The 72,089-nt window shown below is 37.1% G+C and overlaps 1 long non-coding RNA gene across 1 annotated transcript; it reads right to left on the reverse strand.

Moving 5' to 3' along the window:
- Positions 1-7,232: 7,232 nt before the first annotated feature.
- Positions 7,233-26,986, reverse strand: LOC112821072 (uncharacterized). The gene is made up of 3 exons (XR_003207335.2): positions 26,939-26,986; positions 11,906-12,040; positions 7,233-7,542 (listed from the first exon to the last, which is right to left on the reverse strand). It is a non-coding gene; the product is annotated as an uncharacterized lncRNA (long non-coding RNA).
- Between the last annotated feature and the right edge of the window lie 45,103 nt (positions 26,987-72,089).

A 72,089-nucleotide genomic window follows, 5' to 3' on the forward strand; every position in this document is an offset into this window, starting at 1 on the left:
TTGAAATCTAAATGCGTGCCCCCTAAACTACATCAATAGAACCTTTAATGATCTTCAGAACCAGCCTTTTCTCTTCCAGTCAGTAGGAAGATTGTTTCAAATCTGTTTGTGCCTGAAGCACTTTTGATTGTGACAGTCCTCTCATTCATGGGTGAAACATGGCGTCCCACTGGAAGTGCCATCCAGGTTCACAGCAATACAGTATGATATGAAAGTATAAACAGAAGTCGGAACTGCATTTCTCCTCTGAGATAACAAGTGCAACTAGATTTTTCAGACCACCTATTATGCCATAAAAAATAAGAGGGAAAGAAAAATAAGACCTACTTTATGTCAGCTGCCTAATTCGTGGGAATGAAACTTACCAGGTCAATATGGAGCCCTTTAAATGACTTCTATAGACAGCATCTCCATCGTTGCTCCTGGCCAGTTGTTAATTTTTTTCATATGACAAATGCAGAAATATTAACATCAAATAATTTCCTTTCACTTTTTGTGGGTTGGTTAATCATAACTGATTAAATAATGGATTGTTTCACAACCTGACTTAGTTTCTCTCTTTTGCTTTGAGTCCCTGACCAAAAATAAGTGCTCAGCCATACCTAATGTTTGGGCTTCCTAACATACAGATAAAGTTTTAAGATTCTTGTAGCCCCATTTTTCATAGTAATGAGCTGACTGGATTAAATAACACTGGTTTTCCGTATAGAGAGATATACTCCGCCCTCATTATAGAACTATTTTCAAAAGCCAAGGATATTGAAAGTTATAACAGTAATGTCAGCCCTCATGATTAAATCATGAGGCACATGAGTTTTTCGTTTAAATTTGATGTTCTCATGATCTCAATATTTTTCATGCAAATCTTGTTATTTCTGCATCCTTTCACACTCCAGCTTAAATTGCTTGTCAATCGCCGTGCTTTTCTTGAGTGCAGCACTTCTGAGCTTCTCCAATACGATTTTATACATCTATTTATTCTATTTATATCTACTTCTTTAGTATATTTTCCCTTAAAGAAGACATTGGTACAGCATTCCAAATCACATTTAATGAAGTCTTTTGAATTGGAAGCAATGACTTTGGAGGCCAAAGGAGATGAGGCAAGAGGATTGGCTTCGCCAGGAGATGTGGGGGTGAGGGGGGATTATAGGTTAAGAGAGGAAGAAGCCCTCTTATATTTTAACATTTATAACCTTTTTAAACAGTATAACTAAAGTAGTTATACTAGGAGTTGGTTAGAGCAAGGGCAAAGCTGCAGCCTAACAAAGAGAAACAACATAAATAGAAGATCATTACAAAGTTAGGCAATAAAAAAGGACATTTGAAAAAACCCTCACAAAATAACATTTGAAGTCTCAAATCTTTCAAAAGATCCCAATTTTTAAGAACTATAGTCCTTCAATTTTAATTTTTAGACACATGTTTTTTTTTTTTTTTTTTTTTTAGGAAATACTATTTTTGACTTCTATAATATTTTCTGGTACAATCATCTGCTTTGATCTTGGAAATCTAAGGGAAAAGGACCAGAGCCAAGTATGCTTCAGTTAAATCAGGGTTCCTTCTCTTTCTGAATTTTATGAGACTTACACTATGAATATCTACAATTGCAGAGGCAAGTTTTAGTCCCCTGTCACCAACCTCCCCATCTTGTAAAATCAGCTACTATGCTTGCACGGGGCTGGAATGTCACCAGTATAACAAGACATGCAATGATGTGCACTCATGTAGTTGAGGACACTTCTAATTGATTATACATTTATTTGCCACACCACTATTCTCCTCGGAATATTGCTTAAGGAAAAATTGTTTGAATAATCTCATACTATTTTAGGGATTCCTGCTGTTTGCTAGTGAATACACTACAAAGCTTTATTTTTCAAATGTGTTCTCAAATGTGTAACCTAGTTATTGCTTTTTCCATGCATTTTTATATTCCAGAGGATCCTCTAGTGACAGAACATTTTCAATCATTACTTCTCTTTGGTGGAATCAATTACCTCCTGATAGATTCCCTTTCCAAGTTTAAAATTGCATTTAAAAAGTCATCTCTTTTCAGAATTCTAATTGGGTGTACTTTGAATTCTAGATTCTTTTAGTGAATATTTGTTTATAAATCTTTCTATGACTTAAAGGGCTTGCTAGCACATTTACGAGTTGAGTGTCATAATCAACATATAATACATAATTCGGGGGGAGGACTTACATTTATTAAACGAAGATTTTATTTACTCTTAAAGGAAAGACCAAAAAATATAGTCCTGACAAAGTAAGAATTGAGAAGTAGTGATAGATTTTATTTATTTATTTATTTATTTATTTATAAAGATTTTATTTATTTATTTGACAGAGAGAGACACAGTGAGAGAGGGAACACAAGCAGGGGGAGTGGGAGAGGGAGATGCAGGCTTCCTGTCAATGTGGGACTCGATCCCAGGACCCTAGGACCATGACCTGAACAGAAGGCAGGAGCTTAACAACTGAGCCACCCAGGAGCCCTAGAAGTAGTGATATATTTTAAAAATATTTTGTTCTGCCTACATGATTTGTCTAAACTCACATTTGAGGACATTAAATATAGAATTGTTTATAATTGTCTCCCTATTATACACAGAATCATATATAGTGGCTCATTTATATTCTTTATGTATAAAGCAGCCCATCAGCTTTTTAGTGGTTATTATTTTGCAAATTTATTAATTTGCAATATAACCAAGAGGTGAGAGAGAGGTAAAACATTGCCTCCTAATTATTATTCTATGATGTGTGAACATTTTATTGGCAACTATCATGTACAGAACACTGTATATTATAACTTGTTTTTACAATAACGCTGTGAGATGGGAAGTTTTAGTTCTATTGTTCAGATGAGGAATATAGGAATAGAACTAAAATGACCTGCTTGAACTTCCATGATTAATTAGTAGCAGAATTGGGATTTGAACCTAGCTCACTCCAAAGCTATTCATACTCTTTCTAATATGGCACCCTATCTCTCAAAGTAAACTATAAAATGTTCTTGATTTAAAACATGTGCCATTTTATCTATAGAAGGAACTTTTAGGGCTTCACTTAGAGCCACTTCTTTTATTTAAAAACAAATCTTACTGCTTGCTTAAAAGATTTTTTTAGTCCCAAACATGAGATACTGAATAGAAAGTGGATAAAGGAAAGACATTAATGCTAAATACAGATCTGGCAACCTCTCATATCTTAAGATCACGTGGAAAGCACACAGTGACATGCAACGGAAATAATGCAAATCTTTATTCCCAACCTCAGCACTCTGGAGGATTTAGCACTATTCCAATAGTGGCAAAATTCAACTGCAGAAGCCAAACAGGAGAAAATTTAATCCCAGCTTCTTCTGACTTTAGGTGAGTGCAAGACCATTCTCTTAAGTCAAGGTCACAAAATTTCATCCTTACTCTTTTTAATTTGGCTGGCTAGTGTCTTTAAAAATCTGAATTTGAATGCCTTTAGATTTTTGAATGTTTGCTTTAATCACAAGGCCTTATCACACATTACCATTTTACCCCAAACCTACTGGAATCGCTTATATCAATGTCTTGGCCCACGAAAATATTTGAATTTGCAGCTCTTATCCTGACATGTCATGTAAAGATAGGCTCCTTTTTCTATTTACTCTAGTTCTACCCATGGCTCTTCTAAAGTACTCAATAGGGCTAAGATTAGGGTGAGATGATTTTACTTTGTGCATAAAATTTAAGATGGCAAAGCTCAGTAATCCAAATAAATAAAGGGTGTATTAATGCAATAATTTTTAAAAAATCAAAATTAATTCAAAGTATTTTTTTAATATTAATGATGAATAAAATAAAGATATCACCTCATCCTTAGTCTGGTATCCAAACTGCCTTCTAGAGATTATTATGTTTTTGTAATAATAGCGTCAAATCCAAGGCCCTCATTCTTACTTGGTTAGTTTCTGCTTTTTCTGTCTTATAAACTAATCTAAAAAAAAAAAGGAGAGTAGCAACTGATCCTGACTGGAAGAGAGGAACTCAGTCAACTTATGTGGCTTTATTCAGAATATGAGCTTACATTCAGTATACCTTGAAGAAATCCTCTGTATAGCTAATAATTTTAAAACAACAATAGCTAACAATTATTAAGCATTTATGTGGAGGCCCTGTGCTAGGCACTTTATTTGAGTTATTTTACTAATTCCTGACAACTATCTTATGTGATGGAGATTGCTATTATCCCCAATTTACATAAGAGCCTAAGTTATTTGCCAAGTTAATACATGGTAAAGGATTAAATTAGGATATCATAATTGCAGAATATACATTTTTAAAGAGATAACTAAAACTGACTCTAAATCAAATAGAAGGCTAAGTGATTTTACCTTGCGAAGCAAGAAAGTGTTAAAGTCTAAGAGAGCTTGTTATTTAAAACTGGTTATCATGTGATAATATTTGGAGATTTCTAGCCAGTTTCTTTTCTTTCATTATCATTATTATTTTAATAATTGTAATACAACTCTCCACTCTCACTAGGAGTATTCATTGTTTACACAGAAGGACATAGTCTAGGACAAAACAAAGTAATTTTTCTGCTTTAAATTTATCGATTGTTTTTTAAAATTCTCCCTCAGAGATTATGAACTTGAAAGCCCCCCAATTTTTAATTGTTATATTTGATAAAGAAATAGGCAATTTATTTCTAAAAGCTTGGCTTAAAATAACAAGAGTCACAGGACGGAAGACTCTGATCCAGTTATAGCATCAACTAGAGAGAGGAGAACTCCAGGATGATGTAAAAAACTCCCAAAGATGTAAGAATTTGACTAGCAGGAGTAAGAGAGAGATTCGGAGATGTGATTGGAGTTAGCTGTGGTGACTTTCTGTGTGCAGGGAAGCAGCAAGCCTTGAAAGGAAACCCCTTGTTCAACATGGTGCTTAACAGGTAAAGTAGCACTGACTATTTTACTACCTTTTTAGTGGGCCTGAAAGTAGTGTCAGATGGTTTGGTATCATACATCTTATCAGTGTGCAGGGAAAACAGCCAAGACTATTGAAGTGGATGCATTTGGAATAAACAGGTTGTAGACTGAGTGTACCAGAAAGGCAGAGGCCTTGGCAGGACCTCAGACATCCTCAGTAGGTGAACGAAGATGACAAACACTCAGCAGAGGCCACAGGGAATGAAGAGGACCTCAAACTTGTTGCAGCACTCTTTTGTCCGCCCCCAGCCCCCGCTGTCCCTCTGTGCCATGATGTTTTGTCAACCTTCCCTGAGCCAGAGCCATCCAGAGAAGGTTTGGCAAGGAGGGAAGTGGTAACACTGTAGTGACAGCATGATGATCTCAAAGAGATTGGGATTTAAATTGGAAGTGATTGTGTCTACTCTTGAATTTGCAAAATTGAAATTTCCTTAATCTTCAGAAATGGGGAACAGGGAAAGAAAATTACTCTCGAGGAATAATGGGAGGATATTATTGCATACCTCAGTGTTGTAATGGTAAATTTATAGCAGCTATATAAAAATAATTTAACAATCTTAGGGTACTATAAGCTTCAGTTTTCTAGAAAATTAATCTATGTGGAACTCTATTCTCTCACTATGGAAGAAAGTTAGAGCATTATTTTGTGTACAAAATATCAATTAAATTTAGTTACCCATCTAACAATAGAATCTGAACTGTAAATTTTAATATTCTAAGGACTTTAATGTAATTATCATGTGCATTTAATGACTGTTGTATCTTGGGACTTAGAGGTGCCAGCTTATACCAAAATCCAATAAGAAAAGAGTAGGATATTTTTATGATCACATATCAGCACCGATCTACCATTTTCTCCAGTGTAGTTCAGTTTATCAAATTAGGTTTGGTGGTTTTTGCTCATAAATCCATATTCATCTTCTATATTAAAAAAATTCTGTGGTATATGTTTTACTGGGGTTTAATATATTTCATGGTCTAAATCCAGACGCTATTTAAATTGTAAGTAGCGCACTGGAAATCTGCGAGAGAAAATGACGAAATTGAAGTTAAAGACAGAGTCTGGCACAAAAAAGAAAAGCCACTCGTTTTGGTTATTCTCCCAAACCTTAAACAATTATGAATGTTACAACACGACCCTGAGCCGCTTTGCTATAAACTTCTTTTGGCTACACGCTCAAGGTGAAGAGGGGTTTCATTTGTGTAAGAGTATGCGCTTCTTGGATTCATGATATCTACTAGAGAAATATCAAACATTCTGATAAATCCTGGGGAGAAATGTGAAAATTTTAAGGAGCCCAAAAAATAGAAGCTCAAAGAAAATGCTGTGCCTCGGTAAAGAGATTTCAGACATTAAGACTGAATTTTTGTTTACTGGGATATTTTTTCCCCAAAATGTTGAAGGACAGCTAAGCCTGCAGTGATATGATATGAAAACTCCGAATATTAGAAATCAGTAAAAACTTTCCTTTTTTTTGAAATCAAGGTAAGTTACCTTAGCAAAACTTTACCTCCCTTAAAGTAAGGATTCTCCTACCCACATATTTCTTTTAATAATTATTAGATAATATAAAATGTTAAACTGTATAATTTCTTACTTTGAATTAACCATCATATTATTTCAACTCAGAGCAGCAAAAGAAAAACATCCCTCTTCCACCATGTATTTGGAAACATCACCTGTGATCTGATAGAATAATTATTGTTATTTTGGTTTCTAGATTAAAAGCAAATGGCAGGTAGAATGCAAGTAGGGATTGCTGGGACAAAGGCCAGAGGAAATTGGAGTTAGAAATGTAAAATGTGTGCAAGAGTTTGTCTAAGGAAAAGCAAAGCCACTATGTTTGGAAAAGGTTGAAATTTCATTATTTTGCAAGAGGTACATTAAGAACTGCAAAAGCTTCAGAAATTCCAGGTAATCAAGAGTCTTAGAAGCTCACTGAGCCAGCATGCTTCTTCCCATGAGTGCTGCCTCTATAAAGCAGATTTTTCATTTTCACATTAATAGCATGGTTGAGAAGCTCTTGATAGAGTAGCTTCTGGGGGAATGGAATTTGTCTGAAGAAGAAATAAGCCTGGAAAAGCCAGAGTAGCCATAACTAAAGGCTGAAATTTACTTCCCTACCAGGCCTTCTTGTTGGGGGGGGAAGGGGGGAAGCTCTGTTTTTGAAATCATGGTGTGTTTCTGACAATTTAGGATTCCTGAAATTATTGGGGATCAGAAAGAAAAGTATTTTTAAAAGTAACTTGTAGGCAGGTTTTATTTCTTTAATTATATAAAATGTTTAAAGAGACAGAAAAAAGATGCTTGGCGTCCCTCTGGATTTCGCTGAGCGATTGTATTCATGATAAATCTGTAGCACCTTTCCCCTCTGTCTTCTATTACTCTGCTAGTTACCGACTGTAGCCCGAGGTAGAGTGATTGCTGTTCCCTCTTTCTCTTCATTTCCACCTCCAAACTGTGCTGCTTGATCACTGCTCTCCTACCTTCACACATTTTCTCCCTGATGCCCTCATTTCTTCAAAGCACAATTTCAAGTGTAGATTTCCCTGGTGGAGAAATATCGCATGGTCTGAAAACGAAACAGAATGGAGTTCTATATTGATGTAGATGGCCCAGACAATACAGTGAGATTTTTTAAAAGGGAAAAACCAAAACCCGAAAAGAAAAGAAAACAAACAAAAAAACCCAAGTAAATGGGAAAAAAAGCCAAGAAGACCTAAAATGAAGGGACAACTTGATTTTCCTCACACTTAACAACTCATGATAGCCCTGAGCAATTTACTCCATAAATATGCAAAGGAAGGTTTGTATTTAGAGGAGTGTTTGGTTTTACAAGACTGAAAGCATTTCCCTGGCACACTGGAAAATTATTAAATTTGATCACATTCCTTTTCTTATCCTATCTGATACACTATGTTGAGGTAAGGGCAAGAAGTCACCTCTGGTGTATATAACTCCCAATACTAAAGCTTTAATATATTATGTTTAATTTTATAAAGTTTGCATAAATAAAATTAATACCATATATACTATTTGTAGTTTTCTTATTTAAAAATTAAATTAAATTAGTACACACCTAGTTAATAAACAAAAACATTATTAAAATCTTATTTCTAAAAAAATCGACTTCTCTGCCTTGTCCTTTCTCACTCTCTGCCTTGCTCTCTATTAGTGTTATCCTCAACTCTTTTTAGCCTTTTCTTCTGTGTATTCATGTTCATATTTCTAAGTAATATTATAATATTGCTAATTGTTGATTTGTATAGTGTAGGCATCATCTGTTAACTTCCTATTATGGCAGATGAGGTGTTTGCTCTCTTAAAGCTCCTGCTCTGTTTCCCATCATTATCCCAAAAGCATCATGTCCCAACTTGAAGTTACAGTTATATTTAATTTTTGTATTATCATAAATAAACACTATTCACTGTAGAACCAAGGAGCATACTATATTTCCTTTCTTACATGTTTTTTTTTTTTCCCCCTAGAGTTAAAAATTTCCTTATTGTTCTCATTTGTCTAGTTGTCTATCTACCAGTTCTTTCCACACCCTCCAACAGCATTCAGTATAGTTTTTACATGGTCAAATGTATCAGATTATTTTTCTGTTACATTTGTTCTCTCCAGCAGATTTCCCCCCAGAATACATTATTATCTATTGCTTGAATATAGGCTCCTAATTTTCTAGGCCCTCTATGCAGCTATGATCCTGGAAATTCCCCTCACTAGACTTCTGTTGCTAGAGCTCTGTTTCTCAATTTCATGTCTTCTTTATTGGTTGCCTTTGCATATTTAAAAAAAATGGCTTTGATGCCAATTGAATGAAACTTTATTTATTTACTTATGAATGAATTTATTGACAATGTTGATGACATTATTCTACTGCATAGTGCTTTGGAAATAAGAATATCTAAAGACTCTAGGTACACAGAATAGTAACTGACCCTTGAGTTTCTTTTTATTGTCATTAACCTAGTCAAGTGGCTTCATAAAGCACTCAATAAAATATTCTAAATAAAATGACAATTTGTGAATATAAACTTATTAAATTTCTATAATCTTTAAATTATATTAGTGGGAAATTTTATCTATTGGGTTTATCTGATTTGAGAAAGAACATTAAAGCATTGAAATTTTCCAAATGAATTGGAAGATTTTTTATTGGGAAGGCACTGACATGAAGCTACATATATGTATGTGTATTTATACACACACACATATATATACATATGATATTATATATCATATGTATACATATGTAAAAACCACTTGAAAATGAAGAGAGATAACATTCAGTGCTATGTTTGCACTAATTTTACTTTTTTAAAAGTTTTTGCACTTTTTTTTATTATTGAAGTATAGTTGATATATGATACTATATTTGTTTCAGGTGTAAAACATAGTGATTTGACAATGCACTAAATTTTTTTAACCGACACTATTGCATTTAGTTCTCTGAGAGGTTATATGGTGTGCCTGATGAGATGCAGATTTTAAAGTTAAAAGTCATGGTTTTGAGTCCTGGTCCTGAGAGTCAGATAATACAGGTAAAGTGACTAGCACATACTACTGCTTCCATTAATGCTACTATTACATGACTACCAGGTTCCTACTATTATGACAACTACTCCTGCTACTACTACTACTACAGTTTATAGGCAAAGAAACTAAGAGCTTAGATAGGTTAATAAATGTAACCAAGATCATATTCCTGGTAAGAGGGAAAACAGGGATTTAAAAATGGATTTTTCTGACTGACTCTAAAACCTTCTCAGCACATTGCACACTCTTCCTCAGAAGCAAACAAAGCTACCCCCATCATTTTAGACCCTTTGATTTGAAGAGTAATAAACACTCTGCTGACCTCTGTAAAGGACAAGGTTGTTCAGAAGGACAATCTTCGCTGTCCTTAGAAAGCTAATCACTGTAAGATTTGGACCAGAAGGGTAGAACATTTTTTATCGGGATCTATAACAAAACATTTGTTTCTGATTTTCCAGTGACTAAGTGTAGGACCAATAAAAAATGATGAGTGTTTTTGTTTTTTGTTTATTTAAGTAAGCTCTACACCCAGTGTAGAGTTCAATGCAGGGCTTAAACTCACGACCCTGAGATGAAGACAGACCTCAGCTGAATCAAGAATGGGATGCTCGGACCAACTGAGCCACCCAGGCACCCCTGAGTATTTTTTAAATTGTATCCTGGACATTTTGTGTATTATCTTATGAGACAAACATAAATCTTATGTTTGAGCAGACTTCTTTGTGATACCATGCTGGTAGGCACAGGTTGGGGGTACCAGGTCACCTCATCACTGCTAAATGGGGGTACAAGTCCTGGTACTCTTTTGTTGACCATGTAGAGGGGATTGCCTCCTTACTCCTGCTTGGTGGAGTTAAATTAAGTTCAGGGTCCTTAGTAGGCCTGTCCTGACCTTATCAGGGCTGGAAGAGGGAGTGTCTCCTTGATATTGTTCTCTGTGTGACCTGCATGGGCATCATAGGGTAGTTGGAGAGACTTGTTATTGGTGGAAAGTGGGGAAAGTCCAGGCTTCCCACTGGGCCTCCTGGGATACCACTTTGGTAGGGGGAACGGATTACCTCATCACATTCTGTTGGAAGTGGGAGTCCTGGATCCCATGTGGTCTCCACTGGCACCATAAAGTGAGGAAGCTTTTTATCTCGAGGCAGACCCATAATTCCCAGCTCCAACATCACGCTGTCAAGAATGAGCACTTCATTGCTGCTGGGGAGGAGTGAAGTTTGAGTTTCCACTTAGCCTTTGTTGATCAGAGTGGAAATGGGGCCATGTTTCCCCCCCCCAGTTTCATTGAGATATAATTGACAACATTATGTAAATCTAAGGTGTACAAAGTGATGATTTGATATATGTATATCTTGTGAAATAATTATAGTAATAAGATTACTTGATATATCCATTACTTTCCATAGTTACCATTTTGCGCACGCGTGTGTGTATGTGGTGAAAACATTTAAGATTTACTCTCTTAGCAAAGTTCAAGCATACATTATTGTTAACCATAGTTACAATGCTCTACTTTAGATACCTAGAACTTACCTAGCTTATAACTGAAATTTTGTACCCTTTGACCAACATCTCTCCATTTTCCCCCTCTTCTACAGTTTTTCCCATGGTGCTTGGCTGCAGTAGATCAGTTATCCCCTAAAAGTTTTTGGCTTGCGCCCTTGCCTGGTCCCTTGTCTAGTGAGAGCAGGTTTGAGTTGGATATTTTTGGTTTGCACCCAGTGGTATTTCTGGACTGCTGCTTCTCCAGCATCTGGTCTGGGATATATATATATCGGTCAAAAGGAAACCCAGGGAATTCACTGCCATGTCACTTCTCAGGTCCCCAGCTCACCTACCTTTCTCCTCCCTTTACAGTCTTCTTATGTTTCTTTCATATATAACGTCCAGAATTTTAGTATTTCTTAATAGGCACACCAGGGAGAAATATACCTACCCCATATCAGATGAGGTATTTAAAACTGGAAGTCCTTTACTGACTTTCAAATCCTATGTTTTTCATTGAACCTAATAATGAAATTGGGACACTTTATTCATAGAATTGTATAAAAACATGAACAAAGATTTTTTTTTAGACAATAAATGCTAGTTCTGAACTTCAAATATTACATATTTCTGTGTGATGCTTAGGGTATGCTAAATATAATTGTTGGGGAGTATGCGAAATAAGATGTTTGGGGGGGATGGGACTATTGAGCCATGGTGTGGTCCCTTGAAAAACAGCATTAACATGAGTTGGATATGTGTTAAAAATATAAATATCCATCCCCACCTAAGACCTATGGATTAAAGAACTCTGAGAATGGGACCAATCAAGCTGTTTTTTAAACAAGCCCTTAGGTGATTTTTATTTGAGCTAAAGTTTGAGAACCACTGAGCTAAGGGAATACGTGAGGACTCCTGAAGTTTAGGATGGTCTGCTGGTGGGAGGATTCTCCAGAGCCCCAACATTAATATGCTGTGCTATACATGTATGGCCTTGTCCTGAGGCTTCTCCTTCAGCCTTTTCTTCTTCTTCCTTAATTCTGTGGGTAAGCAAGGGAAAAGAAAGCAGGTATACTCAATGCTGAAGTTACAAGTTGGCTGTACAGTCTTGGAGTAGATAGGAACTCAAATCTTCTACTTATTTCCATATGAGAAATATTAATATAGTCAGAGGCTGCCTTACATTCAGGTCTCAGAAAAAGAGAAATGTTTAAGTGTTCCTTGTGTAAAATTGCTTAAAATTTTACCACTAAAATTATTTTAAAGAAATTGGCATGTCCCCAAAGGAAAAAGCAAAACAAAAAGCTGTCTTTTCCTTAGTAATAGAGGAGGAATAAATTCAAAACTAATAGACTCTAAGCCTCTGTGTGAAGAAGATCCAAGATACATGAAGAGACCATAAGGAGAGGGGATGCTGGTGGGGACTTAACGTAGGACTGTGCCAACACAAACTTGGCTGCCCTGCAAGTTTAGGACTTGTGGTAAGCAGGATCATTGTACTGTAATGCCATGGGTGCCCATCTATAAATTATAAATGGCTGATCCTGATCAAATTGGTTATTGCCATCCATTATTACTAACAGCACTTATGGAATTTAGCAATAAGCCTATAAATTTGTAGGCAGAGGAGCATGTAGCTCTTAAATGAGACTGTTTTCTCAGTGTTAAGGCAAAATACAGACTATGCATGGTAAGCGACGTTCTTTAACTCAGTTGAGCATTAGCTTTATTATTATTATTTCTTAAGAATATCACAATTCCACGTGTCTTTTGACATTGTAGTTCATCATCATCTACCTTAAGGATTCTATAATGTTTAAAATCTCTTGGCCCTCTGGGGCAGGTAGAATCACATCTCACTTGCTCCCCTAAAAGGCACAAAATCAAATTACACCAAAAGTCTCCTTAAGAGTACAGCTCTTTGCCAATTACTTGAATTATTTTCAGCCACTTTGGCACATTTCCCCTCCAGACGAAATGGAAATCTTTTAGTCTGCACCAGTGAAGGATTTCATATTTCTTAGTGCTACCACGTATACTGTATAATGAGAATAAAAGCTTCTCTGCCTCACAGATCTTTCCTATGGTGCCATAATGCAGGGAAAATAACATCCATTTCTAACACATGAAGCCCACATATTTTCTAAAGAAGAAGAGAAAGACATTAACATTACACAAGAAAACTATTTGCTCTTTGCTTTAAATTTCCAAATTTGAGCACACCAGAGATTTCAGACTTCAAAACTAAATACATCTGTGCTGAGATATGGACCCTCTAAGGTGCTTCATTATTGGCACTGAAAGCTGGTTTCATGAAACACCTGCTCTGAGTAAGCAATGTGATCAGAGAGTGTCAGCAGGGCAGACAGATTTTAAATGGAAGATTGTTACTTACCCAAAAGCCATTTGGGTATGTCAGCAAACCAGTAACAATAACTTAAATATCCCCAAGTACATTATTAACACTTCCAGCCCTCTAAAGATCAGACGACTTCTTTTAAAAGTTTTTGTGTCTCAAGAGAACAAATATTTTCTCCCCATTTATCATTTTATAAAAATATTATTTTTCACTGATAGTCTTACTTATCTTTTATTATTCCCAGTTGCCTCTTTATTTTTCCTTCTGATTTGTTATTTCTTCTCCACCAGTGCCAACAACAGCACACCCCGAAATCACTCCCCATTGCTCAGTATTCTTCCCTGTTCTCAATAGCACAGCCCCTAGGATTGAATCCCTTGCCTAGAGCATTAAGAACTGGGGGAAAAAAATCACTACTCATTGCTTTGCTTGCGGTTCTCATTTGGATTAGTGCTTGCAGAAATTGAACTGAACTTTCTTCACTGTTACTGCATCTGTAAGGTAATTCCCTAAACTTGTTCAGCCAATCGGAATTGCTGTTCTTGAGTTTTGCAAACGTGAAGAATCTGAAGCAATTTGTAAGCCAGATGTGGTACATCCCTCTTTCCCCACTCAAAGTCATATTGCTCTCTACAGGATTTTGTATGACCCTTATGAAACATTACACTCTAGAATTCTATTTTAAAAGCTCCAAACATTAGTGTTTAAAGAAATTCATTCTTATTTATGGTATCATTTTTGTTGCACAATTCGTATATTAAATGAAAGGGGCTTGAAACTCTTTAGCACTCTCTCTAATATTTTTGGATAACTCAAAGAAATAGCATTAAATAAGAGAGAGCGCACACACACAAAACATAACCCTATAGAATAAGAGGAAGTGTAATATGTCACATGCTTGTGGCACATTTTTTCCCACTACAAAATTTGTGTTCAATGTAGAGACATTCCAAAATGCCCCTCATTACTGCTGCTTCCTGAGTTAGAAAAATGTAATGTTCATGTATATGTACATGTATATCTCTATGTCTATATATTATATATGAAGAGAGAGAGACAGACAGATAAAGACAAAGTAGGAGCTTCATACCTTTAGAAAGCTCAGATAATTTAAGAGCTTTGTGTATTCTTTAGCTTAGAGGCATAGTAGATAAACAAATTATATATTTCCTGGATCATAGTCCTATGCCTGCTTGTAAAATTTGAAGTACTTCTCTTCATAAGGGAAGGTATTGTTTCTGACACAATTGAATCCTCACTGAGTGCCTAAGGAACTAAATTATCCTTTCATATTTGATGTCATGCAGGTCATTGTCTCCTCAGAGAATTACTGAAACCAGGCCAATTTTTAAAAATTTTAAAACTTTATCTCTCTCTTGTAGATCGGTCATTGGAAAGATAAAATAGTCACTTAAAAAGTAACCATAATTCTGCAGATCTTATTACATGTATTTACCCTGCTGTCTGATTCTTTTTTTTCTTTTTTTAAAGCCATGTTATTCACAAATCCTTGATTAATGTTCTGACTTGGCCTAGAGAAGCACTAAAGTGAGACTCGAGGCAAATGTCTAAGAAATTTAAGTTGGCTTAAGACAGTGTAAATGATTACATTTGCAAAACAAGACAGGATATGTTGTTATGCAAAGGCTATACATTTATAAATCGTGTGAAACTTGAGAGTTCACACAAATCAAAGTGTGATGGAGAATGTACAGAGTTTACTGTAGTGCTATTAGGCTATCTATCCACAGGAAGCAACTGAACCATTTCAGTGCAGTGTGGCAATTATAATGATTAATAAAAATTATAAATGGTTGTACAATACTGTACTTATATAGATATGCTACATAATAATAACTGATAGAACAATAATTGTTCTATCAGTGAGTCATCTGAAGAGAGTCAAAACTGGGATTTCGACAGGAGCCGTGCACTTGAATGGTTGTGTGGAAAATGGCGGGGAGGGTAGGGAGAGAACAATGGAAGTTCATTACCTTAGATTAATCACTTTAATCATTAATACCTTCTTTGTATATGGCATTATTCTAGGTGTCAAGAGGTTTGACACAATATAAGACAACACAGCCTTGATTTTCAACAAAATTATAATGCGATGAACATCAAACAGTAACAAAGTTGTATTCAATTTATCAACCATTTATTGATGAACAAAACACATACATATGTGTACAGATGTTAAACATGGATAATGAAAATATGTGGGTGCCCATAAGCAGATATGCTACTGAAGCAGGTGCCATTAGGATGTGGAACCAAGTTAAAAAAGTGGGTGAAGGTTTCCAGTAAGAGATAAAAATTGCTTCCAAATATGATGGACAGAATAGGGGCTACTTTGAGGATATGGAACATTTTGAGAAAAATCTTAATTCAACAGAGAAAATTGGACAAGCATAAAACTCACACAACAGCTGGAAATTCATATAAGAACTGAGTTGTTTTAGGAAGAGTAGAAGGATTGGATAGATGTTTTGAAGATCTGGCCAGGAATTCTGATGTCAAAATTCAGGAAATTAAAAGTTTTTCAGAGATTTGAGGAAAAAGGAATGCAAACATGCTTATAGAAGCTAAAGCTGTCCATCGGAATGCCCTGAATATGAGGGCACAAAATAGAAAAGTAATTAAGAATTAAAAAAAAAAGTGGTATAGATTTCTTCTACAAAATGACTTCATTTATAATTGGAAGATTCTCAGTTCTGGATAACTAAAGAGATTTTAACACTAATTAGATTGTTGCATTGACAAGATCTTATTTTTTCACATAAACATACTTTTTCCTCCATTTACTACAAAAATATTTTCTTTCACTTTATCACACAGTAGCTCATCTTAATGATGCTCAGACCTCAGTGCATCACCTACACCTACCCAGCTAATCTGAGTAATTAAAGAAAAATGATGCATGATGCATTTATAGTTAAGTGAAATGAGTATAAATCTCACATAACAGCTGGATTCCTATACTTGGCAACATGGTGCAGTTTGAGAAAAGCAATCATCTTCCTTTCCTGTTGGCAAAACACTTCAGTGATCTCTCCAATTTGAGGCCTCTTCAGGATTTAGTGTCTTCTCACTTTGTAATGAACAGAACGCTACTTCCAGATGGACAGCCTTGTCATATGCTATTTTTATGCTACACTTTAGAATTTTAAAGTGAGAGCAGTTATTCACCAAACATGAAATGTATCACTTATTGTATACATTTTCAAATCAGCATGCTCAACCAGCTGCTGATGAACTTAATACACTCAGATGAAAGAAAGCATGGGTAAATCAGATAGTCAGCACACATTTAAGTTCTTTGGTGTGTGGTGCTGATGGGGATAGAGGACAACTCAAAAGGGCAAGATTCCTGCCCTTGAGAGGTTTCCAATCTAGCATGGAGATGAAAAGAAAACATATACACTTGACAAGCATTTGAAGGCAGAAAGTATCCTGGAAAGAGTATCATGCATATCCAAGTGCAGAAGAAAGAGAGAAAGAGAGAGAGAGAGAAAGAAAGAGAAAGTTGGAGAGAGTTAGAGAGTCAGAAGGCCTCCAGAAGCAGATGAGTTTTAACTGAGTCTTGAAGGAGATTATATATCTAAATTTCAATAGGAAAACCTTTATTTATAGTATGCAAAGAGGTTAACAGAAAAAATGGAAATATTATCTAGGGCAGCTACATAATTGATTTGGTTGTAGTATAAAAATGATATATAAAGAAATGAGATATGACATTAGAGAAATGGATTGAAGATTAGGTGTTTCGAATTGACACAGAAAGACAACAAGGAGACACTGGAGATGATAGGAGACATGAAAATGCTGTGGAAAGGCTAGTTTTGTAACTACAGAAATATGGTCATATACCATATTGATCATGTGGTCAGTATATCACATGATCATCAGAGTAATTCAAGCATTAAAGGGATAAGAGCCCGATCTGTAGAAATATTTGGGAACTGGTAACTTCTCCATCAAATCTTAATTCTCTGTATGAATTAACTTTTTACAAATAAATTCAGTATTTTAGTACCTTTTCAGGGGAGTGCTTTAGGAAGTCAAGTCAATAAGAGGTATCACTACCTATTTAAGCACGACTATGGGGTGTAGAAATGCTTGCTGACTTGTGTGGAGTTAGAAGAAATGCCAACTTTTAGGAAGCATCTCAATTAAAATAAAAAGAAGTCTTTCTCTCTTTTATTCTTTTCCATGTACAATGAACTCTGAATAATAATCAAATGATGTTAACTTATAAATCAGATTATTGTCTACACCTTGGGCATTAAGTAACTTTTTTTTTTTCTGGAGACTAGTTTGAACTGAGTTTGAGAGACACCTCATCTTTCAGCTAGATAGTGCTTGATGGTACTCAGACATTCTCTGCTTCATATAACTGAGGAGAATGATAAACCATCAATACTGGGCTGGATATAGATTTGACTCTATGAGTCTGGGGGTGGACGGTGAGTGGTAGTGAGGGCTGTATCATTTCAGAAAGTTTTGCAAGTACTAATTTGGAATCCTGACTTGCCCCCTAAAACCACAATCATGACAGTCATTGACTATGGAGTTCTTGAGGGGAGGTGGTGAGAGGGCATTTCTTCATATAAACTTAATTGTATGCAAATACAAGAAGGCCAACTAAATGAGAAAAAACAAAGGCTATTTATTCTGAGCTTGCTCATAACAAGGAAGTTAACCATTATCACTTGTGTTTTGGCATAGACTCAAAGGCAGGAAGGGGACTGGGAAAGCTTTATAGTAGAAAAAGGAAAGGCTTCAGGTGTGCCTCGATTTAGAGGCTGTTGGCATGAGGAAGCTGTAGACAGGCTACCTAGAAGTAGATTGTCCTATATGATTGGTTAGGGGTACATATTTAGTTTTCTCTGGCTGGTGCTACGTTGGAAGTGGGAACAAAAACTAGGGAAGCCATCAGTTATTAATCAAGTCCTGGCCATATTGGGCTGTTACAGAAGTTATTGTTTAGCTTTCTGGATGATCACTTGATAGTAATCTGGCTTCCTGCAAGTCCGACCTACAGCAGGCTGGCTTCGTGGACTGTTTGTTGTAGATAAGGGAGTTGGTTTCCTGGGCATGTTACTGCAGGTTGTGGGTCAGAGTTCTATTTTTATATGTGGTCCATTTGTATATTCAATATTTCAGTTGTTACTGACATTTTCTGCCTAGAGATCTATCCTGTCACTGTATAATGCTTGTTGATTCCTATCCCTTAGTATATATGCAAAATTGTATAGCGAAATGTGCACAGATAGCTAGATGGCTTTCCCTTAATGTTTGCATTTAAAATCGTGCTAGTTTATGTTGTTTAGTGAGAGTGTCTGTTTTTTTTAGTTGTTAATTTAAAAATCCTTTGACTTTTATATACATATCAAGAAATCAAGTTGTCATTCACTAGAGAAATCTTAATCAGTTTTGATAACAAACCCAGTCTTTTCAAAATTTACTACTGTGCTTCTTCATCACATCTCATAATTGAAGACTGGATTGTAGTAGCTGATACCTGTCCTAATCACTCGGCATCTTGGCTGCCTTGATCTCGGTTCTGTGCATTACTGACTTGCCCGCCGTCTGTAAAACCTTCCCTCCTTCATTTCTACCTACTTCACATCACGAGGATTGCTCATAATCATCTCATTCTCTGAGCCAAGGAGAAGAAAGCAATTGTTAATAATTTTGACTGTACTTATGTGGACAGTGAAATAGAATATTTGAAATCAGGATTGCTTTAAAAAATACAGGCTGTGTGGTATATCACTTATGATGCTTTTGGTTGCAAGTAACAGAGGATAGTGTTCAAAGTTGCTTATGCAATAAGAGGATTTATTATCCCAGGTAAGAAATCTAAAGGCACAATTTTAGATTTGGTAAACTCAGTGGGTCGATATATCCCCAGGGTGCCATCTCTCCATCTATGTCTTGTCATCCTCAGTGTGTTGACTCTTGTCCTCAGCCTATTCCCCTCATGAATATAAGTTGCTGCAACAACCCTGTATTAGTTTCCCAGGACTGAGTGGGTTAAACAACAGAAATGTGTTTTCTCATAGTTCTGGAGGCTAGAAGTCTGAAATTAAGATCTTTACAAGGTTGGTTCCTTCTGAGGGATGTGAGAGAGAGTCTGGTCCATGCTTCTGTCTAAGCTTCTGGAGATTTCCTGGCAATCTTCGGTGTTTCTTACTTGTAGATTCATTACGTCAATGTCTGCCTTCATCACTACCTGGCATTCTCCCTGTGACTCTGTTTTCACATGGCTGTCTTCTTATAAGAACAACAGTCATTAGATTGGGGGCCCACCCCCTCCAGTATGACCCATCTTACATAATTATATCTGCAATGACTCTACTTCCAAATAAGGTTCTATTCTGAGATATGATAGTTAGAACTTCAACATATATTTTGGGGGAAACACAGTTCACGACAAAGCCCTTGTATCATATTCTTGTACAACAATATTCCAAGGCTGAAAGTACTAGTGTTTCTTCCTTGTTTCTGAAGTATATACTTCCTCCTGTGTTCCCATGACACACACAATAGACTTCCCCAAGCATCACAAGAAGAGTGATGAAGGAAAGTGTCACCTGCTTTTGTTTAAACCAATCATAGTGAGGGAAAGGGAATTACTTCAATTGGCTTAAACTAGCGATTGGCAAACTTTTTCTTGTAAAGAATTAGATAGGAAATGTTTTAGGCTTTGTGGGGCATATAGTTTCAAATCCTTGCTTTGCAACTAGCCATATGCATAATCTTTATAAGTTACTAAGCCTTCTGCCTCAAATTCTCATCAGTAAAATGGTGATGATAATAATAGTACATACCTTAAAGGGTTGTTGTGTGGATTAAAATAATAAACTAGGAATGACCATTTACTTCAGCCATTGCTAGTGGTTGTATTTTGAGTATGTGGTCTGTTTCTACATTGTGGAGGAACAAGAACTTGAGGTAAGAACTTTATGCAAATTTGCTTTTCCCAACAGTATCCAATCTTAGACTACCACAGTTTAACATTCCCTTCAGGACTAATGAATTAATTCATATCATTACATATATGAATGAGTAATAGACACAAGGATGAGCTACAGTACAAGAAGTGATAAGACTGCTAAGTTCAATTAATGATACTCATGGTCACAGCTAGAGAAAAACAGATCATAGCACAATAGATTCAGCCAATAGATTTGGATAATATTGGCTTCTATAGTCAATACAGATTACCCTAGGATGGAAAGAGCAGTAGTGATCCATATTGATGACATGTGGCAGAGGTGACTCATAGGGTTTGTGCCTGCACTGCTTTGGTTGGTTTTTATTGTTTGTATATAGATGCAGCTTAACTGGTTTATAAGCATCATGCATCTACATCAGGTGTAAGTCTTAGCCCATCCATGCTGCTTGTACCATGCTTACTGGATTTGTAGCACTATTGTTTACTCAGGGAGAGAGAAGTCCTTAGAATGACAAACTTGCCTTTTATTTATTTTCTTCTTCTTAGGACTCACATTAGTGGTTCCTTTTCACAGGATACTAATTGAGCTACTACTTATTTCTATTTTTCAGGATACCATTAATATCTGCTAGGTATGACATGATTGAATAAGCCCTCCTACCCTTCTCTTCATATTCCCTATTTATTTTCATTCTAATCAAAGTCAGGCTCAACTCCTCTTGCTGTTGAATTTCAGAATTTTAGAAAGGGAAGAGATCTTTGCCACCACATGGAGATCAATAGACTCTACAGAAAAAGAGTTGACCAAAGTCATATGCCATCAATACCAGATATTTAAAGTTCTATATGCTACAGAATTTAGATTATGGAAAAACTCAAAACATATGCAAATATAAGAGAATAGTATAATGAACTGCCTATGTATCTATAACCTAGGTTCCACAATTTTCAATTCTTGCCTTATCTCATTTCTACTAAACTTAGGCTAATCATGTTCCCTAGTTTAAATCAATAAATGACTACTAATTATCTTAACTCGCCATTACTCCCTCAAAGGTGTTCCAATTCGCACTATGAATTATATGGTCATCCTATCTATATACCTTATTAATTGCTCTCCCTCCCCAACTTCCTCCCACTGGGTTATTTTGAAGCAAAAGCCAGGCCTCCTATCATCTCATCTTTATGTATTTTTACATGAATATCTTTCTTAATAATAATTCTTAGCTTGTCATATGTAAATTTTCTCTAAAACTGTATTAAAAATTCTGATCAATAATAAAATATTTTAAAGTACAAAATGCTTAGATCCATGCTAGATAATCACCTTCTCCTCTTCTTCCTTCTTTATTTTTGAGCTGTGTTTTAATGCTCCAGATGGGCATTTTGACTAAATTGACTGATCAATGTCAACCTGTGTGACGAATTATTTGACTTCAGGGACTGCTTAGTTAATGGTTTGGCCAAATTCACTGGTAGCTTTGGCACCTGTGGGTGTACTTCATTAGCTGAGTGTCTGATATATGGGATGTTGTTTAGGGCTTTGGTAAGACAAAATAAATTAGGTGGGATAAATGAAATTAAGTACATAGAAAAAAACCTTCTGGTTTTGACACCTTTCAAAAAACGCTAGTAATTGTCAATTTTTCTATTGCTGTATAAAATATTTACTGAGAAGCCCTGCACAGCAATAAAATCAAAACATGTGTGAGGTTTATATCAGCTGGTTTGAAGCTTTCCTATAATGTGTTGTTTTGGAGTTGGGGAATGGATTTGTTTATGTGTGGTATTTTATGTAAGATAGTGATTTAAATATGCCAATTGTTACCTTTCTCTTACATTTTCTTAAGTTTTAAGACAAATATAAAATAGTGAAACTGGACCAGAAGGATCGACATGACAAACTCTTAGTTAATAATTACTTTTAGCTAAAGCAGACAGTACCTTTTTTTCTCTATTCTATTATACTACAAAACTTTCTCTGCCCTTAGAATTTGCTTCCTAAGACTTCAGATTGAGCTACTGCAAAGACGACAACCACATGGGAATATTCCATTCAATACAAACCAATAAAGTCCAAGGAAATTTCTAGCTGAGATCTTTGGAGCAAATTGTATGTCAGGATTTGTGTGTAGGTCCTAAGACCTTTTGAGAAGTTCTGAAGCTTTCAGTTCATTTAGAAAGGACAAAATGAAGATAACCAGTTTGTGTGTGTGTGTGTGTGTGTGTGTGTGTGTGTGTGTGTGTGTGTGGTATGATGTGCTTATTATTGCTATATGGAGAAACTTTGTTTTTAGATTTCTCTCTATAGCAGGATATAAATAAAAAAATTAAAAAGTCATGAATCAAGAGAACAGTGGTCAGTCTGATTTTTTTTATATTAAAACCCAGGATTCCTATTCATTTTCTGTCACTAAAACATAACCCATGTAATTTAAGCATAAGCATCATTGGTCTCAGAATTGAAGATACTGGGGTTGGTATCCAGTCTTGATCCATTTCCTGATTAGTTTCTCTTTCTCTTTCTCTCTCTCTCTCTCTTGCTCTATTTCTTTTAAGGTTCTTGGTTTCTCTTGAGGTCTCTGCCTTTGGGGTGTAACAGCTATAAAAGTCTGTGTTAGAAGTTACAACGCAATTCACTTTGCTTGGCTCTCTGTTTATGACATGATTGGTATCTGTGAGCAGGTAGGGAATTGGAAAAATGTTCCATCTCACTCTGAATGTGGCATAGTCTGATTACAGCACAGACTACGAGGCAGATTTCTTTGCTCTGATCCTAGGAACATCCTATTGCTCTTGTACTGACACCAGGAATAGTTCTGTCTTTTTAACCTTTTCCAAAGATCAGATTATTCTGGGTTCTGGGCCTTGACGATAACTCTAGTGTGTTATCAGTTGTCAAGGCATGCTCTCTACAACCTTAATACATCCTGACAATCACTATACTGAACGACTCTCTTCCCTAACCTCTAAGAAATTCCCCATCCTTGCCAAATATTGCAAAAATTTGCAAGTTCATATGCAACTAATGAAAAGAGGTTAAGCCCAAAGCTTTTAGCTTAATTGTGCATGCAGTCAAGGTGAAAGAATCAGAATACTGCATCTTCCAACTGCAGTGACTTGTATTTTGTTATAGTTAGGCCTCAAGCCTTTCTAGGCTGGCATGCATAAATAAAAAGATAAGGGAATTGAACTTGTGTCCTGAAAATGGAACTCTAAATACTTAGAAAAGAACCTTCTTTAAGAGCAGGCAGAAATCTGTTCATCTTCCACAAGCCTAAAGAACAAGGCAAAGGTCTACTAACTATAAAAATATGGAGATAAGAACAGTTGGAAAAAGCTTAAATAGCACTTTTTTTTTTCTCATTTACATCCTCTTCATGGTTCTGATTTCCCTCTAAGGAACCATTTCAGAAAGCAAATGAAGAAATGTACCTGGGAATTCGTAATATGCTGAAAGAAATACAGAACGAAGATATTTTGAAAGTGAAGAAAAATCTTTGTAGATGCCACTTTGTTTTTGAATGGTCACCCTGACTTAATTGATATTCTATAGATAGGCTTAATGTAAATTTTGGAAGGGATTTTAAAATATCTGAACATTTGTTTTGGCAATGTCAGAGTGTCTTTTGGACTGGAAATACCTTTGTTAGTTTCAGAGGATCAGACAGAGTTTTATGTGCAAAATGTCTTTCTAGAGAAACAAGCATTTCATTAGGCAGCTGCCTGGAAATGTTAAGAGATGCTAATTGCTTGGCAGACTTAGATGAGCAGGGAGCACAGAGGGACGCTCTTGTTACCCCAATTCATGGAAAGCAGAAAGTGACACCAAACAATCTAGGAAATGTATTTTCTGCATGGGATACTACTTTCTTGTTGCTTTAAACAAGTTTATTTATTTTTTTCTGGCAAGACTTCAGGTAAAATTCAAGACACACTAAGACAATTCTTCAAGTTATAGAGAATCTCAAACACAGTAATTGTGCTTAAAAGGACTAGATGTCTCTCCCAAGAAGTTAGCATTCTTTCAAGGAAAAAATATCCTCAAATATATCATTATTCAAATATTAAACAAATAATATCACACTGAGCGGCAGAGTTAATTATGAGTCACTATGAGTCCTAAGAAACAAGAAACATAAGTATCTATCTTCATTTTGTACTAAAGAACTGTTAGCAGGCCTTTACTGAAAACAAACAAAAATCTTCATTTATTGACTATTTCCACCTTAAACATCCATGTTTTTAGTTGACATTGCATCTCCCCCATCACTGTTCTTTAAAAAATAGAACAGCTTTTCAAATGAAAGTCTTATAATTAAATAAGTTTAAAAAATTTCAGGAGTATTATAAATAATTTGAAGAGTTATTTAGGTCTTAAAACATGGAATTTTCAACAACTATTTATGCCTTATAACGAAATCAAAACACATTTATAGGAACTGTCTTAGTGTTTAACATATATTAACTAGCTTAATCCTTACAACAATTGTATCAGGAAGCTATTAGCATTATTATCGTCCTTGTTTAATAAAGAATACAATAGGCACACAGAATTCAAGTAACTCACCCAGAGCCATTCAGTCAGGAAGTGGTAGAGCGAGAATTGAACCCAGTTTAGTCTGGATCCAACCCGTATATTGTAAACAACAACACCCGTCATTCTCAAACTTGTTTATATTGGAATCATTGAAAGTTTGTTAAAAGGCAGATTTCTAGACCCCAGTCCCAAACTTCTTGATTCAGTAGGAATGGATTAGGGCCAGAAAATTTGTATTTTAATTAGTTCTCAGGTAATGCTTATGCTACTCTTTAGGGCTGTACTCTTTGAGAACCTGTATGCCATTCTACCATATTTAATTTACTTAGAATCATAATCTCTTCTATTGGACCAGACTGTTGTCTTTTTGAGAGCTGAGGGTGTGTGTGTTGTATTTGTCAGTTTTCCACAGCTTGTGTTTGCAAGTAGCTAGTAAGTATTCAATACATGTATTATGTTCCAAGTATGAATGAATGAATGAATCTCTAGAATCCCCTTTTAAAATGGGAAAGGCCCTAGGAGTGATATTTAATTAAGCTGTCATCTTACAAATAATTTAGTATGAATTCAATTATTTGGAATTAACAAATTAACCACCTACAAAGCCCTAGAGGGATATGTGGCAGGGTTCTCTGATGTGGATTATGAGGAAGGGTTGGGAATAAGTCAAGTGGCAATGCTTGAGGATAGTCTTGGGGGTAGTACTGCATTGTAGGACCCAGGAATGGAAACATGAGTCTAATTCAAGCTTGGGTGCAAAAAGGGGACCCAACAGTGGGAGAGGGTCACTGAAAAGAGATAAGGTCGTTCCTTTGCTCAACAACAAACATGGTGGGAAAATGTGGAGTTTATGGACTCCTTTGAAAATGCTGCAGAATGTGGTAGAAAAAAAAAACATGGCTTAAAGGCAGACAGATATGGGTTCAAAATTCTGGTTTTGCTACTTACTAGCTGTATGCCATGGCGTAAAAGTATAATTTGACCTGTATTTTCTCAATCACTTGACTCATAAGATTAATATGAAGATAAAGCAATTTAACAGGTATAAATCATACACAAGCAATGACTGGTACTCACTAAAAGTTTGTTTTCTTCATTCTCCAGCATTTCTGATTCATGCTACAAATTAATGCTACACTTTCCCCTTTAGTGGAAAGTTGTTAGTAAAAAAATAAATAAGTACATTTCTCGCTCATTATATACTATATAGAATAGACTTACAATTGGACTATTCACTAAATTTGCTTATGTTATTGTTGTGTCTTTTATACTTGACTAAACTGAAAGGTACAAGATTGATTTCTTTTTTTAAAGATTTTATTTATTTATTTGACAGAGAGAGAGACACAGCGAGATAGGGAACACAAGCAGGGGGAGTGGGAGAAGCAGGCTTCCCACAGAGCAGGGACCCCGATGCGGGGCTCGATCCCAGGACCCTGGGATCATGATCTGAGCCAAAAGCAGACGCTTAACGACTGAGCCACCCAGGTGCACCGACTGATTTCTTTAATTATCAGATTTTACTTTATTCTTTTAAACCAGATATCAAGAATAATTTATAATTGGCTCTCCCTTGTTATCAAAATCAATAATATTTAAAATAGCAGTGCTGTAAACTTTGTCCTTTGGTATAACCTCAGATTACCATTAGAAAAGGTTTATCTTTTCTACCTTTAAGGAAGAGATGCTAAAGCACAAACATGTGAAATGGTTAGAAGAAAAAGTCACCTGTTGTTAGAATTCAGCTTTTCAACACCCACTTCAGTGCTTTCTATTTATTAGGTGTTGCTGCTTCATTGAATTACAAACAATAGAACTGAAATATTCCTGTGTGTTTGTATTAACCACACTAAAAGTTTTGTTATTATAACCCTGTAGGAAAGTTTTCACGTCTTAGAAATCACCTACTCATATGGTTTAAGAAGACCATTTGAAGCAACCCCTAATTTAAAACTATGTCCCTTTTTTAATCACTGTATTTAACACTTCTCCCCTCATCCCTTGGTAGTTAGGTTTTGGCAAGAAATGAGAAGGAGGTTTCTAGATGCTCACACAAACTCTGTGATCATACTTACCCTCCTTGGACTAGTTTATGTGTTCTGATAATCTTTCTGTGCTTTCATGGTTGTCAAAACAGCTTTCCAAGCACATTCTAGAATTTAGAGCTTTTTTTTTTTTTTTTTTAACTCTTTACCCCCCTTTGGGGTTTAAATCAAAGTCCCGAGATCAAATCACAAATCCAAAAGAAAAAAAAAAGGAAAGAGAGAGGCAAATCAAGAAACAGATTCTTTTTTTTTTTTTTGAGATTTTATTTATTTATTTGAGAGAGAGAGAGAGCATGAGAGGGGGGAAGGTCAGAGGGAGAAGCAGACTCCCTGCCGAACAGGGAGTCTGGTGTGGGACTTGATCCAGGGACTCCAGGATCATGACCTGAGCTGAAGGCAGTGGTTTAACCGACTGAGCCACCCAGGCACCCAAGAAACAGATTCTTAACAGATACTTAAAAAACTGGTTACCAGATGGGAGGGGAGCAGGGCATGGGTGAACTAGGTGATGGGGATTAAGGAGTGCACTTGTGATGAACACTGGGTGTTGTATGGAAGTGTTGAGTTACTATATTGTACACCTGAAGCTAATATTACACTGTATGTTAACTAAATGGAATTTAAATAAAAAGTTAAAGAGTCGCATGCTCTACTGACTGAGCCAGCAGGTGCTCCTAGAGCCAGTTTTAAACAATAGCATTTTTTGCTTTAAATCCTCAGTTCATGTTTTTTATTTTTTTCTGAAAGAGCAAAATAAAACTGATAAGAATGATCAAATGAACTGTTTAAAACACCTGCTGCATTCTACCTAATTATGCAGATATTACCCTTTATCCATAAAATGTCTCATTTTCCTTGAAAACATCCCCTTCCCTCTGGCTGCTTTGGTCCCCGTTTTCTTGTACACTACGGACTGTTCCAGAGAACATTTTTAATGGTCCTTACTTCAAAATCCTGCAGTCTTATGAAATGTCATTTATAATGAGACCTGCACCCCCCATCCCTTTGGAGGTATCAACAGAGGGAGATGTAAATATGCTAAGATGCTTGATAATAGGCAACAAAAATTTCACCTTTAAGTAATTAGCTACAAGTTAATTTCAATTAAGAGCATTATTTATTATTTATTTATTGGGCATCAGTAAAATAATTGTATCTCTATGAAGCAAAAGAGTTTAATGACTACAAGAAGAGTCTAAATAGATGTTCCTTTGTCTTCAGGGACTGCAGCTCTCTATCACTGGTCCTGAACCTTCATCTAACCCTAGCATACCTTAAGCCTATGACACAATCCCATGTGTAACACAGGCTCCCTCTATGGTGCAGTAAGGAACTGGGTGGTATCTGAAATGGAGACTAATTAATTAACTGATCCTGTCATTTAACAAGACTGAGTGCCTACAACGGCATAAGCATGGTTCTAGATAATAGAGATAAAGCAGTGAATGAAACAAATTCACCACCCCCTTGGAGCTTGTATTCTATTGCAGGGAGATGGACAATACAAAAATAAATCGCTATATAATTTCAAGTAGTGATAAGTGATGTGGGCAACAAAGGCAAAAGAAAAGCTTAAATCTCCTTACTACTTACAGTCCATTGACAAATCCTTGAAATGGGCACAGTGGCATTCCTCTAGGAACTCTGCTGCCTCGATGTTAATATTTTAATAAGAGCAAAAGGTAATCTTAGCTTAACATTATTCTGAACCCCCAGGATCCTCTAAGTCTACTTTAACATATAAAAATTCCTTTGGAGGGGTGCCTGGGTGTCTCAGTTGTTAAGCATCTGCCTTCGGCTCAGGTCATGATCCCAGGGTCCTGGGATGAAGCCCCACATCGGGGCCCCACATCCACTCCCCCTGCTTGTGTTCCCTCTCTCGCTGTATCTCTCTCTGTCAAATAAATAAACAAAATCTTTAAAAAAATTCCTTTGGAAACTTCCTTTATCTCTATCCCCCAAGATATATGTTGGCAATCATCCCCCGAGCATATGACCGAAATCTGAAGGGTCTCATGACTGAGTTTTTACTAGAGAGTAATAAATGACCTTTTCCTAACAATAGCTAGCCCCCTTCAAGGTCCTGGAAACCTTATTTCCAAAATACATTGGAGGCTTGTGCTTGAAAGCATATAGTCGGCCCCTCCTCATGACCCCAGTGCAGCTCTTTCTGCCCACGGGTTCTGTCCCTGTGCTTTAATAAAACCACCTTTTTGCACTAAAGACATCTCAAGAATTCCTTCTTGGCTGTCAGCTCTGACCCCACCACTTCAAACCACATCAGTAAGTACTATGAAGAAAAAAATAAAGCAGGGTAATGGAATCGAGATTGATTGGGGAGAAGATCCAGTTTAGATGGAAAGAAAATATAGTATTAGAATCTGTGATAACTGATATCTCTTAAAAGAACCTTCGTAATTCCAATAGGGATAGTAGACACAAAATTTTTTTTGAATGAATGATTGAAACACTATTTCCTCTACAATATCCAAGAATCATTGTTCTAAAAGGTTTGCTGTGGATTTTGATTAAGAGGTAAGAGATTTCAGGGCACCTGGGTGGCTCAGTTGGTTAAGCATCTGCCTTCAGCTCGGGTCATGATCCCAGAGTCCTGGGATCAAGCCCCGAATCCGAATCAGGCTCCCTGCTCAGCAGGGAGTCTGCTTCTCTCTCTCTCTCTCTCTCTACTGTTCCCCCTGCTTGTGTTCTCTCTCTCTGTCAAATAAATAAATAAAATCTTAAAAAAAAAGTGGTAAGAGATTTTAACCTCAGGAGACAGGAGTATTTGTAGAAGGTGGTGAGTGCTGTACAGAACAAAGCGCTTAAGCAGAGAGCTCTCTCAAGCACAAGAAGTCATTGACATCAAAAGTGTTAATTAAGCTTCTATATCCATATATTAGGACCATAATTGACTTAAGCAGTAGTGACAGTCTTTTGTACCACAAGCACTTGAGTTCCATGACATCTGACATCAGTGTGGGTGATCATAAGGATCAAAGAAATATAGATAAATAGAATATTATTCAAATACACAAATCAAGACATTTTCCATTGTGTTGGGTAGTAGTCAATTAGATAAGGAATGAATAGGTCTCGAAGAGTCCTTTACTGATGAAAAATGTACTTTAGAAAAAAACATATCCTAAATCACTTCAGTATATATAAAACTAGGAGTATATAAAGAGCATGAAGACTATTCTAAATTCCCACCACATGCTTTCTACAAACATAATAGGCTAGGGCGCCTGGGTGGCTCAGTTGGTTAAGCAGACTGCCTTCAGCTCAGGTCATGATCCTGGAGTCCCGAGATCGAGTCCCACATCGGGCTCCCTGCTTGGCAGGGAGTCTGCTTCTTCCTCTGACCCTGCCCCCTCTCATGTGCTCTCTCTCTCTCATTCTCTCTCTCTCAAATAAATAATCTTTAAAAAAAAACATAATAGGCTACTACATCAAAAGTATTTGATGGATTTAAAATCTGTGTCTTCCAACAAGAGTCCCCATTATTATATGAAATTTTCTCAAAGGCATTCCAAGGCCTGAGCTCCTCTTCAGAAGAGTGACTATTGAATTGGAAATGTCCCATAACTTAATATTTTACCCCTCCCAGTTGATATTTTTATTTATGTGAGGATTAAAGCCTCATAGGAAAGGCAGGAAGCCTCTTGATGGGGTTCAAGGCATCAGGCAGATAAGCGAGATCTTTTGAGAAGTTTCTTAACATTTTACCAGCTAGTCATTTCACTTCAGAGTAGTGCTGAGGTACTCTGATTACATGAACAGGCAGAAAATTTCACATTTTTGCTAACTTTATCCAAGCTCAAATTTTTTTTAAACGTCCCTACATTTATCTGCTGTGCACTCACTACTCACAGTTAAGCTTTATACTTATATACTTATTTAACTAATTAGACAGAGAGAGGGAGGGAAAGAGAAATACCACAAAAATATCACAAATAAAGCCCGAGTCTTTTCAATATTCACTTCTTTTACATTTAGCGTGTATTAAATTGTCAGCATTTCATCATTTTCTTCTCTTTTGTGATGCTTCACTCCAGTAGTAACTGAGAGTACTACACCATACAAAAAGGAACTTTTATCCATAAAAGAGCTTTTCTATTGAATGAATCAGAAGACAAAACCAAGGCACTTTTTAAATATATCTCTATCATTTTTTCCCCCTCAGCTTGTTGCTCTAGACCTTGAGTTTAAACTAGTTCAGAATCAATCAACTCAACTCAGAAATAGAATGAAAGACTTCTCAGAAGAAAGTGAGAACAGAGGAAAATATATATTTTTAAATTGCCTATCGTGCCTTGTATCTCAGACAGAATTTATCAATGTCTCACACAGGATCAGGGCATGTGGTGAGGCCCTTGGAGAGCAAATGCTCAGGTCAAGCAACCAGCATGGTCACATAAATTGCAAGGTGGGTTGAGAGTCATTAGACAAGATAGTAAACAAAACAAAACAAAAACAAAAACAAGTGGCCAGTCCATAAAAATAAAATCTACCTTTCATTCGGTCTTATCTAGAATATAATGGTAGCTAAAAGCAAATCTGGGTTGACTTCAGAAAAGCAGTCAATTTACAATGTTACAACTCACAGGAATACTATAAAGTAAGAATGGAAACTCCCTGAGGTAGAAAGGGAAAGGGCTTTCCACTTTCTTTGGAACATACATAGAGTTATATTTATGTGGGGGCCTTGGTGAACATTTTAGGAATGAATTGTTTGATTGATTTTTGAAAATTCATCATATCAAAAATTGTAAGACTATAAATTCTCAAGATTAGTGTTTCTTATATTTAGCATTAGTTCTAATGGAGACTTAGTGACAGCCCAAACCATGTTGGGTATGCCCAACAGGAGTAAAGACTTCTTCAAATTTTGAATATGCATATGAAATAGAAGGATTAAAAAGAATTCCCAGGAGACCAGATCTAACTGCTTATTGTGTACACAGGAAAAGGCATAGGTGTAAAGGATTAACAATACTTGTGTGCATGCTTTGTCAGGATCATCAGTTAACCAGCAGGCTCTCATGCTTTTAGTAATCACGATGACAAAAGGAGAGCCTCAGCGTGGAGGAAAGAGAAATTGATGGGAGACATATATTACCATCAACTCAGGTAGAGCAGAACTCATTTTCTTCCAATTTCTCTTTTCTGACTGGCCATCCTTAATTTTTTTTTCTCTTTTTTGTAAACCTCATTTTTATGGGTGCTCTGAAAATATTGGTTATTGATTTTACAGTTATCATGAAGTTGATAAATGCTCAAAGTTTCTGCCCTAGGACAACCTTTTAAAATAAAATTGTAGGAAAGATGAAAAGCTACGAAAAGAAAGTAGTGATGCCTATAAATGTATGTTTTTGTTATATTTATACCACATTGGTATGTCTAATTTGTCACTGAAGCTTTTTAACTCATTCACTAATTCATCTATTCTTAAACTTGAATCGAGTGTTTACTATGTGCCAGACACTGTGCATGCGACTAGGGGTAAAAAGATGAAGAATACGTCATTCAGTTCTCAAGGAGTATTTATTCTCTGGGGACCCTAGTCAAGGACCAGCTGGATGAAATTGTCATAAATGTTATGCTACAGGCTTGCATAGAATATTACAGGGGAACAGAGAAGAGTGAGATACGTCTTTAAGGAAAAGATCACATCTAACTTGAGTCTTGTGTTCAAATTGGCATTAGTTTGGCAGAGGAGGTTGTTCTGAGCCAACCAAACAGTGGATGTGAGTGAGTCATAGTACTTCACTATTGGTAAGCCCGCCTCAGTGTTCTGCACAGTAGGCCTTTGGTATATAGTCACTGGAAGAGGAAATCTGCATACATGGATTGGTAAAGTTACAAAGATATCTCCGAAGTATTTGGGTAATGTAGTGCTGTGGTTTGAAGTGGTGGGGTTCAGAGCTGACAGCCAATAGAGAATTCTTGAGACATCTTCAGCACAAAAAGGTGGTTTTATGAAAGCATGGGGACAGGAGCCATGCACCAGGGTCATGAAGGGTAGCCACTCCTGATCATATACTTCCAAGTTGGGTGTGGGTTAGGGACAGCACAAACCTCCAAAGTATTTTGGAAACAAGGTTTCCAGGACTTTGAGGGGCTAGCTATTGTTAGGAAAAGGTCATTTATTACTTTCTAGTAAAAACTCAGTCATGGGACCTTTCAGATGTGGGTCATATGCTGGGGGGATGATTGCCAACATATATCTTGGGGGGGTAGAGATAAAGGAAGTTTCCAAAGAAATTTTTATATGTTAAAGTAGACTTACAGGGTCCCGGGGGGTCTGAATAATGTTAAGCTAAGATTATCTTTTGCTCTTATTTAAGTATTAACATCGAGGCAGCAGAATTCCTAGAGGAATGTCACTGTGCCTATTTCAAGGACTTGTCAATGGACTATAAGTAGTAAGGAGATTTAAGTTTTTCCTTGCCTTTGTTTCCCACATCAATAGGATTATTCTTACAGGGCTGAGGCAGTAACTTCTTAGGTGGTATATTAAATTATTGCTACCCTTATTGTGGCAAAGATCCCCCCATTGACTAAACTCTATTCAGGCTTCTCTGAGCTTTTTTTAAACTAGGCTTGACTTTTGGACTTCTGTGTTCATCTCTGCATTGTGCAATTTTAGTGAGAACCCTGCTAAGTCAGTTTAACTGGAACACCCTATCTTCCATATCTGATTACTCTCCATATTGAATTGGGTTCCTCATTCTCTACCATCTCCCAGGTGATTCTGATCATCCTGGCCTGCTTTCAGCAAGAATTCTGTTAGGTTGATTTAGCCAGAATCCCCCTTACCCCTGGTGTTTTCTCTTAGTAATTTTCTACCCACAGACCCTCATCCTGCTCCTTGGCTATAAATTCCCATTTACCCGTGCTATATTTCAAATTAAGTTCAACTGTAGGATTCTACTATAATGGTACCCTACACCTAGATCCATGGCCCTCTTGAATAAAGTCTTCATCACTGTGCTTTAACAAGTGTCATTAATTTTTTCTTTAGCAACTTTTTGTTGCTATTGCTGGTATTTTTTCCCTTTTTCATCACTCTTCAGGAAGAACAACAGTGTGGTTCTCTTATATCAACGAGTGAGGACAATTACAGAGCTAAGGAATAGGGGCAAATAAGATAGAAGTAATACTAAAGACATAAGTACTTTTAAAAAATTACTAATGCTTTAGAAGACATATTTTAGAGATTTCAATGGTAGTAGAAAGTAGATTTTTAATTAATTTATACAAACTCAGTGGAAGGTAGTAGAAGCAAATATTCAAACCATACTATTGTTTGTATGAAATAAATCCTTCAAACCCAAATATAATACTTCTATGTAAGAGGCCAGTTGAATTTCTTAATATCACATTACCTGGTAAAATTTACAGGGATAGGAAAATGTTTTTAGTAGTGAATAATATCTCATGTCTATTGAACATTACAAAAGTTGTTTCTTAAAGGGAGATCAAGCATCAGTCTGACTATAAGAAATATATTACAGATTTTTTTTTTAAACTCTTCTCTTGCTTTTATAAGAAAGAGAAGTAAAATGTGTCTTCCATGCATTGGTTTGGAATACTGAGGTATTTGTCTTTCCTGTTTGAATAGAACTGGCCATGTTTTGATTCCACAAATGTCATAAAAAATAATATTAAAGAGTTGCTCCAGCAGTGACTACCCTTCCCCAACCTTGCCCTCATCTCTTTCCTTATATAATTGGGCCCTACGTGGAAATATATAATGAGAAATCAGAAAGAACTTCTGTTTAATAGCCTTGGGAGATGTGGACTGGTAGCTTGCTCTGCTCTAAATGGACAGACATCTCTTCTTTCATTATCTAATAAAATACTTGGTTTTGCTTAGAGATAAATTTGATTGAGCCAGATAGGTGGCCAGGGGATGATTTTTAATAAACTCGTTTCTACCTCACCTAACCCAAGAAGCTTTTAGGAATCCGTGCGTAATGTGCATGAGGCTCTGGACTACTAGTCTTATAGAAATGTTTTATCTAATTCCCATAATAAGACTATGAGGTAAGTACATTTATTACCCCATTTTACAAATATAGAAACTGAGGCTTATAATTAAGTAGTTTTTCAAGGACACAAAGTTAACAAGTGGTGGAACAGGGAATTAATTTCTTTTTAATTTCTAAAATTTCAAATTCAACGGTCTTAACTATTATCTCATATTAAAGTAGGCATATTTTTATTGTTTACATGTTGGTAATATTATTAGGTGTGGGGGAAAATATAGTTAAGGATAGATCCCAAGCAGCTGGATGAGTTTTTATTCACATATACAACTCTTTGCAAGTCTAAACTACTACCTAAACGGTGAACTCAGTGCTGGCATTCTCTCTAACATGGTTTAATTCTTACGTATTTCTCAACTGGGTTTCAGCAAAAACTGTATTTAGTTGGCCCTGAAAGAAATCTAATACTTTGCCTGTGACTTTCAGAAAAGGATGTGTGCACACGGTGTAAAAACCTCCTAAATTAAATTTGCAAAATAAACTCATCATTTCTAGTTGTCTCTGTTGTGCACAAGGCACAAGGAGTTCTTATGCCATAGCTCTCAGAGGGCTTTTTAAACACTGTGACAGGTTGAAGAACTGTAAGGTAAGAGTCTGGAACAGCAGAGGCTAGACATACAAGTCACCACTTGTCTTGCCTAATTAATATCAGCAGAGTTTAAGAAGGTCGGACACATGTATGTGATTCAGGGAATTAGGATCAAAGAGATTCTTCCATGATCTGACTTTGGTTTGCACTCCCAAGTGTACCTTGCTCTTGCAAATCTATTTTTCATTTTCACCATCTGAAAAAAAGAAGCTTTCTGCTTTAACTAGAGGCAATAAAACATGGAAGTAGAATCGATGAGTCATAAATTAGCTATTCAAAGTTTCATTACATATAAGCTAGATAGGATACCTATTTAGGGCATGGTGTTACTAGAAGTGGTCAGTGGTTGTGTTCATAGATTTAGTTGTCTCCACAGTTTATGTTATGAAAAATAAACTTATCCTTTACGAGAGTTGCCCTGGTAAGCTTTGGAAATCCACCTTGTCTAGCACAGAGATGACAATTCTATCTTTAAGATACAGAACTTAAATAAAATTACTACTCTTTGTTACAGGTAGTGTATGGTTGCCTGCCAAATGGTTCTAACCCACTGAATGACATCTGAGGGAGACTAGGAAGAACTAAAATACACTGGAGATGTTATAGGAAAGAAATCGAATGACGAGGCAGAATTTAGGAGAGGAAAGCCGTTAGCAGAAATATTTTTAAGCATTTAGAGAGTACTTTGCTTATAAAATGCTTTATAATTTTTTTTTTTTTTTTGATTCTTGTAGGCTTTCAGCACCAATGTCAGTTCTATGGTATTGTTCTCTCAGACATTTAGGCTGAATAGTTTTGGTTTATATATTGGAAGATCTTGCTAACATCAACCCGCCTTTAAGACTGAAGCATCAAAATACTCCGAAAGGTCACACTAAAAAAATCAGACATGACCTCTCAGCTTGAGAGACCCAAATCATTTTTTTTTTTTTAAGTTCTTCCCTTCATTCACTGAAGGGTTTTGTGCTAATATTCTTCCCATTTTGGAGACAATGAAATGGAGCTTCATTAAGGAAATGAAGCTCACATCTTTCTCATTTTACAGACTAATAAAACTAATAACTTAATTATTATAAAAGTGAATAAACCAGTCATAAACCAAGACAAAGACTTAGCTTTAAATTAGCTCCTTTGCTTTCTAGTTGTTAGTAGTAAATTGTCATACTCAGTTGTATGCATGTGTTTTGGATCACATGGACAATGAAAAATAAAATTCCTTATATTTTAAACATACCTTATTTAAATACAAAATATAAAAATTTGGACAATTAGTTTCTTTAAACGAGTCAGAAATTACTCATAAATTTTCAGAAACTCTATAGAAGTGCATTTTTAATATGTTCAACAAAATTCCCTTGGGTTTACCTGTATTTATGTGGACCGTTCTTGTAGTTCAACTTGCATGTGCAATTTGAAATGGTCTGTATCAAGGGTAAATTATAGTTTGTATAGGATATATCCTATCACCATTTTGTAAATGTTTTAGTAGAATAGAACCATTCACATTCATTTATGTATTACTTGTATTTATGTATTGATTTTGTGTTATTTGTGACAGAGAGTTTGGCCTGCAAGACTAGAATATTTACTATCTGGACTTAAAATAAAAAGTTTTGCTGATCCCTATCATCTGTGATACAAGCAGGGAACCTAGTCCTCATTTATTATAGTAAAAATATGTAAGGGTTTACATACTTACATATATGCGAAGTCATGCAACCAACATTTATTGAACTTATATTAGGTGCCAGGCAGAGTGTTTAAAATGTCTGCAAATACAGAGATTAAAATTCAAGATTAAGAAAATATTCTACCAAAAGTTTCTCATCTCCAAACTTTTTATTGGTACGTTTTCAGCAACTTAGAAAGTTGCCAACAATCCAACATAGGAAGTAAAGAAGTATTAACTCACTAGAGATGGATTCAATCCATTTCATTCCATTTCAGATCCACCTAGGAAGCTGGTCATTGCATTTGCACATAAGCCAACCCAAGGTATTTAAAGTGAGACATGTACTACTCTTCTCAGAATTCATTTATCAAACAAGTTATAGCAATCAAAGAGGATTAAGGGAGGAAAACTCTTACTGTATGCAATGTTATGCAATGTACCGAATCACGGAAAAGGAGAGCAATGTTATAATTCTATGATTCTAAAATGCTGTAGATCCTGAAGGTTTTAAAATAATTGCGATGACATAATGCTATGTGTTTTACAAGTAGCACATGAAGAGGGCCTCTAAATTGCTAAAGAAAATTTAGAGGGTTCAGAGTTCAAAAAGCCAAGAATTAACTATTACTGTAGCATGATTATGACCCAAACTTTGCAATGTATTTGTCCTGATTTGGAAGAAACACAGATACTTTAGTTTAGTTTTGTTTTTATTTTAATAATCCTCTTTAACCAGAAAACTGGACCAGGGATGAGGACCATTTTTAAATAAACAACTTGCAAGAACAGCTTAAGACCATAATTCATTAGAGGGTTGTTACTGTAACAAATGTGTTCATTTTCCCAACTTGCACATTCAACCATTTTGAATGTTCTATAGATTAATTCATAGCCAAGGGAAAGGTTTTCTAGACTTTAAAACTATTTATTAAGTACTATAGCAAATAGAAAATGTTATAAATAAATTTATCTTAAGTTCAACTCAATGAGCATAACATACTAAATTTTAAAAATGGCAAAAATGTTATATGAACCACATAAGCTATGACATAAATTATATTACACATACATTTATTTTAAAAATCTCCTGTAAAATTTCACCAACCTTTCACTTGCTTTAGCCACAGTTACTATATATATAGAAAATGATGAACCTAGATTACCAAAATAAGGGCATGAATTTATTTTATGTTTTATCAAGATTTGTCATTTGACTGGATTTTCTCTTGAGTTTAGTCTTGCCATACTAGGAAAAATAGCCTTATGCCATCAATTAGAATTGAGGTGTGAGTAAATTAGGAAGGGTTCATCTCTTCCCACATAATGCCAACCATGGATATAGAGTAGGAACATGACAATATGGCAATAATAGTTTTCTTCCATATATTTTTTTTAAATAACAAAAACCTGTTATTTCAAAGGATATTTGCTCCGGTTATTACCTGTTGAGACAATCTTATCCTTTTCCTCCCTCTTCTTCTTTTTTTCCTGTACAGTTCTCATCATCCCCTATTACTCTACAAAATTCACTCATTTGTATGCTACTGTTCATTGTCTGACCCTTCTGCTACAGTATAAGGCTTGGGAGGGCAGGGATTTTGTTGGTTTTGTTCCTCTTGCTTTTTACCTGCCTGGGACATACTTGGCACACAGGAGAAATTCAGTACATATTTGTGGAAGAAAGGCAAGAAGGTGGAAAGCAAGGAAGGAAAGAATGGCTACCATTTGAGAGAACTGTTAAGGTGAATCAATAAGGATTATAAGATATAGCAAGGCAGTGAGGCACATCAACAAAATTAGTAAAATCCTGCTTTCTTCTCTTTCAGCAGGATTACCTTTTCCCCTAAACAATGAGACCTGGCTGACAGCAGGTGGTAGCTGAAATCCTGTCCAAGCTCCACTTACCAAATCCTGAACCCAGATGTTACTTGTCTCCCCCAGAGGGAGAGTCTTTTTCTAACTAACACAGAGGCCCAGTGTGGGCCAGCAATAGTCTGCATTTACTCATCATTTGCTATAATCTTCATTCTTGACCTGATGTTCTGTCAATGCAACAAAGGTTTTCCTTGTTTATTCTGATGATTTATCCTAAATTTAGCATGTTTTTTTCTATTAAAGAAATTTTCTGATTCTTTTTTTTTTTTAAAGATTTTATTTATTTATTTGACAGAAAGAGACACAGTGAGAGAGGGAACACAAGCAGTGGGAGAGGGAGAGGGAGAAGCAGGCTTCCCGCGGAGCAGGGAGCCTGATGCAGGGCTCGATCCCAGGACCTGGAATCATGACCTGAGACAAAGGCAGACGCTTAACGACTGAGCCACCCAGGCACCCCCTGATTCTTTTTTTAATTTAAAGTCTTATTTCTGTTTTCAAGAGAAACACATTCCACTGTTAATCCTCATTGTAGAATTCTGCTAGAGTAAATACTCAATGAATAAGAACTTCCCTTACATATAAAACACAGGGCCTTTTATTTTGTTTTGTTTTATTTTATCTTTTCCTTTCTGAAATAGAGGAGAAACTTGTGGAATGAATAATTGGTCCCAATTTTTCATCCCTCGTGGAATTCACCTTTTCACTACGGCTTTATCATGGTCAGGAGTATTTCCCTGTCCTTTGGCTTGGGTTCAGAGTTCTTTATTTTATTTATTTATTTATTTGTTTGTTAGTTTGTTTATTTGATAGAGAGAGAGCACAAGCAGGGGGAGCAGCAAAGGGAGAGGGAAAAGCAGGCTCTCCACTGAGCAGGGAGCCTGATTCAGGTCTAAATCCCAGGACCCTGGGACCATGACCTGAGCCGAAGGTGGATGCTTAACTGACTGAGCCACCCAGGCACTCTGAGTTCAGAGTTCTGATATGCTTTGGTCATTGGCACATTGATAAGAGTGATACTATGTTTTAAGAAGGTCTCATGCATTTCCACTTGCTGTTTTGTACCTCTGCCATTGCCACCAATAAATCATGGCTCAGGCAACCTGGTGGCAAAAAGAGGATGGAAGACATGTGGAAGAGAGTTTTCCAGCTGCCCTCCAGAGTGGCTGCCTGTAGCACATGAGCTCCAGGAGTTGCAGGAATAAGAAGAACCCCCAGCTGAGCCTACCCTCAATTAACCAAAATGGCCAACCTGCAGATTCATAAGAATCATCAATTTTGCTTCAAGCCCCTGAATTCTGCATTGTTTTGTTATGCAGTATTTTTGGACAGTGGCTGACTGACACAAAAGCTAACTATACTTTTTGTGAATACCTGAAATGAACAGTTACATACAATTCAGGAGCCATATGCTGTGTGTGGCACCCAACAACAAGGCAAGAAATTTTAATGTGCTTTACAATACTCTACTTAATTTTATCCAGAGGTCTCTGCACCATTTTTCTTAATATGATTTGTGTGTATGCATTTATGTTCAAACTTATGACGTGCTAGCAAAATATTTCACAACTCTTTTTCCACCTTTTACATGAACATCAAGATGTACAAATTGGAATAAGGGACATCCATCATATGTCTTTTCGTTCTTCTTGAAAATAGCGCTCACCTTTTCATTTGGACTTTTTTACAACCACTGCAGCAATTATATCTGTTTTGTACTTCATCCCTTCTGTGAATTAATTGTCATCTCGATGTATTACCATAAAAATAGGGATTCCTAGGGAAGATGCTTTCACAGAATTGACTTAATTATTCAGAGACCAATTATCCTGTTCTAGACTATTCACATGGTTTTTATTTCCTCTCTTCTCCCTACCTTTGAATATTTCTCAGGCCATTAACAATCCATTTTGCTTCTCATTAACATCTCTGGCAGAAAGCATGGTGAAAGAGATAATTGAGACTTTGGGAAATGATAAAACTTTTGAATTAACTGAACTCTGGATACTCTTATCTTACTCTCTACCTTATAAAGACAAATACCTGAGTTTATTGCATTTATAGGTAAACCTAGACTGAAAAAGCCTTATTATGATGGTTTTTCAGATTCATAAATATGTAAGAAGGGCATCAAAATATCCTCTTTTCATAACTTTAAGCTGAAATTATAGCAGTGTTAGCCTCTTCTATTAAATCCTTTTGATATGCCCTGGCCTTCAGCTTTGAGGTTGTAAGTTCATGATGACAGTTATTAACTATTATATTCCAGTTCTGTAGCAGGGGGTGGGGGGCTCTGCAAACTACATTTCTTCTTTGCCAGCTATCCTCCTGTTTGTTCTGTCAATGGAGGGCACTAAAGGAGCTGAAAGGTAGTTGGAGAGAGAAGGCACTTGCTTCTTCTAGGGGTGTAATGCTCCTGTTAGCCTCATGTCAGCCATAGCTTCTAATCTTAGTAGTAGCTCTTGGTTCTAGCTTCTTGCTTTCTTCCATGTTCTTAGAATCAACTTCATGGCATTTCTTTGGAGAAAGTTGTAGCAGTTGTTAAGGCCCTCTTATCCAGGTTAGCAGGGCATATCTTTTGGGCTCTTGAGGTACTAGCTGTCCGCAGGGATTCTTATTTCTAAGAGAGCTGAGTCACAACTTCTCAAAGTCTATTCGCTAGTGTCCCGAAAATCAACCTCTTCCCTTGTTCCTTGCATTCTAAGGATGATAGATGCTTCCTTCAGTTACTAACTCCGTGTTAGTCCAGTTTGGATTGTTCAGTTTTTCAATGATTCTTTAAACAATTCCTATATTAGATTTTCTCTGTTGAACTAACCAGTGTATTTCTCATTTGCTGGCTGTGTCTTGATGATATAGTGCTAAATTTAGATGTTAAACACCATAAAGACTAAATCTTTTGGCTTGCTTTTTTGCCTTATCTCCTTAGCTCATAGCTCACTATAAAAATGCTCACTCCATATATAATACAGGAGATTTCCCTGGCCTCATGCTCTGATCACTAAGCATCTATTTTACATTGTTTGTATCTAATACATATTGGCTTACTCATGTAAAGTAGTTCATTTACACTATTCCCCTCATCAGACACTGAGATCTAATTGTCATGCTCTCTGAATCTTTTAAATAGTCTCTCTTCCACATGTTGTCATTATTTGGTGCATTTCTATCCTCAGGGAACAACGTAGCACCCTCATCGTCATCGACCACTTGATGAGACTGAACAGTGTTGGTGTCAGCCTGACTCTCACTTGAGTTTTCATTATTTGCCCCCAAGTTGGCAAAATTTCCTCCCGCAAGGGTCGATGTGGGGCTTTCACATTAGGCCTATTAGTTTTAAGTAAGGGGTGGCCGTGGCCAATTCTAGTCTATTTCCATTGTGCCTTCTTTCCTCAAAGCATCCCACTGGTCATTATGACATGATATTGTATAATAAAGTCTGCAATTAGTGCTGAGAAAAATGGCTCAGAAGCAATGTCTGAGCCTTTATTCAGTAATCACTGTGTTGCTTTCCAGAATCTCATGTTCCTTTTCCTGAGTCAAGCCAGCCCTGAGGCCAGTTGGCTTTTCTGTTCCATCATTTCTTCACTTATATTGTTGGTTCTGTATATTGTCACTGAAGCAGTGACACACTATACTGGAATCTGGTATTGGCCACAAGGCTCAAAAATGAAGTCCCTCCCACCCCCGAAACTAACTAGATGAATGATGACTTCTGTATCTCAAGAAATTTTCTCTCCAAGCATAAGCTTCAGATTTTATCTATGTCAAATGTCTATGGACTTTTGCTATTTATTTTTCATGTATAAAACACTTGGTAGCAGCCTCTGAAGAGAAGGATCTGTTGTTTCATGATAGTTTTCATGCTTACTCATGAGCTTTTTGGAAGTGCCAAGAAAGCAAACAACAAAATAAATTAGAATTGAATTAAATGGGACACTCAGGAAATATTCAAAGTGGATTTCTAAATATATATATATATATACCCAGAGTTTTCTTTCTTCCTTTTCTTTCTTTCCCCTTCTTCCTTTTTTTATTTTTGCTTTTTATCAGCTACATTTAATGGAATCTGATGTTCATACCTGCTGTCATGTGTGGACTGACTGTGAACCAAATGGAAGATAACACTGAAAAAGGCGGGGAGTCTTATTTTAGTAACAAAATGTAAATCCTGAACTTTGAAATATTTATTTTAGTCATTTCACCTACAGAAGATCTTTTTCCTTCCCCTTTCCCCGAGGTAATTTAATGGCTAATTGTTGGTAATCAGACTTAAATTTATAAAATACTTGATACTGTTTTAGGGAAAAATTTAGGCAGGTAGTAAGGGAAGAAAATGTGTAGAAGGAGAGATTCAGAAGACCAGAAGTTTCACCTCAGGAAAAATGGTAATGAAGACTGGCTAAAAAGAAATGTCTATTTGCCATGGCTTTTTTTTTTTTTCAGACTCCTAAGAAGGTGTGCTATTATAATTTTCTCATCATGTCTTTCTTGTCTCCTACTCAGAAGAAGGATCTTAAGATGTATAACATCGATGTAATAATGATGGGAACATATAGTATTTTCCACTGGCTCAAAGAGTACCAGCATTTCTGGAAGGAAGAAAACTGGGTCACACAGCCAGTGCATGAATTTGAGGTGACCCACAAAAGACAGTGGTGCTCTTTTCCATATCTGGAGGTTTTATCTGGGCCAAAATAATGCACTTTGCCTTTGCCTCCAACAACTTGAGCTGGCTGGATTCCATCCAGGAAGATAAGGAAGATAATGCTGACAAATCCTGGGGAAGCAAGCAGCAGTAGCTCCTCTCGCACTGCATGGCATGTGGTATCACCATTTCTCCTACAAGCCTCGTTGACCATTTGACATGTAATAATCATTAAACCATACAGATTTGCATTTCTTAGGGGCCAAATTGTAACTTTGACTATTGACTCAGACGTTTCTGTGCCTAGAGGTCACCTAGCATACCTCATAAAGCAAATCTTTCTATAAAGGGTTAAAATCATTTCTGAATTCTTAAATGGAGAGTAAATATTTATGGAACACCTACTATGAATCAGTCTTGTTCTATGTATTTATACACATGGTCATTTAATGCTGAGAATAAAAATTTCTATTTTGTAGATCAAAGAAACTGAATATTGGCATCATTAAGAATATCCATGGAATATAGCTATTGTTATCCTCAGTTGAGAGGTAAAGAAAATGAACTTAACTTGTGTGCTAGAAGATATGAATGTGATTATAGATAATAGAATTATTTTTAATAGGAAAAAATAGAGTACTGGAAGATACTCAAGTGCAGGGAGAACAAATAAATAAATTTTGGTGGATATATCCAAGAGAATACTATGAAGCAATGAATATACATAAAATATAACTACACGTATCAACATGGGTGTCCCTCAAAAAATGATGTTGAATGAAAATTTGTAATAGAATTTGATTAGAATATGATTCTATTAATGTGGACTTCAAAATATGTAAGATGAAACAATATATTATTTAGGAATACAAAGATATGTAGCGAGGGTAAAGAAAAAACAAACAAACAGGGGCACCTGGATGGCTCAGTTGGTTAAGTGTCTGACTCTTGATTTCAGCTTGGATCATGATCTTAGTGTCATGAGATCGAGCCCCCATTGGGCTCTGTGCTGGGCATGGGGCCTGCTTAAGATTCTCCCTCTCCCTCTGCCCCTCCCCGCCAAAAGAAAATAAAAAACAACACAAAAATAATAGATTTAAAAATTCCTCTGGAGTAAGGAGAGAAGGATTTAAGAAAAATCATCAAGGAGCCTTGACAAAGTTCTGTTTCTTAAGTTGTGTGGTGGATATCCAGGTGTTAAATTTTATTACTTTTTCAAACTGTGCATATTTATCATATATACTCTTCTTTATGCATGACATAAAGAAGGACAAGAAAATAGGTAAAGACAACCTAATCAACTCCTAATACCCTAAACTCAGTGCCCCATCCACCATGTTACAGTAATAATGAATGATGCCTGCAGTTCTGTTTACTTCCACATATAAGCAAAAATCTTTGTTAAGATACCAAAGAGATAAGGAGGACTGAATATAAAATGCAATATATTATATATAAATGTATATAAGAAAGTTTATCTGAAATATATAAAGAACTTATACAACTCAGTAGAAGAAACAAACAACAACAACAAAACCCAAATCCAGTTAAAAATGGGCAGAGGAACTGAATAGACATTTTTCTGAAAAGACATTGAAATTACCAACAGTTATATGAAAAGATACTTAACATCGCTCATCGTTAGGGAAATGCAAATCAAAACCACAATGAGATGTCATCTCGCACCCGTTAGAATGGCTATTATCCAAAAGACTAGAAATAACAAGTGGTGATGAGGATGTAGAGAAAAGGGAAACTGTGCATTATTTTTGGGAATGTAAATTGGTGCAGCCACTATGAAAAACAGTATGGAATTTCCTCAAAAAATTAAAAGCAGAACTATCATATCATCCAGCTATTTCACTTCTGGATATATATCCAGAGGAAATGAAAACACTGTCATGTTCATTGTAGCATCATTCACAATAGCCAAGATATGGAAACAACCTAAGTGTCCACTGATGGATGAATGGATAAAGAAAATGTGATACATATATACGATGTAATATTATTCAGCCATAGAAAGAAGGAAATCTTGCCATTTGCAACATGGATGGACTTTGAGGGCATTATGCTTAGTGAAATAAGTGAAACAAAGAAAGACAAATACTATATGATCTCACTTATATGTGGAATCTAGAAAACAAAACACAAGCTTACATATACAGATTATAGATGGGTGGTTGCCAGAGGCAGGGGCTAGGGGGTGGGTAAAATGGGTGAAGGGGGTCAAAAGGTATAAACTTCCAATTATAAAATATCATGGGATGTAGTGTACAGCATGGTGACTGCAATTAATAATACTCTATTGTATACCTGAGTGTTGTCAAGATAGATCTTAAAAATTCTCATCACAAGAAAAAAACCTGTAACTATGTGGTGTTGGCTGTTAACTAGACTTATTTTAGTGATCATTTCACAGTATATACATATATTGTACACTTGAAACTAATGTAATATATGGCAATTATGTGTCAGTAAAACAAAAAAAATATTTATTTTTATAGACAAAGTCTTAATTATTTGTTTGTTTGTTTATTTTTTTGACACAGAGAGAGAGAGAGAGAGAGAGAGAGAGCACTAGCAGGGGGAGTAGGAGACGGAAAAGCAGACTCCTGCTGAACAGGGAACCAGACGTGGGTTTCGATCCCAGGACCCTGGGATCATAACCTGAGCTGAAGGCAGACACTTTTTTTTTTAAATTTAATTTTATTATATTATGTTAGTCACCATACAATACATCATTAGTTTTTGATGTAGTGATCCACGATTCATTGTTTTCATATAACACCCAGGGCTCCATGCAGTACGTGCCCTCTTTAATACCCATCACCAGGCTAACACATCCCCCCACCCCCCTCCCCTCTAAAACCCTCAGTTTGTTTCTCAGAGTCCACAGTCTCTCATGGTTCATCTCTCCCTCCGATCCACCCCCCTTCATTTTTCCCTTCCTTCCCCTAATGTCCTCTATGCTCTTCCTTATGTTCCACAAATAAGTGAAACCATATGATAATTGACTTTCTCCGCTTGACTTATTTCACTTAGCATACTCTCCTCCAGTCCTATCCACGTTGATGTAAAAGTTGGGTATTCATCCTTTCTGATGGCTGAGTCATATTCCATTGTATATATGGACCACATCTTCTTTATCCATTCATCTGTTGAAGGGCATCTCAGCTCTTTCCACAGATTGGCTATTGCGGACATTGCTGCTATGAACATTGGGGTGCATATGGCCCTTCTTTTCACTACATCTGTGTCTTTGGGGGTAAATACCCAGTAGTGCAATTGCTGGGCCATAGGGTAGCTCTATTTTTAATTTTTTGAGGCACCTCCACACTGTTTTCCAAAGTGGCTATACCTACTTGCATTCCTACCAACAGTGTAAGAGGGTTCCGCTTTCTCCACAACCTCTCCAACATTTGTTGTTTCTTGCCTTGTCAATTTTTGCCATTCTAACTGGTGTATGGTGGTATCTCAATGTGGTTTTGATGTGAATTTCCCTGATGGCTAATGATGATGAACATTTTTTCATGTGTCTGTTAGCCATTTGTATGTCTTCTTTGGAGAAGTGTTTGTTAATGTCTTCTGCCCATTTTTTGACTTATTTGTTTTTTGGGTGTTGAGTTTGAAAAGTTCTTTATAGATCTTGGACACCAGCCCTTTATCTGTAGTGTCATTTGCAAATATCTTCTCCCATTCTGTGGATTGCCTCTTTGTTTTGCTGACTGTTTCCTTTGCTGTGCAGAAGCTTTTTATCTTAATGAAGTCCCAGAAGTTCATTTCTGCTTTTGTTTCATTAGCCTTTGGAGATGTATCTTGAAAGAAGTTGCTGTGGCTGATGTCAAAGAGGTTACGGCCTATGTTCTCCTTTAGGATTTTGATGGATTCCTGTCTCACATTGAGGTTTTTCATCCATTTTGAGTTTATCTTGGTGTATGGTGTTACAGAATGGCTGAGTTTCATTCTTCTGTATATAGCTGTCCAATTTTCCCAGCACCATTTATTGAAGAGACTGTCTTTTTTCCATTGCATATTTTTTCCTGCTTTGTTGAAGATTATTTGACCATATTGTTGAGGGTCCATATCTGGTCTCTCTATTCTGTTCCATTGGTCTATATGTCTGTTTCTGTGCCAGTACCATGCTGTCTTGGTGATCACTGCTTTGTAATATAGCTTGAAATCAGGCAATGTGATGCCCCCAGCTTTGTTTTTCTTCAAAATTTCCTTGGCAATTCGGGGTCTTTTCTGATTCCATACAAATCTTAGGATTGTTTGTTCTAGCACTTTGAAAAATGTCATTGGAATTTTGATCGGGATGGTGTTGACGGTATAGATTCCTCTGGGTAGCATAGACATTTTAACAATGTTTATTCTTCTGATCCATGATCATGGAATGTTTTTCCATCTTTTTATGTCTTCTTCAATTCCTTTCATGAGTGTTCTGTAGTTCCTAGAGTACAGATCCTTTACCTCTTTGGTTAGGTTTATGCCAAGGTATCTTGTGGTTTTTTGGTGCTATTGTAAATGGAATCATTTCTCTAATTTTTCTTTCTACAGTTGCATTGTTAGTGTATAAGAAAACAACTGATTTCTGTGCATTGATTTTGTATCCTGCCACATTACTGAATTGCTGTATGAGTTCTAGTAATTGGGGGAGGGGAGTCTTTTGGATTTTCCACATAAAGTATCATATCATCTGCGAAGAGAGAGAGTTTGACTTCTTCTTTGCCAGTTTGAATACTTTTTATTTCTTTTTGTTGTCTGATTGCTATCGCTAGGACTTCTAGTACTATGTTGAACAATAGTGGTGAGAGTGGGCATCCTTGTCATGTTCCTGATCTTAAGGGAAGGGCTCTCAGCTTTTCCCCATTGAGGATGATATTTGCTGTGGGTTTTTCACAGATAGATTTTATGAACTTGAGGAATGTTCCCTCTATCCCTATACTCTGAAGAGTTTTAATCAGGAAAGGATGCTGTATTTTGTCAAATGCTTTTTATGCATCAATTGAGAGGATCATATAGTTCTTCTCTCTTCTCTTATTAATGTGTTCTATCACATTGATTGATTTGTGAATGTTGAACCACCCTTTCATCCCGGGGATAAATCCCACTTGGTAGTGGTGGATGATCCTTTTAATGTATTGTTGGATCCTATTAGCTAGGATTTTGCTGAGAATTTTGGAATCCATATTCATCAGGGATATCCATCTGAAATTCTCCTTTTTGAAGGGGTCTTTGCCTGGTTTGGGGATTAAGGTAATGCTGACCTCATAGAATGAGTCTGGAAGCTTTCCTTCTGTTTCTACTTTTTGAAACAGCTTCAGGGGAATAGGTATTATTTCTTCTTTGAATGTTTGGTAGAATTCCCAAGGGAACCCATCAGGCCCTGGACTCTTGTTTTTTGGGAGGTTTTTGATCACTGCTTCAATCTCGTTACAGGTTATTGGCCTATTCAGGTTGTTAATTTCTTCCTGTTTCAGTCTTGGCAGTTTATAGGTTTCCAGGAATGCATCCATCTCATCCAGGTTGCTCAATTTATTGGCATATAGTTGTTGATAATAACTTCTAATAATTGTTTCTATTTTCTTGGTGTTAGTCGTGATCTCTCCCCTTTCATTCATAATTTTCTTAATTTTGATCCTTTCTCTTTTCTTTTGGATAAGTCTGGCCAGTAGTTTATTGATCTTATTAATTCTTTCAAAGAACAAGTTTCTAGTTTCATTGATCTGATCTACTGCGTTTCTGGTTTCTAATTCATTGATCTCTGCTCTAATCTTAATTATATCCCTTCTGATATGTGGCTTAGGCATTGTTTGTTGCTTTTTCTCAAGTTCTTTAGGTGTAAAGTTAGATGGTGAATTCGGGATTTTTCTATTTTTTTGAGTGAGGCTTGGATGGCTATGTATTTCCCCTTTAGGACTGCCTTTGCAGTATCCGGTAGGTTTTGGACAGATGTGTTTCCATTCTCATTGCTTTCCATGAATTGTTTAGGTTCTTCTTTGATTTCCTGGTTGACCCAAACATTCTTGAGCAGAGTGGTCTTTAGCTTTCAAGTGTTTGAATTTTTGCCAAATTTTTTCTTGTGATTGAGTTCCAGTTTTAAAGCATTATGGTCTGAGAATATGCAGGGAATAACCTCAATCTTTAGGTATGGGTTGAGACCTGATTTGTGACCCAGAATGTGGTCTATTCTGGAGAAAGTTCCATGTGTGCTCAAGAAGAATGAGTATTCTGTTGTTTTAGGGTGGAATGTTCTGTATATATCTATGAGGTCCATCTGGTCCAGTGTGTCATTCAAAGCTCTTGTTTCTTTGTTGATTTTCTGCTTAGATGATCTGTCTATTGCTGAGAGTGGAGTATTGAGGTCACCTACAATTAATGTATTGTTATCAACATGACTCTTTATTTTGGTTAACAGTTGGCTTATGTAGATAGCTGCTCCCATGTTGGGGGCATAGATATTTACAACTGTTAGATCTTCTTGTTGGATAGACCCTTTAAGAATGATATAGTGTCCTTCTGTGTCTCTAACTACAGTCTTTAGCTTAAAATCCAATTTGTCTGATATAAGAATTGCTACCCCAGCTTTCTTTTGAGGTCTGCTGGCATGGAAGATGGATCTCCATTCCTTCACTTTCAGTCTGGATTTATCTTTTGGTTCAAAACGAGTCTCTTGTAAACAGCATATGGATGGGTCCTGTCTTTTTATCCACTCTGCAACCCTGTGCCATTTTATGGGAGCATTTAGGCCATTCACATTGAGCATGATTATTGAAAGATATGAATTTATTGTCATCATGTTGCCTGTGAAGACCTTGTTTTTATAGACTGTCCCTGTAAATTTCTGTCCTATATCACTCTTGGGGTCTTTCCCCTTTTATAGAACCCCCCTTAATATTTCTTGCAGGCCCGGCTTAGTGGTCACATATTCTTTCAGTTTCTGCCAGTCTTGGAAGCTCTACATCTCTCCATTCATTCTAAATGACAGCCTTGCCGGATAAAGTGTTCTTGGCTGCATGTTCGTCTCATTTAGTACCCTGAATATGTCTTGCCAGTCCTTTCTGGCTTGCCAGGTCTCTGTGGATAGGTCTGATGTTATTCTGATGTTCCTCCCTCTGTATGTAAGGAATCTCTTCCCCCTAACTGCCCTTAAGATGGTTTCCTTGGTTCTAAGATTTGCAAGTTTTACTGTTACATGCTGGGGCATTGGCCTGTTTTCCTTGATCTTGGGAGGGGTCCTCTCTGCCTCTAGGACACAAATGTTTGTTTCATTCCCCAGATTAAGGAAGTTCTCAGCTATGATTTGCTCAAATATATCTTCTAGTCCTCTCTCTCTCTCCACCCCCTCAGGGATCCCAATAATTCTGACTTTGGAATGTTTCATGGTGTCACTTACTTCTCTGATTCTATTTTCATGGATTTTGAATTGTTTTTCCCTGGCCTCCTGTTTTTCCTTTTTGTCTATTAATTGATCTTCTAGATCACTTATTCATTGTTCTGCCTTGCTTACCCTAGCTGTTAGACCATCTAGATTATATTGGATCTCATTGATAGCATTTTTAAGTTCTGCCAATTCAGCTTTCATTTCTGCCCTTAGAGACTCTATGTTGCCATTAATCGATTTCTCCATTCTAGCAATTGTCTTCACAATTGCTACCCTGAATTCCATCTCCGACATCTTGGTTATATCTGTATCCATTCATAAATCTGTGGCATAAGTCATAGTCTCTGAGTCTTTCCTATTTTGGGGGTTCCTCCACCTAGTCATTCTGTTGAAGGGTGGTTGAGGGAATGTATAGAGTCTAAGTTATTGACCAGAACCCAAGCAAGATGCACCTGTTTTATAGGGACCTTAGGGTTGCTGGTCTCTTTTTCTCCCAGCCTGTCTTCTGGGGGAGGGATCTGCTGTGCTATTATTCAGGCAACCTTGTTTGGGAAGAGTTGCCCTGCCCCCTGTGGCAGGAGATGGGCTCAGTGAAAACTGTTTTGGGGGGGGTTTTGTTCTCTGGCAGCTTTCCCTGGTGGCTTTCTGAGTCTCTTCTGAGAATTAGAGCGGAAGAGATCATTTCCAACCCCCTCTGCCTCAGAGCGGAGAGATCTGCAGTCTTCAGTGAGCTCTCCAGGCCACACAATCTCTGTTTCTGTCTGTGCTGCTATAAACTGCAACATTCTGGGTTGTGCACCCCTCAGCAGTGCTCCCAGTCTTTGCCTCCTGGTCGGGGCATGTCTCTGCCCTTTGTTCTTCTAAAACCATCAGCTGCTCCCAGTTCGCACACGCAGCCCCACCACTCTCGGTTTCAGTCTGGGGGGCTGCCCTAAAGTCCTTTCCCCATCGCTACCAGTCTGTGAATCTGTGCCCCATCCCCAGTGTGGGAGGCTATCGCTCACCAGTGGTGTAGGATCCCGACTACCAGGCTCCCTCCTCCCCCTTCCATTTATCCTCCAATATCTTCCGCCAGAATCACGGCTCCCCACTTAGTACCTCGAAACCAATTGCCTGCAATATTCTGTTTGTAGAGATCCAGATCTATCTTCTTACATTTCAGGCTGATTTCGTGGGTGTTCAGAGTGGTTTGGTAGATATCCAGCTCAATTCTGGGGACTGGTTGGAATAGGGTCCCCTACTCCTCCGCCATCTTTTTTTCAGTCTGAAGGCAGACACTTAACCGACTGAGTCACCATAAAACAAAGAAATTTTAGACTTTATTATTAACCCTAGTCCTGGCTTTTTCATTCACTTGACTTCTCATTTAGACCCTTTGTTAGTCCAGAGTCTATAGATACTGTATATTAGTGTCCTTCAAATACTTGCAATCCAAAGAGAATATAAAAGCTTTACCAAGATATATTGAATAACCCTTGTCCCAAATCCCTAGGTTAGGTAAGTATAATATTATAATACAGATTTAATGGCTGGAAATAAATTGGTGGCCAATAAAATTAAAGGGTTAAATTTCTGGAGCACAGTACAGTGTCATAACCATAATTGTAATCTCTTGTTTTAGAAAATAATCCAGAAGGTAGAGACAAAGTCTGTATAATTCTTTTTAAGTTATACCTGGTACATAGTTATAACATTTTGAATGCTAAAATGAGGAAATTGTCTTTATGGAAATTTCTACTTTTCTGTGTTGATTTAGGAAAAGCATTTTGGGGATTATTTTAATGGAAGAGAAAATTAAAGATTATTTTAATAGTTTTGGTACACCTATGAACAAGCTTTGCATGTTTCTGCTGAGCAAAGCAATTGTGATAAAATGGGAATGATTTGTCTGGAACCAGTGGCTATAGAAGAGCTTTGAGCTAAGAATAAGCAAACCTATTCTTTCATCCCTGCTATACCACAGACTCACTGTGTGAATCATCACTATGAAAATTTTGGGGGGCAGATTGCCTACAAAGTCTCATCCATTTTTGTCGATCTCTTCTCCATAGTAAGCCACACTTACCAGATGATTCCCCTCTTTCACTTGTGGGTGTGGGGATTGGATGGGGGCGGGCAGTGTGTTCTTTCCAGAATGTGGTCTTTCCTGCCTGGTGCTCTGTATTGTAGACCAGCTCTGCTCTTTCCATTGTGGGCACAGGCAGGTGTCCTCAGCCCTCTCCTATCATGATTGGCTGGGAGCCTGGAACCATAAAATGGCCCATACCCCTGTTTCTACAAAGCTGCTGGGCTGTTTCCGCTTTTCAGCTGCTTGACTTGAATGCCAAATTCTACTACTGAGTGCTGACCACCTGGCCAAGGCCATGCAGCCAGCTGGTACTTAGGGCTTCAGGCTAACATGTAAGGATCTTGATGCCCATACTTAGCCTTGTCCCAACTCACTTCTGCTCCCAGTTCTTTTTCTCAGTGAGAGTTAATTCAGGCTTGATTCTCCCTCCTTTCTTCTTCCCTCATTTGCTTCCTTCTTCCTTTCCTTCCTGTATAAAACAAATATTCATAAATTGCCTATTAAATGCTGTGCACTGTGTGAGGATAGAGCCTATTATTTATAGCCATGCAAATTTGTGAGAGTTGAGGTTTTACATGCAGGAAAAAATGAAATAAATTCTCTCAACATTAAAAAAAGAGTTCCCAAGTTCTATTCTTTCTCTATTCCCATAGCTAACAAAATTTCATTTCCCTATCCTTCTTGGAAGTCAGCTGCTCCCAAATGCTGCTCGATGCATTTAAATGCTATTCAACAATCCTAGTTGACAGTTGTTAGCTGACTCTGTTTCTGATACAGCTCATATTTCTCCCAGGATATTTTGTTTTGGTATACAGGCAGCACCGACAGTTAACCTAATATATTTCTGTTATTCTCTTGGGTGCCTTTTTGCAGCTAAACCTATTCCATGTTGTTTCCTAATGAGAATTTTGGTCAAACACTGAATGGTAGTAGCAGGTCAGTCCTTAAGTTTAACCCTCCAGCATTTCCCCTTTGCTTTTAAGAGCTCATTGGACAAAAGCCAAGGTAGCAGTGAGAATCCAGAGGAACCCAGGGGGAGAGGTTTATGAATGCATGGTGAGCTCATATTATCAGTTCCTATTTTGGTGTTTCAAATTCTCCCCTGGTGTTTGTATCTCGATAATTAGAAGAAAATATTACCTCCCCAAAATTGCATCTTCATTTCAAAGTAAAGATTTAAAAAATACTCAATTTTGTGGAAGTTGGATAAACTTTGCCCTTTCTGTTTCTCTTTCTCTCTTTCTTTCTTTTACTCATTTTTTTCTGTAGGTAATACCCCGATAGGTAGAAATATAAATAATTAGTTCCGGAAAAAATGTGCCATCTGACCTATTTTTTCCATAATTAGGCAATGCACCTTTCCTATTTATGTCAAATACACTGCCCTGGGCTGATCTTGGCTTTGAGATCCCAGATCATAACCTCATGTAAGTCTCCATAGTGTACATTGGAACTGAAGCCAAGATCTTTGTAAAATGTGAAACAAACATGATATTATAACAGATAAAACTGCACCCTCAAATGCTTATCACTATACATCTCTGATGAGGATAAACAAATTTGCAAATATATGTATTTGATCCTTGTAGCAAAACATTCATGTGCTTTAATGAGGTAATACATTCAGATGATTTTCCCATACTTTAAATCATCACAGTGACAGGGCGCCTGGGTGGCTCAGTTGGTTAAGCGACTGCCTTCGGCTCAGGTCATGATCCTGGAGTCCCGGGATCGAGTCCCGCATCGGGCTCCCTGCTTGGCAGGGAGTCTGCTTCTCCCTCTGACCCTCTTCCCTCTTGTGCTCTCTGTCTCTCATTCTCTCCTTCTCAAATAAATAAATAAAATCTTAAAAAAAAAAATAAATCATCACAGTGACATTGGTCGAGAATGTGTGCGCCCCCTGGGGAAAAAGAAAGGGTCCATACAGTATATGCCAACATTGTTCCTTTCTAAAGTGGTGCTGGAAAAAGATGCAAACATATATATTTAGGCCCTGCAGTCTCATTTCTTTTCCTAACAGAGCATTACCAAAGCCTTACCCACTCTTTGTGACATAATGGGTAAGGGTCTGACATGCCCACACAAACAGGGGCATCAAGGGGCTACTTCGGATTTTTGATTTCTTGCCAAGTAGTGAATAATCTTATAATCAAATGTGCAGCAATAACAGGCCCAATCGGGAGGATTAAGGACTAAGTATCTATTGGGCTGCCTGATCTCTTTGTTCTTTAAGTTTAGAGTAGGATAAATGGAAAGGGGGAGGCCAAGAGGGAGTGGTTTAATATAGAATAAATTGTCTAAAAGGATCAGGGAGAGCAGGATTATCGATGAGTTGAAGAGTGAGCTTGCTGACTTTTTATTTTAAAACTAAGTCAGGGAAGAGGTATGGGGATAAGGTAGGAAATCAGATAAGAAAAACAAAGGATGCAGGCATATTGGCCTTAAGTAGTCTTTTTCTCTTTCTGAGATTTCTTATGTTCTTTTGCTCTGAGCCAAGATCAATTGAGATTAATCAGTTGTATAGAAAGCATTGTGATCGCATTGCAGGCTTTTAAAGTTTAAATTTGTTTATTGAGCACAATTTGGTTAGCATCAGGTGCTGAAGTTATAGACACCAACACTAGCATAGAAATTACTTTATTTAGCTCCCAGTTGTAAGTTTCTATAGCAACTGGGTCCTATACTAGAAAGCCGAGATTCTAGAGCTCAAATGATTCAGTCAGAGATGGCAATATTATATTTGGGGGGCACTTGCTTCCTTTTTCATTTTCCCCTCTTTTTTTGTGAGAAGTTTCTTCAATGTGACTGCTTAGTCATACTTTTAATTATGCCTTTTGCCCTGAACCTTCTCCTCTTGGCAGCAGTATAAAGTGTCTGTTTCGGTTGTGTTTCGATTTTATTGACTAGTTAGCATGTTGATGCAGAGGAGGTGGATGTGATCTGTTTTAAATAGAGGTAAAATTTTCAAAAAGTGAGGAAAGTGTCCATGGTGCCAAATTTAGTTGGCCATTCAAGGCAGAAATTAGGATGTTAATTCAAAAAGGAAACCTAATTTAATTTTTACATTATGCTTTCATTCTGTTCATAAATGTAATGTCATGAACCTTTCACACATGCGGAATGTCCCTTATGAAGTTTTTTTTTTTAATTCTTAAGTAAACATATACTTGGAACAAAATTGATTTTATTTTTGTGTTTTATAAATGAAGATTTTTATTGTAACAATAGGGATTTTCTGGAGTGTCTTGTTATGGTTGAAGTAATATTTTATGATGGTGGTTTAGCCAATACTACAGAAAAGCTTAGGAAAAAATAATTACATGTGGGCTCCAATGAGAGAATAATCACCACATTAAAAAAAGAAATCAACATAGGAGCATTCTTTCTGTCCATCTTTTTGAATGGTTCGGATACACACACACACACACACACACACACACACACACACACACACACACAGAGGGAGGTGGGAGAGAGAAATAAACCTTGGATAAAATAAACCCACACAGGAAATACATATTTTAAATAATGTCACCATTTTGATGAAAGTCTCTATTTTATAAGAACTGGCTTTTGATATTTGAAATAATCACTAACTGCTTTAAAGTCTAGTTAGCAGAAGAATGCTTACCATATAACATATGGCATAGACTATTCATTTGGAGAATGATGAGAATATACTGTAAAAGCAAAAATTCTATGTGTGCCCCGATAAAACAAAACAAAACAAAAGATTTCCACTTAATGTTCACATTTATTGCTAACTTGGGACCTATTAACATTTGGAAAATACAAATTCTAAGAGGCAGCTGCTAGAGATTGGCCAATTATAATTTCACAATTCAAAGAGAAAATCTTATTTGGCTCTAAAATTCTGTACTTGTCTTCGCTTTTCATGAATTATCACACAGCCAAAACATAGTGTGTGTGAGAGGAAAGCTAAAACAGATTGGCTTCCTGATCGTCTGCAAGAGCACATCACCTCAGATGACCTTGGTTCTTTTTGCACTAAAGAAGGAATTTTCTTCTTTTAATTTTACAACAAATTTAATTATAATAAAATCAATTGTGTGAGTAAAATAGATGGTGATTATCTCCATTTGTTCTGTTTCTATGAGGAATCTTTATGTGACTAGTCTTGTAGTAGAGTGTTCATGCCAATGCTATTATGTAATTATAATATAATATAATATAATATAATATAATATAATATAATATACCCCAAAGTCATGTGAGACCAATTTTTTATCTTCCAGACAAGTAGTTTCCAGAGCTCTGTTAAAACTCTGAGTGCTAATTATTTATTTAACAAAACATGCATGGAGAAAAAAATTTGATGAATAAGGAGCAATTATTAGCCCATATTCACATTTGTGAATATCAGGGTTTGGAACTTCTACAAAATGAATTATGTCATGGATCATTGACTTTATTTTTCCTTTTCAAATCCATTCATGATGTAATTTTTTCTTCAGGTAACCAATAATAATATTGTTTAATTTAAAACATTTTGGGTCATCTAATGTAGTAACTTGATTAAAAATGTTAATCAAGTTAAATGTTTATTTGGAATAATACATAGAATATAGACCCTGGAAACAGCAAGTCAGATTTCTTAATATTTTCCTGCAGAAATGAAAATAGCAATTATTGGAGTAGATAAATAATTCATACAATTTGGTTTTGTTGGCTAAATCAAAATAGGCTTATTTTAAAATATACGTTTTAGTCAGAAATCAGTTTTTGTAATCCCTAACCAGTCATAACCGATTCTCATATAATCTCTGTTGGTAGCATCAACAAAAATAAATCCAGATCAAAGGATTAGAGTGTCAAAAGATTTGTGTGTGTGTGTGTGTGTGTGTGTGTGTGTGTGTGTGTGTGTTATGTACAAAAAAGAGTTAAAACTAAGACCCGAGGCTGTGTTCTTTGTTTTATTTTTTTAAAGATTTTATTTATTTATTCATGAGAGACAGAGAGGCAGAGGTAGAGGGAGAAGCAGGCTCCCCGCTGAGCAGGGAGCCCAATGCGGGACTCGATCTCAGGACCCTGAGATCATGACCTGAGCTAAAGGCAGATGCTTAACCGACTGAGCCACCTATGTATCCCCTGAGGCTGTGTTCTTTAGAAGACTTGTTTGCAAGCTTGGCCATTGGCTGGGTTCTGAGAACTTGGCTTCTGAAACATTCCCTAACTGATATGGTAATTTTGCTGGGCCTAGACTTTGTACAAACAATGTGATTTGTAGTGACATCTGCTTTCCTTCTGTGAGTCTGGTATTTCCATATTTGTTAGGCAGAAAATGCTTATGTGATTAGTACACAATGGAACCTCTAAACTCTGAGTTTAAAATGGGCTGTTATGGAAACATTACTTATACTTGTTGTTACTTTTTTTTCTTTTTCCTAAAAGAACAAGGTGCTGTGTGTGACCTCTGACACTAAGGAGGAAGGGGATGATACAGGGATTCCCACAGATTTCTCCTGTCTTTACCCAATGGCTTTCTCTGATCTGACTGTGATCTTTACTACGTTTTCATGATAAATATTTTCCATTAGTACAACTGTCAGGAATGAAGGAGTGTCTGCGTTGTGTGATTGGAGGTCTCCGTCCTTGGATTCCCCACCAGATTTATCTGGGAATCCACACTCCGAATAAAGACAGCCAGAAGGGGACAGTAGCAAGCACAAAGTTTATTAAAGCCAAAGCACACTCTCAAGTTGGGAGAGCAGGCAGGTTCCGCGAGGTGGAACCCGTGGTAGGTCGTTTTGGGATTGGATATTATTGGTTGTCTCTGGGCTGGGAGGAGATGTGAGATACAGTGGGGTCGTCTCTAGTGGAGGCTGCTTCCAATCATTTGGAAAACTTGTAGGAGTTGCAGATTGAGAGGGGGAGTTTTTGACTCTTCAAGGTTTGTACCGAACTATCATGGCAGCCTTTCTGAATGCAGGTGCTGTGTCTAAGGCAAATGCGTTGTCATGAGTCTAGGGGTTACCCTAGGACAGAGGTGGAAGAGGAGAGCGCATGTTCTGCACCCATGGTTCTTTGGTCTGTCAGTTTCAAAGGCTTGGAAGCCACGAGGTTAGGACGCTGAGCTCCCCAGCGTATAACATGTAGCTTATTTATCACTGTCCTTGCCTCAAGCTACTGTCTCTATCATTCCCCTTCAAGGACTTGGGGCTCTGCCTCAGGGCATTCCTTCCACTGGTCATATCTAGCTTCTAGCTTCTACCTAACACAACTATATGACTGAATCCTGTGAGTCTTTCTGGCCTATCATTAAATATGTGAGTGATCTTTGGGGACCCCAGAAACAGATTAGTACTCTGGCTGAGTTCGTCATTGTTGGAGGTTAAAAGAAAGCCAAACTGAGCCATGACATGGTTTGAATATATGGGAATAAATATCTGCAGAGTAAATCTACATTTCTGCAGATGGGCTGTAACAAATATGCTTTCTACCACCTTCTCATTAAAATACTCATAAAGACTCACAGTAAAACAAAAGCTGGTGTCAGCTTTGTAAACCAAATAAAAAAAAGGGATGCCATGGCAAGGTTTGGCATAATTTATATAAATTGCACCATTACCAGCTTTTGCTTTCAGTATATCCTTCAAATTCTGGTGGAATTTGAGCTTCTGTTTTGGTGGCTTTGTATCCAAAGCAGGAAATCATACAGAAGACCCTAGAATAAGAGTGAATGAGTAGTAAACCTGATATGCAGAAAGGCTCAAGGAGACTTGGTTCTCTAAACCTTGGTGCTGTATGGAAGTAAAATTAAAACCACCCTTAAAGGTTTATAAACATGAGCTTACCCTTATGCTAGTGGGAGGACTAAGTTCACAAAGCTGGTGTGATCTAAAATGCCTTAGTAAATAATTTTTTTTAAAGAATTTTTATTTATTTATTTATTTTAGAGAGAGATAGAGAAGATGTAATCCCTGATCCTGGAAGAAGGAATCAGAAAACATACTGAGATTGTAGAGGATTTTGCTGTTGATGGATGATGAGTTCCTGAAGGGGTAGTGGGAGGTTTTATAAATGGGGGAGTGATAGGAACTAGGAAGAGCATAGAGGATGTATGGAGCCACCTGGAAAATAGAAGGAAGGAGATACAGGGTGCGGGGAAGTGGTGACCTGGGAATCTCCTTTTGTGGCAAATAGAAAAGGGAGAAAAGGGCATAGTGAGACTCATACTGGTGGTCTTAAGGCAAATAAGGAGGCCATGAGGGAGGGAGAGGCAGTAGAGGAGGGTGACCAAGCACCCTTTTTTTACTTCTGTAGAAGATGGTATGGAAGCCAGGCTAGAGGTGGTCTTATTCTGAAGGCTTAGAACTCTTTACTGACCTGGCAGATGGAGGCTGGTAGATCTAAGAAGTGTGGTAGATTTTTTGAGTAATTAAATGTTAAGGGCTCACTCTTAACACCTGTTAGTGCTTTATAATGATCTTCAAGCATGAGAGGCTTGCTCTTGACTCTATAATCTCAGGATACAAAACTAAGTGAAAAAAAGCAGAATGTAAAACAATATTTTAAACTTGACTCCAGTTTTATTTCTAAGACTGAAGACATATGCATATGAATGCATGTTCATTGAAAAATTGAATGGGAACATAGACATCAAAATATTAAAAATTATATTGCTGCTGTGAGATTACAGGTGAAGTTTACACTTTTATTTACTCTCTCTTATATTTCCTAAAGTAAGCCCCCATAATCATAAGAAAGCCTTTTATATCAGAAAAAGCTGTTATTTAAAATAAATACATTTCTGGTTATAAGGTGCTGTATTTAAGAAACGCTTGCTGAACTGATGATTTTTTTAATATTTGTAATTGGGTGTTGCATAGTTCTTGAGAAGCCAGACTTTATATTTCTCACTAGCAATGGTAACTTTTAAACAATTAAAAAATTAAAATGTTACTAGTAACAGAGAATGGGTGTTCTCACAGATGGTTTTCAGCTAAAGTTTTAGAATATGTAATTTAACCAGAAGAGAGTAATTTTACATTTACTTCAGAGGTTTAAATAGTTATATGGAAACAAGGCAGGTATTCATTCCTCCACTAGATAAACACACACTATTAGAAAACAGTAAGGATGATTTAAGGAAAGTCCGCAGGTCTGTGTTAGGGAATTTAAAACAGCATTTCAATAATTGAGAAGGATTTAATGTAAAACAGAGAGCCTTTCTGAAATAAGCAATCAAAATAATTCATTAAAACAGTAATTACTGGTAGGCTTGGCTTTTGCTCTACTTGATATGTAAACAAAATCAGTAAATATTGTTGAAATGACACCTCACCTCAGGTAGTTTAACTTTATTGCTGAGGGGAAGAAAGTGGTTCATTATCACCCTGAATTTTCTCCCCCTTGCCCCCCTGGAATGCAAAAGGGAGAATTCAAATGAATAATTGACAAGACCATAAATATGGGCCAAATTATTATTTCAGTCTATAACATAAACAGGACAAACTGAACTTGCTAAACAGGATCAAATTTTGAAAGTATCAAAGATGAATCAAATGGAATTTACAGTTGCTATAGGGTCACATGACTTAATGCATTTAAGAACATAATTTTTATGGAATAAGGGCAATGAACAAATGGATGTCATATTTGCTTTTCTACCTTTCACTCCTGCTTTTACCTCCTCCTCCTTCCATGCCACACATCCCCAATTAGTATTTTTCTTGACAAAATAAAATTTGTATTTTATGAAAGACAGCAGTTTCCCATTATATGTTTTTGATCTTGTTTTCCTCTCTTCTTGGGAAGCTTTTGTATTCCCCTTTGCCTGCATCATTTTTTAAGATTCAATTTCTTCCTTTTTTTGGTTGTACTTATCTAAGATAATAATCACTCTAAACTTTTTATTTACTCTGTGTTTTGTTTGTGTGTGTGTGTGTGTGTGTGTGTGTGTAATTTGTTTTCTACCTTATGAAATCCTCAAAGACAGCAAGTGTCATTGACGTGTTTGGTGTCTAGATATAGTTGGAGACTAGAAGCAGGTTTGGAAGAGTTAGAAGCCTGGGGGACACATCACTATGATAATCTAGTACTACTACTACTACTACTACGATTACCACTATTATTAGTTACAAAATGAAGTGAGAGCTAAGTTTTCGAGATCTGACAGTGAAAGTTCAGGTGCCTTAGGATCTAAGCAAACCTTTGCCAGAATGATACCCATTGAAATGTTATAGATGTATGCTATGGTACTTATTCCCATTTTCTTTCGTTCATTATTTTCCCCCTTGTTGGCAGCCTGACTGAATTACCACTTGATATTTTGACACTATGGCAGTGCATATTAATATTCATTAATATGTATCAGGTTTGAATTTCAGGTGTTATCTGTCTAGAGTTTGGGTGAGATGTGTCTTTGAGATCTGAGACCAAAGGTCCCAAACTCTAAGTATAATAACAAAACTGATTCTAAGTCACATTTTCTAAAGTAATATCAGGCTTACGAAGTGATAGGATGGATTACACTGCCTTGCACTTTGACTTAGGGTTTAAACAGGAAGCTGGAACTCTGAACAAGTGTCCATATTAGAGGTTTCTAATCTAAGGAAAGACAGACAAGGATGTGAGTTTGGGAGTTGGATCAAAGATAGTGAGAAAATCAGATGAAAAGAGGTTGAAACTAAGAGTGTAGTCATTTAGGTCAAGCAACTGGTTTAGTTTCAAGGACCAAAAATCAGGAACAGGGGCATAAACTCAGGAATCTAAGGGGACTGGGAGCACATCTTAGGTGTACAGTGGCAGAAACACAACTACTGGGAAATGATTGAGTTAAAAAAGAAATATTAAAGTGAGCAAAACATTTGGCTTTGGGGAGTGACTAGGCCCAAAAGTTAAGAATAAGAAGAGCACAAGGAGGATATTAAGAAGAGGTGGGAAATGTAGCAGGTAAGGGAGTGGCGCCGACTAGTTTAATTACTAATTACTAGAAATGAAAGAAAGAAGCATAATTTTGACAAAGATCTGAGTCAACATGAGGATCACAACATAACTATTTTTATTTCCAGACTTATGGTCAGAGGACTCCTGGGGCATTACTTCCTCTACTTTTGATTCACATTGAAGATCTGTCAATAATCACAATTTTCATTTCAATAACATGACTGGGGTTGAGATTATCTAGGTAGGCAGACACCTTCAGTTACAGGATTGTGCTGCAAAATCTTCCTTGCTCTCTAAGAAGCTTATGCTAATGGAAATAAATTCATAAGCAATCATCTGGAATCTTCCTTTAAATCCATCTTTCAGGACTTGTACAATAAAGTAGATTAGGAGTAATAACGAAAACTATAACTTTTCCTCATGTAATAATTGTGAGTGGTCCGGTTAACCCTCATTCTCTATCCTGTTAAAACTAAAATTTTGTTTTTTGATAATTACTTTCCCAACATGAAGAGAAAGATAAGCAGACACTTTATTTGCACTGATGATGTCATAATTTATCCATTCATATAACAAACAATGAGTTGTCTCCTCAGGCGTAGACACAAACATTGATAGGATATGTTCCTTTCCTCAGGTTGCTCACAGACTAGTGAGAAAATCATGCAAAAAGAAATAATTACAATCCATGGAGTGTATGGACAAGTGAAAAAAGGCATGCATGTTCTATCACAGCCTAGATGAAAGGTACAAATCCATCCTAGGGATGAGGAGTACTTCTGAGATGACTCTTAAATAATGAGGGGCCAATAATTAGATGAAATGAGGGAATGACAATAGCATGAGTAAGACAGTGAGCTAAGCTGCCACGATGTGTGCAGAGCAGTGTAAGCAGCTTGGCATTGCTAGACTATCAAATACAAAACATTTAATGTGGAAAATGAGGCTGTGAGACTGAGCAGAATTTGGAAGCCTGATCATGAAGATCCATATATCCCCTGTCAAGGATCTGGGCTCTATCCTGATGTGGATAAAAATAAAAATATGTTTAAGAAATAGGGAGTGTTTTAAGAGCAGGCTCTGGGTGATGGATTTAACATTTGACAGGAAGAGTTCTGGAGGCAGGGCTATCAATGAGTATCATGTTGATGAAGTTATCCGGTCTCTAGATCATTAAGGTCCAAATCAGTGGATTAAAACCCTGGCTGCACATTAGAATCACTTGGGAACCTTAAAATCTATTGATACCATCCCAAGCAATTCTGCTGTAATTGAATTGGGGTGATGCCTAGGTATCAGAAGCTTTAGGGGGGAGAGCAAGATGGCGGAGGAGGAGGAGACCTAAATTTCGTCTGGTCCTGGCAATTCAGCTAGATAGGGATCAAACCATTCTGAACACCTACAGACTCAACAGCAGATCAAAGAAAAGAATAGCAACAACTCTATGAACAGAAAAGCGACCACTTTCTGGAAGGTAGGATGTGCAGAGAAGTGAATCCGAGGCGATATTTGGGAAGATAGACCATGGGAGTGGGTGTGAGATCCAGCTACTGGCATGTGATAGAGCAGTGGAGCACAAAATGGGAAATTTTAGAAGTCTGCTCTGCTGAGGGACATCACTCCAGTGGCTAAGTGGGAGGTGGAACCCTCGCTGGGACAGTGTGGTCTCAGGACCCTCGTGGTGACAGAAAGACCAGGGGTGCCTGAGTGCAGCAGAGCTCCCAGGTATTGGAGTGGGGAAGATGTGTACAAAGATGGAGCTGAGGAGTGGGCCATCAGCTCGGGCTTGCCATAAACCATGATCCACGGCTCATTTGGGCCACCACCCTTTGAGCAGGGACCCAACAAGTGGCAGATCTAGGGAGACCCCTTCCTCCCCCGGGGCGGAGTGGCACAGGAGCACACCACAGGAATCTGCTGGGTTTGGAGACTCCACATGGGGTCGGGTGCCAGAGATAGAAATGCTCGGTCACAGGCCAGGTGAGCACGGAGTGTGGCCAGAGACTGGGGAGATGGGAGTGATTGACTGCTTTTCTCTGGGGGCTCACTGAGGAGTGGGGCACCAAGTTCTTGGCTCCTCCAGGGTGGAGATTGGGAGGCTGCCATTTTCACTCTTCCTCCAAAGCTATACAGAAAGCTTGCAGGGAACAGAAGCTCCCGAGAGCAAACCCAAGCAGATTACTTAGCCAGACCCCGGCAAGGGTGGTGCAATTACACCACAGGCAAAGACACTTGAGAACCACTGCAACAGGGCCCTCCCCCAGAAGATCAGCAAGAACATCCAGCCAAGATCAAGTTTACCAATCAATGAGAACGGCAAAACCCCAGTCCTAGGGGAATACAGCACATAGAATTCATGGCTTTCCCCCCCATGATTCTTTAGTCTTTCAAAGTTAGTTTTTAAAATTTTCTTTATTTTTTTCTTTTTCTACTTTTTTTGAATTTTTCTTTTTCCCTTTTTCAATGAACATCTTATCAATTCTTTTTTAAAATCTTTAATTTTCATTTTTAGTCATATTCTAGCCCTTCATTGTAGTTAACTTTATTTTGTATATATATAACTTTTTCTCTCTTTAAAATTTTGGGATACAGTTTCTTCTAACAAGCCAAAATATACCCTAAATCTCTAGCGTATGGCTTTGTTCTAGGCTCCTGTCTGATCACATTCTCTCCCTTTTTCTTTTTTTAAATTTTTCTTCTTTCTTTTTTCAACCAACTTCTTATCAATTCCTTTTATAAAATCTTTTATAGGGGCACCTTGGTGGCTCAGTTGATTAAGTGTCTGCTTTCAGCTGGGGTCATGATCGGGTCCTGGGATCGAGCCCTGCATCAGGCTCTCTGCTCAGTGGGAAGCCTGCTTCTCCCTCTCCCACCCCTTCTGCTTGTGTTCCCTCTCTTGCTCTGTCTCCTCTGTCAAATGAATAAATAAAATTTTTAAAAAAATAAATAAAAAATAAAATATTTTATAATTTTCATCTTTACAATCATATTCCATCCCTTCATCGTACTTATCCTTATTTTTGTACATATATAAGTTTATCTTTATTTAAAATTTTGGGAGGCAGTTTCTTCTAACAGACCAAAATATGCCCAAAATCTAGTGTGTGGCTCTAATCTATTCACCAACCTGATCATATTCTTTATTTTTTTTCTTTCCCTTTCTTTTCCCCTGGCTTTGGGTCTCTTCTGATTTGTTTAGTGTATATTTTTCTGGGGTCATTGGTACCCTGTTAGCATTTTGTTCTCTCATTCATCTATTGTCCTCTGGACAAAATGACAAGACGGAAAAACTTACCTCACAAAAAAGAACAAGAGGCAGTACTGACTGCCAGGGACCTAATCAAGACAGACATTAGTAAGATGTCAGAACTAGAGTTCAGAATGACAATTATAAAGATACTAGCAGGGCTTGAAAAAAGCATGGAAGATACTAGAGAATCCCTTTCTGGAGAAATAAAAGAACTAAGATCTAACCAAGTCAAAATCAAAAAGGCTATTAATGAGGTAAAATAAAAAGTGGAGGCTCTAACCACTAGGACAAATGAGGCAGAGGAGAGAATTAGTGATATAGAAGACCAAATGATGGAAAATAAAGAAGCTGAGAAAAAGAGAGATAAACCACTACTGGTCACGAGGGCAGAATTCAACAGATAAGTGATAACATAAAAAGAAACAATATTAGAGTAATTGGGATCCCAGAAGAAGAAGAAAGAGAGAGAGGGGCAGAAGGTATATTGGAGCAAATTATAGTGGAGAATTTCCCTAATTTGGGGAAGGAAACAAGTATCAAAATCCAGGAGGCACAGAGAACCCCCCTCAAAATAAATAAAAATAGGTCAACATGCCGGCATCTAATAGTAAAATTTACAAGTCTCAGAGACAAGAACAAATCCTGAAAGCAGCTTGGGACAAAAGGTCTGTAACCTACAATGGTAGAAACATTAGATTGGCAGCAAACCTAGCCACAGAGACCTGGCAGGCCAGAAAGGACTGGCATGATATATTCAGAGCACTAAATGAGAAAATATGCAGCCAAGAATACTATATCCAGCTAGACTGTCATTGAAAATAGAAGGAGAGATAAAAAGCTTCCAGGACAAATAAAATTAAAAGAATTTGCAAACACCAAACCAGCCTTACAAGAAATATTGAAAGGGGTCCTCTAAGCAAAGAGAGATCCTAAAAGTAACATAGACCAGAAAGGAATAGAGACAATATACAGTAACAGTCACCTTACAGGCAATACAATGGCACTAAATTTATATCTTTCAATAGTTACCCTGAATGTAAATGGGCTAAATGCCCCAATCAAAAGACAGAGGGTACCAGATTGGATAAAAAAAACAAGATGCATCGATATGCTGCCTGCAAGAGACTCATTTTGGACCCAAAGACACCTCCAGATTTAAAGTGAAAAGGTGGAAAACTATCTACCATGCTAATGGACAGCAAAAGAAAGCTGGGGTGGCAATCCTTATATCAGACAAATTAGATTTTAAACCAAAGACTATAATAAGAGGTGAGGAAGGACAATATATCCTACTTAAAGGGTCTATCCAACAAGAAGATCTAACAATTGTAAATATCTATGCCCCTGACATGGGAGCAGCCAATTATATAAGCCAATTAATAACAAAATCAAAGAAACACATCAACAACAATGCTGGTAGGGTACTTTAACATCCCCCTCACTGAAATGGACAGATCATCTAAGTAAAAGATCAACAAGGAAATAAAGGCTTTAAATGACACACTGTACCAAATGGACTTCATGGATATATTCAGAACATTCCATCCCAAAGCAACAGAATACACGTTCTTCTCTAGTGCGTATGGAACATTCTCCAGAATAGATCACATCCTAGGTCACAAATCAGGTCTCAACCAGAACTAAAAGATTGAGATCATTCCCTGCATATTTTTGGACCACAATGCTTTGAAACTAGAACTCAGTCACAAGAGGAAAGTCAGAAAGAACTCAAATAAATGAAGGCTAAAGCATCCTATTAAAGATTGAATGGGTCAACCAGGAAATTAAAGAAGAATTAAAAAAATTCATGGAAACAAATGAAAATGAAAACAGAACTGTTCAAAATCTCTGGGATTCAGCAAAGGCAGTCCTAAGAGGAAAATATATAGCAATAGAAGCCTATCTCAAGAAACAAGAAAGGTCTCAAATACACAGCCTAACCCTACACCTAATGGAGCTGGAGAAAGAACAGCAAATAAAGCCTAAACCCAGCAGGAGAAGAGAAATAATAAAGATCAGAGCAGAAATCAATGAAATAGAAACCAAAAGAACAGTAGAACAGATCAACGAAACTAGGAGCTCGTTCTTTGAAAGAATTAACAAGACTGATAAACCCCTGGCCAGATTTATCAAAAAGAAAAGAGAAATGACCCAAATAAATAAAATCATGAATGAAAGGGGAGAGATCACAACCAACACCAAAGAAATACCAACAATTATAAGAACATATTATGAGCAAGTATATGCCAGCAAAATAGACAATCTGGAAGAAATGGATGCATTCTTAGAGACCTATAAACTACCAAAATTGAACCAGGAAGAAATAGAAAACCTGAACAGATTCATAACCAGTAAGAAAATTGAAGCAGTAATCAAAAATCTCCCAACAAACAAGAGCCCAGGGCCAGATGGCTTCCCAGAGGAATTCTACCAAACATTTAAAGAAGAATTAATACTTATTCTTCTGAAACTGTTCCAAAAAATAGAAATGGAAGGAGAACTTCCAAACTCATTTTACGCGGCCAGCATTACCTTGATCCCCAAACCAGACAAAGACCCCATCAAAAAGGAGAATTACAGACCAATATCCTTGATGAACATGGATGCAAAAGTTCTCACCAAAATATTAGCCTATAGGATTCAACAGTACATAAAAAGGATTATCCACCGTGACAAAGTGGGATTTACTCCTGGGATGCAAGTTTGGTTCAACATCCACAAATCAATCAATGTGATACACTATATGAATAAAAGAACAGGAACCATATGATCCTCTCAATAGATGCAGAAAAAGCATTTGACAAAGTACAGCATCCTTTCTTGATTTAAACTCTTCACAGTGTAGGGTTAGAGGGTACATACCTCAATATCATAAAAGCCATCTATGAAAAACCCACAGCAAATATCATTCTCAATGGGGAAAAACTGAGAGCTTTTCCCCTAAGGTCAGGAACACGGCAAGGTTTCCACTATCACCACTGCTATTCAGGATAGTACTAGAAGTCCTAGCCTCAGCAATCAGAAAACAAAACAAAACAAAAAAAATAAAATGCATCCGAATCAGCAAAGAAGAAGTCAAACTCTCACTCTTGCAGATGACATGATACTTTTTGTGGAAAACCCAAAAGACTCCACCCCAAAACTGCTAGAACTCATACAAGAATTCAGTAATGTGGCAGGATATAAAATCAATCCACAGAAATCAGTGGCATTTCTATACACCGATAACAAGACAGAAGAAAGAGAAATTAAGGTGTCGTTCCCATTTACAACTGCACCCAAAATCATAAGATACCTGGGAATAAATCTAACCAAAGAGGCAAAGAATCTGTACTCAGAAAACTATAGAACACTCATGAAAGAAATGGAGGAAGACACAAAGAAATGGAAAAACGTTCCATGCTCATGGATTGGAAGAAGAAATATTGTGAAAATGTCTATGCTATCTAGAGCAATCTAAACATTTAATACAATCCCTATCAAAATACCATCAACTTTCTTCAAAGAAATGGGACAAATCATCCTAAAATTTGTATGGAACCCGAAAAGACCGTGAATAGCCAGCGGAATGTTGAAAAAGAAAGACAAAGCTGGTGGCATCACAATTCCTGACTTCAAGCTCTATTACAAAGCTATAATCATTAAGACAGTATGGTACTCGCACAAAAACAGACACATAGATCAATGGAACAGAATAGAGAGCCCAGAAATGGACCCTCAACTCTAGGGTCAACTAATCTTTAACAAAGCAGGAAAGAATGCCCAATGGAAAAAAGACAGTCTCTTCAACAAATGGTGTTGGGAAAATTGGACAGCCACATGCATAAGAATGAAACTGGACCATTTCCTTACACCACACACAAAAATAGACTCCAAATGGATGAAAGACCTAAACGTGAGACAGGAGTCCATCAAAATCCTAAAGGAGAACACAGGCAGCAACCTCTTCGACCTCAGCCACAGCAACTTCTTCCTAGACACACTGCCAAAGGCAGGGGAAGCCAGGGCAAAAATGCACTATTGGGACTTCATCGAGATAAAAAGCTTTTGCACAGCAAAGGAAACAGTCAACAAAACCAAAAGACAACCGACAGAATGGGAGAAGATATTTGCAAATGAAATATCAGATAAAGGGCTAGTAGCCAAAATCTATAAAGAACTTATCAATCTCAACACCTAAAGAACAAATAATTCAGTCAAGAAATAGGCGGAAGACATAAGCAGACATTTCTGCAAAGAAGACATCCAAATGGCCAGCAGACATATGAAAAGTGTTCAACATCACTTGGCATCAGGGAAATCCAAATCAAAACCTCAGTGAGATACCACCTCACACCAGTCAGAATGGCTAAAATTAACAAGTCAGGAAATGACAGTTATTGGCAGGGATGAGGAGAAAGGGGAACCCTCCTACACTGTTGGTGGGAATGCAAGCTGGTGCAGTCACTCTGGAAGACAGTATGGAGGTTCCTCAAAAAGTTGAAAATAGAGCTGCCCTATGACCCAACAATTGCACCAAAGATACAAATGTAGTGATCTGAAGAGGTACATGCACCCCAATGTTTATAGCAGCAATGTCCACAATAGCCAAGCTATGGAAAGAGCCAAGATGTCTATCAACAGATGAATGGATAAAGAAGATGTGGTGTATATATATATACAATGGAATATTATGCAGCTATCAGAAAAAAATTCTGAAATCTTGCCATTTGGAACGACGTGGTTGGATCTAGAGGGTAATGTGCTCAGCGAAATAAGTCAATCAGAGAAAGACAAGTATCATATGATCTCACTGATTTGAGGAATTTGAGAAACAAGATAGAGGATTGTAGGGGAAAGGAGGAAAAAATGAAACAAGATGAAACCAGAGAAGGAGGCAAACCATAAGAGACTTCTTAATCTAAGGAAACAAATTGAGGGTTGCTGGAGTGGTGGGGGGTGGGAGGTATCAGGGGCTGGGTGATAGACATTGGGGAGGGTATGTGCTATGGTGAGCGCTGTGAATTGTGTAAGACTGATGAATCATAGACCTGTACCTCTGAAACAAATAATACATTATATGTTAAAAAAAAAGAAGAAGAAGGTAATAAGAAGGGATAAATGAAGGGGGGAATGGGAGGGAGAGACGAATTGTGAGGGACTATGGACTCTGAGAAACAAACTGAGGTTTTTGAGGGGAGGGGTGTGGGGGGATGGGTTAGCCTGGTGATGGGTATTAAGGAGGGCACGTACTGCATGGAGCACTGGGTGTTATACACAATCAATCATGGAACACTGCATCAAAAGCTAATGATGTAATAAGGTGACTAACATAACATAATAAAATAAAATTAATAAAAAAAACAAAATAAAGGGGATGTCTGCTCAAAAAAAAAAAAAAAAAAAAGCTTTAAAAGTTTTCCCAGGTCTGCTAACATGCACTCCAGGCAACAATTTGGGGATTAGGATGAAGAGAAGATGAGTTCATGCCAAATTTAAAAGATAAAATGTAGTCAATATTTGTATATGTGGGACAAGAATAATATTAGCATTAAGAATGGTTCTCTACTTTCCTTCTTGGCTTCTAAGCTGATGAAAGCACTATAAACCCTGTTAGATAAAGTAGGTGAATGAAAAAGTTTGAAGGAAACATGAGAAGACAGGTTTTGAATGTGTATAGTTTGGAGTACCAAGGAAATCTAGGACACAAAGCTTACACTTGAAGACCAAAATGGAGTTATTTATTTGAAGTATCT

This window comes from Callorhinus ursinus, unplaced genomic scaffold, assembly GCF_003265705.2.
Source record: "Callorhinus ursinus isolate GAN/ISIS: 27379988/994484 unplaced genomic scaffold, GSC_fseal_2.0 scaffold1, whole genome shotgun sequence".
NCBI classification, from domain to species: domain Eukaryota; kingdom Metazoa; phylum Chordata; class Mammalia; order Carnivora; family Otariidae; genus Callorhinus; species Callorhinus ursinus.